At 44.9% G+C, this 71,601-nt stretch overlaps 4 protein-coding genes and 2 pseudogenes across 4 annotated transcripts; 4 read left to right on the top strand and 2 right to left on the bottom strand.

Moving 5' to 3' along the window:
* The first annotated feature begins 19,653 nt into the window (after positions 1–19,653).
* On the top strand, positions 19,654–24,479 carry LOC101772617 (F-box protein At5g49610). Its single transcript, XM_004975112.3, has 2 exons — positions 19,654–21,079; positions 24,040–24,479. Exon 1 carries the CDS (start codon positions 19,935–19,937, stop codon positions 21,075–21,077), a length of 1,143 nt encoding a protein of 380 aa, XP_004975169.1. The 5' UTR covers positions 19,654–19,934; the 3' UTR covers positions 21,078–21,079; positions 24,040–24,479.
* Positions 24,480–25,015: 536 nt separating this feature from the next.
* On the bottom strand, positions 25,016–26,266 carry LOC105914830. The gene is made up of 2 exons (XM_012847643.3): positions 25,630–26,266; positions 25,016–25,520 (listed from the first exon to the last, which is right to left on the bottom strand). The coding sequence occupies exons 1-2, from the start codon at positions 25,877–25,879 to the stop codon at positions 25,309–25,311; spliced, it is 462 nt and encodes a 153-aa protein (XP_012703097.1). The 5' UTR covers positions 25,880–26,266; the 3' UTR covers positions 25,016–25,308.
* A 14,682-nt stretch (positions 26,267–40,948) lies between these two features.
* LOC101759547 lies at positions 40,949–42,499 on the bottom strand (annotated as a pseudogene).
* Positions 42,500–50,413: 7,914 nt separating this feature from the next.
* LOC101771803 (transcription factor PCF1-like) lies at positions 50,414–51,503 on the top strand. The gene has a single exon (XM_004975111.2). It carries the CDS (start codon positions 50,459–50,461, stop codon positions 50,975–50,977), a length of 519 nt encoding a protein of 172 aa, XP_004975168.1. The 5' UTR covers positions 50,414–50,458; the 3' UTR covers positions 50,978–51,503.
* A 12,735-nt stretch (positions 51,504–64,238) lies between these two features.
* LOC101770766 (ABC transporter G family member 25) lies at positions 64,239–70,315 on the top strand. The gene is made up of 13 exons (XM_004975110.4): positions 64,239–64,604; positions 64,758–64,834; positions 66,163–66,438; positions 66,550–66,613; positions 66,706–66,849; positions 66,951–66,985; positions 67,065–67,138; positions 67,325–68,211; positions 68,290–69,045; positions 69,131–69,279; positions 69,361–69,650; positions 69,738–69,862; positions 69,981–70,315. The coding sequence occupies exons 1-13, from the start codon at positions 64,375–64,377 to the stop codon at positions 70,135–70,137; spliced, it is 3,264 nt and encodes a 1,087-aa protein (XP_004975167.1). The 5' UTR covers positions 64,239–64,374; the 3' UTR covers positions 70,138–70,315.
* Positions 70,316–71,486: 1,171 nt separating this feature from the next.
* The window catches only part of LOC101758736, a 1,561-nt pseudogene continuing 1,446 nt past the window's right edge, over positions 71,487–71,601 (top strand).

The raw sequence follows: 71,601 nt of genomic DNA, 5'->3' as shown, positions 1-71,601 counted from the left end.
GTTGCCCATGTCTTTGGGGACCGAGACTTTTCCAAGTTGACTTGGCTTTTGTGATGCTTCTCATGCCAAGTGACTTTATCCTTTACCTTTATGTGGCTTTCGATCACTTGGATGAGAGTTTTGCCTAATTGGTGTCACAACTTGGTTTTTATGGATCTTCTCATCTCAAGTGACTTTGATCTTGGTTTTTACTTGGCTTTGGATCACTTGAGTGAGATTTTCAACCTTTACCTCTCAAACCATTTCTTTGTACTTGAATGTTGTCAACACACTCATCAAGGGGGAGATTGAGAAATCAAGATGATACAAACCTTGATTTGCTTGTGATGAGCGTTTGACAAATTGTTGAAATGGCTTTGATGGAATTTTGGGATTCTTGAAGCTCTTGTGTCTCTCGCTTCACTCTTCAGTTGTGTTTAGCCTTTAGCTTTTCTTTCGGAATCGAGAGGTTTTTGTTTGAATCTTGCATGATCCCTTCTCATTTCAAGTGGCCTTGTGTTCACTTTTACTTGGCTTTTGTGCACTTCAATGAGTTCTCTTTTGCTTCCAAATCATCTTTTGTCAATGCACTTATCAAGGGGGCTAAGTTGAGATGTGCCTTGGTCTATTTGTGATGAGTGATTAACCGGATGATTTGAAGCTTTACCGATTGAGTCAATATTTCATATGTGCATATTTATGCTAATGACTAACCGGAGGTGGATTGTTGAGTGTGTTGTGTTGTGGTGCGTGTGTAAAATATATTTTGTGTTTGTGTCTCTTAGCTTGTGATGTGTAGGTGTTGAATGCGACATGGCGGTTGACGGCATGAGGTGAAGGTCAAGCGAAAGGTCCATGCCAATGTACTAGGGCTGTGAAGCGTGGACACGAGTAAGCTTGGACCGAGGGACCCGAGGAGTCTGGGCGGAGTCATGGGCGATCCACATGGTGCACAGAAGAGCAAGAGTACACTAGATTGGAGACGGCGTCGGTCGAGTCAAGCGGAACGGAGGTGAGTCAAGTAGGTGGCCCGGGAACGGGAATGAAAGACTTGGAGGCGTTGAAGGCTTGACGAAGGCCGGACATGCATCGACATCGGTGAGTCGCGCCTTGCGGGGCGTGCAAGAGGGTTTGACCGGTTTGGCCACAAAACCTAGGGTCGGTCACGCCTGCGGGGTGTGCAAGAGGATTTGACCGGTTTGGCCTCAAAATCGGGGGGGGGGCAAGTCTGGTGCGGCCGGACGTCATCGAGTCGGAGGACGCGTGGTACCATCGTGAAGCTTGCGTCGAGGTGAAGCAAAGTCGTGAAGGTGTTGGGTCCATTCAATGTACCGATAAAAAGTTGGGCAGTTTTACCATTATGGGGTATTTGGGCGGTATGCTTCATGTGAGGGTAATTTGGGCATTTGCCAAATACCTAAATATATGTGGGAAGGGTTGTTGGGGCAGACACATCTCAGGGTTTTTGGTGGTAGGCTTCTCATTTTGTTGGTGAGAGCCTTTGAGTGGGAGGGAGAGGAGAGAGGAGAGATTTTTTATGTGATTTTTTTACCATCTTAAATTTGATTGTCCTTAAAAGTAACTTGTAACCAAACATGGTGAAGTAATCCAAATATCAATATCGTGTCGTCTTGTTCTATCCTCTTTGAATCTGAAATTTATCTTTTTCGGTATTTTTGGAGCTATTTTTGAGGATTTTTCGTTCTTTGGTTGCGAATCCCGTGAGATTTGTTGGAGACTTTTGTTGCTAGGATTTTTGTTATAATCTCCACTCAAATCCCTCACGAATTCGTCTTGAATTTAAAGTTTTTCCCGAACCGAGCTTTGTGAAGGGTGTTCGGTTTTCTTCGAAATCCACTATGAATACTTGAGCTTTTTAGACGTTTCTGTTAGCCCGTGAGGATGTGCTACTGTGTCTCGAGTTTCGTTTCGATTCATTGAGGGAGGATTTTTCATTTGAAGTCTCAAGCTTGGTTCTTGCGTGTACTTCTGTTCTTCCTGTTCGTGTTCTTGTCTCGAGCAGCAGGCACTTCCGGCGAAGGGCACCGCGTGCTGAGCCAGGCCGGGCTGACTCGCGCGGCAGGCCGAGCAAGCGAAGACACCTGGCCAGCGACGCACCAGGACGCGAGCGCCAAGGGCCCAGGTGGCTGAGCCAGCGAGCGGCCCAGCTTGCTTCGTGGGCAGGAGGTCCAGCAGCTGCCGGTCAGCATTGGCAACTCGGCTCATATGCACAGGTGAACAGCTCAGCGAGACTTCATTTTTCCAGTGTTTTGTCAGGTGAGCAGGCAGCAACAGCAAGGTTTCGATCTACAGGTTTATCTAGTGTCACTTTCAGTGAATAGTGATCTAATCATTGGCTTCATAATTTATTCCTTCCTGCATGCTTCAGCTCTCTGCCTACCATCCTTTGCATGCTTAATTAAGAACGACGGACTAAAATTTAGTCCCTGTCACATCGAAGGTTTAGATACTAATTAGAAATAATAAATATAGATTAATTATAAAATCAATTGCACAGATGGAGGCTAATTCGCGAGACGAATCTATTAAGACTAATTAATTCATGATTAGCACATATTTACTGAATCATCACATTGTCAAATCATGGACTAATTAGGCTTAATAGATTCGTCTCACGAATTAGCCTCCATCTGTGCAATTGGTTTTTATAATTAGCTCATGTTTAGTCCTTCTAATTAGTATCTAAACATTCGATATGATAGGGACTAAACTTTAGTCCGTGGAACCAAACACCCCCTTAATTCTTTCACTTGCTAATCGTTACATGCTTAGTCGAGTAGCATTTAATTAATCGTTGCATGATTAGTCAAGTTGTGGTTTAATAGTGGCCAAGCTTAATCTCGTTAGTGCAATTGGGATATATGCCTTGTTCTTTGAGAGAATTTTTTAAAGGCTCCCATTCCCTCCCCCCATCATCCGTCCCGGTCCTTCATAAACCTTGGGGGAATCTCTAAGGGAAAAAGCTAATTCATCCATACGCTTGCGGTTTATAAATTGACGTGCTAACTATCGTCAACGGAACCCTGCGAGGTAGATCCATGTCGGAGTTCGGGAGCTAGCATCATATCAAGGTAGGATCTCGGTGGAGATTTGGTGATGTACAATCATTCATGGTGAAGTAATAGATGTGTTCCGAATCTTTAGTGATCTAAGTGTCTCCCTCTATGGTTTCATGCTTTATCGGATTTGCTTACTTTTCAATCTATGATCGATGGTAGATTGCATTGGGTGTTTATATGATCTTGGTGACTAGATTTGCATACCTGATCTACCGATGAGTATGACATGATCTTTATTTTTGTACCCTTAAACTTCCTGCGCTGATAGGGGAATCGTGACAGGGTCTGCTTCCATGTAAGGTGGGGGTTTTTGGGAGTCAGATCGAAGGTGTAGATTTAAAGAGGCTTTTGAATGAGAATCGCATCTGTCTTGCTTTGCTATCTTGCTTAGAATTATAACATATGCATAGTCTAGGTTGCTCTGGATTGGTTATCTCTTGCTCATATCTGCTATCTATTTGTACATGCTCGATTACATCTGAAACTCTCATAAACTTGAACCATACCGGTAATGCTAGTTGAAATAGTTCTTGCATTATAAGTCCTACTAATTGATAAACCTTAGGGGAGTAATCCGAGGGAAGAGATACAACTGATCCATGCACTTGCGGTTCATGAACTGGTGTGCTATCTGCTGCCAAGACCTACTCATTGTGGTGTTGTTCGAGTTTGGCATGGAGGTCGCGTCGGTTGTTAATATATTGGCGGAGGTCGTGGTTTGGTTGCCGACTGAGTCGACAACGCGCGGTCGTCGTTGCAGTCTCCATCATCGCGACCATCGTCATGGCAGGTGCCATGAGCTCGGCAGTCGTGCCACTCACCATTTTCACGGTCGACTTGGTGGTCGGCGTCCTCATGGGTTCTAGCTGACCTCCTCTCTAGCGACGGCCATGATCAAACCTGTTATTGGTAGATCGGCTTTGAGTAAATTGGCTTTAGGAGGAGCAGGTAGAAGTAGATTAGGAGTTGGAGGAGCGGCTCCTAGACTGCATGAGGGTCTAAGCCTGTGCCTCGATCTGAGCATTAGTGACACGGACACGAGCCCAGATCCGCTGTAGCGATAGAGTCGGACAAGTTCTCCAACTCGGCGAAGATGACCCCTAGGTTGGCCTGGGGCGTAGTGAACATGTTGTGGCCATCATGCTCCCGGGTGAAGTCATCTTGTAGGTTACGGCCTTGCAGGGCACTGTTGTGGCACCACGCTGACCTGCCTAGTCATCGCGACCGCCGTTGCTAGTAGCGTTCAAGGGGGAGAGGATAGGTGGTACTGCGCCGGCTGCAGCTGGTTCACCACCTATGGCGGCAGCGTCCTAACCAACCGAAGGGTTGGCTCGCTCGAGTTGACAATGCTTGTCACAGACTTGGTTCCTAGCATTCCTACCATCCTCCTAGGAGGATGTCTCACCATCTTGGGGAGGCTCGTCGGTGGAGACGAAGACCTTTCTATCCTAGGGGGTGAAGTTGCTAGCGTCGTCGTCATCATAGAGATTCGGTCTTAGGACAAATCTAGCGACCTGGAACTCACCGCAATCCGGGAACTGGGAGGGTTTGGGTGGGTTATCAGATTGATTTGGACCGACCACCAAAGAGCTTCCGAGAACGCAGCAGTGGAGTTTCTCAACCCGAACAGGATGTAAAAGGAGATCTGATCCGACTTCGCTGAGTGCAAAGCTGACTCGGAGAGAGTGATGCACTCGGCAAGATGGTAGCACTAATCCGATGTAGCCCCGTGACTAGGTCGGAGGGTGCTGGTGGCTAGGTGGTCATGAGGATGTCTGGGATACTCACGGAGAGGGGAGTTCATTGAATTACTGGATAGTGGGAGCAATGATTCTCGTGTTAGAACCCTGGCCCGTCGAAGCAGTTCCTGCCGACACCAAGCTAGTGGTGGTGATGGTGACGTCGGAGTCGATCGGCATGCTCAAACAGCGGAGCTGGATTGGGTTGTCGAGGAAAGCCTTCATGCTGTCAGGGAAGATGATGCCGGGTCGAGATGCCGTCGAGCTCATTGGGGAGGATCTCACAACCACCCGTACCTGGTGTGCCAACTGTTGAATTTATGGTTTGGCAATCCATTGGGGGTACCTAGATGGTTGATTTGTAGGCAGAGGGTGATTGTAAAACCAAAAACACGAATGGTAACACAAAGACACAAGGTTTAAATAGGTTCGAGCCACCAAGGTGGTGTAATACCCTATGTCCTGTATTCTGGTGGATTGTATCAAGTGCTCGTCAAAACTATGGCAGCAATGGCGAGGTATGGGACGATGTGTCCCTCCCGGGTACCCCTGACCATCTTATGTAGGATGACGGTTTAGACTTACAAGTCGGATAGGATCTAATCCTTGTCGGTTGTTTAAAAAATTAGTTTGATTCGGTTTATAGCATGTAGCCCGTGATATGCGGCCAAAATCTAATAGGCTCATTTCGTAGCCCGGACGGAGGTTGGGCCAGACCCAGCTAGTGCAACCAACTGTGTTTGTTAACCTGGTCGGCCTCACAGGCCAGGCCCGCGTGATGCAAAAAAGGCTCGCCATCCTGCACCACGTGGAATGCCAAAATTGACCGTCCCACGTAGTGCAGGCTTGATGGCCTTGTTGCAGTGACCCCGGTGTTTTCTCGTCATGCACCAAAACACACTCACCCTCCTCTATTCTTCAACGACGCCTCCTTCGCCCGTGTCGACTAGCAGGCCATGGCGGGTAGCAGCTATGGTAGGGAGGAGAGGGTAAAGGCATGGCCGCGACTACCGAAGTAGTGGAGTAGGGCAGCATCTGCATCTCCTCGGCGTTGGCGGCGGTGCCATGCTTGCTAGCTCTGTCTCTGTCTCATCCCCATGCTCGACGCCTCTTCTCTGTTCCTATCACCGGCCCACCCACCATGCAACCATTGAGCACATGCGAGCACCCCCATCATGCAGGGTCGAGTTGATGAGTGGTAGCATGACGATGATGGGGAGGCTAGGCGGGTCCCGCAGGAGCCGACGACCGCCACCACCATGACCGGAGGAGAGGAAGGCACAGGGGAGGAGCTGCCCGCGGCTCCATCCCCACGGCCGGCGCCCGCGGCCTGGTCCCCCCAAGTAGCGCTCCGCCTCCATAATGGCAATCTCCGGCGAGGGATGCGGCCAAGCGGCAGCGGCGAGGGTGAGCGGCCGAGCTATAGCGGCATCGAGGCGAAGCAACGGTGGCGCGGCGGTGCGTATGGGAGGAAGTGTGGCAGAAGGAGGGTGTGGCGCGTGATGGCGTGTGCGGGAGGAGGCATGGTGGGAGCAGGCCGCCGCACTTGCGGGGAGGAGTCGTGGCGGGAGGAGGTCACGACGGCGCGTGCAGGGAGGAGGCCACGGCCTGCAGCAGTCGGAGGCGTGACAGCGTGTGTGTCAGTGTTTAGACCTGACAACCTACTGAGGGGGGTGCCCGAGGTAGTGTTTAATACGTGGGGCTTGCCAAAATCAAGAACTCAAAGGTGAACTTGAACACATGATTTAGATAGGTTCGGCTGCTAGATTGCGTAATACCCTACGTCCTATGTATTGGTTGTATTGAATTGCTTTGGAGGGGTCCCTGCCTCGTCTTATATTGCCGGCAGCAGGGTTACAGGTCGGTTGTTTACAAGAATACAAGTCGGATTCAACTAGTGCGTCCTACTCTAATTGCTACAAGTAGTTTCCTAATCCTCGACTAGTTCCTATCTCGCAACGTAGACCACGTCATCCTGCACCGTAGTCTCCATGTCTGACACATCTCGGTGTCTAGCCTTGTATCTAGGACTGTCCAAACCTTCTAGTGGGCTTATAAATGTATGTAGGACAAGTTCCCGAGTACTTTTTTAGTCAAATGCAATAGTTTCGAGTACTTTTGTAAGCTTCTCCGACTAGTACATCGGGTTGAGTCTTCAAATGTACTCGAGCACTGCCATGCGGCTAGAATGTACTCAAGTCTCATTTAACTTGGTCTTGAATCTTCAATCTTGAATTTTATATGGAAAGGCGACCAAAGTCGCACTCCATATGGAGTACCCCTCGAGCCTTAGGTTGAATCGAAGAATCAGGCTGAGGGTCAATCTGTAATATTGCATCTCTTTTCCCTTAAAATCCAAAGAACAAACTTTTTAGCCGATAGGCACGTGGCACACAGTCCCCAAGCCATTACATGACTAGTTTGGGTATAAGGGTCAACCACTGGTCAATGTGACCATTCGCCAACAGTAATCTTATCTCTTCCAAAAATAACGAAAACTGCCAACCAGGTACGAAATCTTTGGGCTTTTTTAAAAATGGAACATTCTTGTTAATCTCGCTACTTTTTTAACTACGCTGCGGTTATAAATAACGGAGGAAACCATCCCCCCATTTCACTTGTCCCATCTTCTCTTTCAACTTCCACATTGTAGCCCTAGAGCTGCCGCTGCCCGATCGTCAAGCTCGAGCGCCACCATCCCCCACCACTTAGCCCCCAAGCACATGCAAAAGAAGGCCCTCGTGGCAACACAGATAGGGAAGAAGGTGACTTTGAGGAAAGCGGCGGAAGGCGGGAAGAAGAAATTAGAGAAGAAGAAGGAGATCCAACTGCCGGCTCTCAAATACGGCAAGACTGACTAGACAGCCCCATCATTGCTTGCATGTGCCTGGAAGAAGTCCGCGCTGAAGGAGGAGGACATCAAGGCACTGGTGGCAGCCAACCTCCTCCAGGATAAGGATGTCATCAACTGGAGGAGTGCATTCGGCAACCCGTGGCCGCTGGAAACATATGTGGATGAGATGGTAATATTCTCCCACTTTATTGAGCGTGGACTAGCCTTGCCTGCATCTGATTTCCTCCATGGCCTCTACGACTACTATAAGATAGAGCTGGTATACCTCAACCCCAACAACATCTTGCACACTGCCATATTTGTTCATCTGTGCGAAGCCTTCCTAGGGATCTAGCTGCATTTCCAATTATTCTGCAAATTTTTCACAGTCAAGCCCTAGCCCAAGCGAGAGCATACTGAAGTAGTCGGAGGGGCAGTGATCCAGATAAGGGAAAAGGTCAAGGGCCTGTATTTGGACTATGAGTTAATTGACTCGCACTCGAGATGGAAGGAAAGGTGGTGCTACATCAGCAACCACGAGCCCATGCTCCCAAAGCTGACAAGCCACCGCCCGACTTGGAATAACGGGTGGTTGGATGAGCCTTCACATGGGGACTGCTTGCAGCTAACCGAGCTCCAAGACAGAATCGCTAGGTTCAAACAACAAGGACTAACAGGAGTTGGGGTGGTCTTCAATTTCACGGAGAAGCATATTCAACCCCTACAGCTCCGATGCACATGGGGCTACGACTACCCGGGCCCCAACAATCCATCCAGGATGTCCCTAGAGGAGCTCAGCGTCAATGAAGTCATGGTGCAGCTAAGGCACCTGTTCAAGCATGCAAGTGAGATACCAACCATTGTGCAGGAGTTCTGCACCGCCAACCCGCCAACAAGTGTAAGTACCCATGGCCGCAGCCCCCGAGTACTGATTTTTGCAATTTTTCATGTACTGACTTGTCTACTCATACAAGAAGACGTACACGTGTACTGCTCTACCCCTCCTCCTCCCAGATCAGATGATTCTAAAGCGGTTCCTCGTGTACATACAGCTGCGAGTCTACAAAGCAAAGTCGAGGAGGAGGAGTTAGAGGAAATCAAGTCCTTCAGCAGCTCCGACTCGTGTAACAGGGTATAAATAGGTGTCTCGTAAGGCTTGTAAAACAAACACATCAATCAACAATACAGATCTACTTTTTCCACATACTTTACTTTTAAGTTGGAGACTTCACCAAGTACTTTTTCTTTTCACGAGTTCGTACGAGTTGGCAGGGCTGCATCATCACGACCTCCGGCCAATTTGTAAGTTCCGCGTATCGAATAACATCTAAGCTTTAACTTCGGGCGCATTGCTGTTGTTTCGTTTAGATTTATTCATCAGTTATCGATATTTACTATAATTATAGGTTTTACCTGTTATTTTAGTTTTTATCACCAGTTATCCAGCTTGAGACACAAATTGTCGGCTTTTCATCAATATTCTTTGTTTATTACCATATAGCCGATTAGATCTGTTCCAAGTGTTGCTTCTGTAGCATTGTTTAGATTACTCTAGCAGTTTCTTCTACAATTGCTACGTGATCATCGGCTGTTCTATAGCCGGTCATCTCTACAGTAATTCGGTCGATTTGCTAATACATCCTTCAAAACAGATCGGAACTTTAGCCAATCGAAACCTTGGAATTTAATGCTTTTCTTTCCTTGTCAATCAATAGGTCAGATTGACTGGCACGCTGCGCGAAACACACTAGGGTGACAACCCAAACAGGAGCTAAGCAGATTCTCCCTGGTCGTGTGTTCGACGCAGAAGTCGGAGTCCTTGTTCGATTTTCAGCGTCAACACCTCCACCGGTAATCACTTTTGAAGAAGGACAAGATCCTGAGGATCAAGTGCTAGTAAGTCAATTCCTTACCACCATGTCTACTCAATACGGCATTAATGGGTTGCAGGTAGTCTGGGAGGTAACTGAGGTAGAGAGGATGACTACCGAAGTCGTGCAGTAGTAGCTGCCAGTGATCGAGGAGGTCATCGAGATCGAAGATGATGAAGAACCTCTTGTTGCGAGGGTCAACCCGGTCAGTGCACAAACTACCCGAGAGGTAGAGACAGCGACTAAGGCTAGCAAGGATCACACTGCGATCCAACAAGCCGAACCAAAGAAACCGTCGCCGGCCACTAAGCCTATGCGCCTGTCAGGGGAGCCCTCTTTGAAAGTGAAGAGGTCCTCAAAGTAAGTACTGGTACCCCGTTCGAGTACTAATTGTAGCTTGATATCTGACTTGTAGTATGTCCTCTAACGACTTGTCTTTTGTACGAAATCTTCTAGTGTGGATCTTGGAGGCCCGAGCCCGAAGCCGACGACCGATGGCAGTAGCCACTCGGTCCAAGACATCGTCTCGGCACCAACAAGTCTACCACCGAAGGAGCAACCTGCTCCAGCAACCAATCCAGGTGTTGTATCCCTTGTTTCTGCATTAATGCACGATGTAATTTCTTCACTAAATGATACTTTAGTGCTAGCCCTCGAGCTACCAGTAGCCAAGGCCATAGCGGCGACTACCTCTGGTGTCGTGGCTACCCTTGTAGCCCTCGAGCCAGAGGTAGGGACGGAAGCCGTGGTGGCAACTACTTCTACCGTCGTGGCTACCCTTGTAGCCCCCGAGCTAGAGGTAGAAGCTAAAGCTACCGGAGTGCTGGAAGTATTGGCATCCATCCCACCTTCCAAGGTGGGCCCATCATCCAGCCGCGCCCTGGTTCCGTTTGGTGCAACGAACGCTGAAGAGCACGATGAACCATGGGTTGCTGAGGGGGTGAACCTTGAAGACATCCAACTCATCGTTGACCTGCTGCTCACCACAGAGAGGGAGGTCACGATAATGGAGATGTACAGCTATGTAGGTGAATATGCAGCGGTAAGCTTCCTCCTGCTTCGTCCACAACTTGAAATTAGTACTTGTATCTTGACACTAGTACTTGTACTGTTTTGCAGGATATAATCAAACACTCCCGCCGAAAGTCTGAGATGCTCTAGGGCTATGGCAACACAACAGTGCAAGCTCAAACACTCGCCCAAGAACTTGCCAAAGAGCAGGATGACTCCTCCCGGCTACTGATGAAGTATGACGGGCAAGCCGCCGAGTACCGCAACACTGTCTAGCAGTTCGAGGAGGAGAAAGATCACCTTCGGAAGCGCAACAAAGCTTTGAAGTATCAACTAAAAGGTAATTGGTCTTCTCCCGTTGGTCCTCGAGTACCAATTCCATTTGATAAAGGAGGATCTCCAAGGCCGAGCCACTGACTGGCAGAACTCCTACTACCGGGTGACGGACCAGCACGACAAGTTGTATGCATTATACGAGAACTTGGAGCAACACCTAGACAAGGATAGGAAGATGCGTGCAAATGGAGAAGTCGACTTGGTGAATGCCATGAAGACCCTCCAGGAGCGCGAGGTTGAGCTGATGGCCACAAAGCTTGCTCTGAAGGAGTTGACTGAAGCGGCTCAGCCTATTGCAGACATGGTGGAGCCCCCAGCTGAAGGCATGGAGTCCCGCCCTCTATTGGAGGTACTCAAGGAGGTGCCTGCCAAGTTTACCGGCTACGTCCAGAAGATAGCCGAGTTAGTCTCCAAGCAATTACTGGCTTTTGTGAAATTTGTTTACCCGCAGGCGGACCTAGCTCCCATTGCGGAAGGGATCGGAGAAGACTGCTCTGATGAACAGTTTGAGCAGTACCTGCAAGAGGTGGCTCCTATCACGAAGGAAGTAGCTAGTCAATTAAACCTTGAGTAGTCTTATGTAAAAAGTGAATATCAATTCATTGTAATATAAACATGATATGAATGAAATGCAAATTATTTGAAGTCTTGTTGCAATTTTTATTATTGTCGACTTGTTTTTTTAGTGCATCTCACGAACTACCCTGATAACTGCTCGTACGGTAGTCGTGAGTGTTTGCGCACAAGGCTACTCTTATGAGTCTCCTTAGATACACGGTGTAAAGTACTTTTTAGGATGCGACTCCTTCCTGCAGAGTGCGAGTACTCAGGGCATCTAGGTAGTCATACTTCTTTAGATAAGTAGACTCTTCAGGATTCCTTTGACTAGAGCCTATCTTTGCAACCTCTTTGGGTTGTTCAGATGTTGTGCTCTCAAAAGTCTGGAACTATAGATTTGTTATTACAAGCTGCGACTAGATAGACTTGTCTAGATAAGAAAAGCTTGGGTAGTCTAAATAACTCCAAACTTGCTAACAGACTTGTCCAATGAGCTGAATAATTCACAAAATACTTTTGCTGACTTGCTTTTACAAGCCATATGTGGGTAATTTTGTCCCAGAGGCTGAATAGCATTGTACAGACTTATGATTACAAGATGCAAGTTGGGTGATAGTACCCGAGGAGCTGAATAGCTCTACGAACTTGCTATTCCAAGTCGCAATCAGGCAGAAATAAGGTAGTTGCTTTACGACAAAAACTAAATTTGCTTTATTAAATTGTAATTATACAACTAAGGCCGATGCCCAATTTACATGAATATGAAAACTAAGGGTGGAATCGACAAAGTTTCTCGATGTTCCACAAGTTGTTAATGTCTTCGCTAGAGAGGTGTTGGAGCCTATACGACCCAGGTCCAGTAACCATGGACACGATGAAAGGACCCTCCCATGGTGAATTTAGCTTGTGCAGTCCCTTGGTGTCTTAGATACGCTTGAGGACCGTATCGCCAACATTGAACGAACATTCTTTGACCTTGCGATCATGCGGCAGATTCCTTCAAGGTACCTTGCTGACTGGACGAGTACTGCACAACGAGCTTCTTCGAGGCTGTCTAAGTCTAGATATCTCGTTTCTTCTGTTGTGCTCTTCCCGTACTGCTCGACTACTGGAGATTTCCACATGATGTCGATGGGAAGGACAGGTTCTGATCCATAGACCAGGAAGTAAGACGACTGCCCTATAGGCTTGCATGGCTGAGTGCGAAACCCCAGAGGATATTGGGTAGCTCCTTAAGCCACTTGCCCCCTTGGTATTTCCCATGTCGTGTAATATTTTCTTGAGAGCCTCCAGTAATATCCTGTTAGTGCGTCAACTTGGCCATTGGCACGCGGATGAGCGGCAGAGACATACCGAATGTCAATCCCACTATTCTCGTAGTACTCCCAGAACTCGTGCTTTTTGAAATTGGAGCCCAAGTCTGTGATAATGCGATTGGGGAAGCCGTAGCGATAAATGATTTCGTCGAAGAAGTTGAGTACCCTATCTGCCTTTGGGCAGGTCACTGGCTTCACCTCGATCCACTTAGTAAACTTGTCCATCGCCACCAGTACTCGGTTAAATCCTCCGGGCGCTGTTGGCAGTGGGCCAATCATATCTAGCCCCCAGTATGCGAAGGGCCAAGAGGGTGGTATGGTGATCAGCCTGTAGGCAGGGATGTGTTGTTGCTTGGTGAAGAATTGGCACCCCTAGCATCGGCGGACAAGTTCCTTGGTGTCAGCGAGAGCTATAGGCTAATAGAACCCTGCTCTGAAAGCTTTACCTATGATTGTTTGTGAGGATGCGTGATTGCCGCATATTCCTTTGTGTATTTCCGCCAGCATGTCCTTGCCATCTTGTCGCGACATGCACTTCATGAGTACTCGAGATGATGCGCCTCTTCTGTAGAGCTTGTCTCCGACTAGAACATTATTCTTGCCGCGTCGTTAGACTTGTTCTGCTTCTGTTTTATCTGGAGGTAACTTATGCTCCTCGATGTAGTCGATGAAAGGGGTTCTCCAGTCTACGTCGATCATCATAACCCCTCGATCTGGTGCATAGTAATCTCGATCGGTGGTTTTTGATGGCGCCAGCTCTGCTATGGATGGCTTGTGTAGTTCATAGACGAAAACTCAGCTGGAACTTGAGCACGAGTAGATCCAAGTTTGGATAGGACGTCCGCGGATATGTTGTTGTCACGGGCTACATGATGGAACTTCAGACTGGAGAATTTATTCTCTAACTTGCGTACTTCCAGGCAGTACGCATCCATGTTGTCCTTGTGGCAATCCCACTCGTCGTTGACTTAATTGATACCACCAGTGAGTCACCCTAAACCAACAATCGCATGATTCCCAGCGAGACTACCATGCGGAGCCCATGCAGAAGCGCTTCATCTTCAGCTTCATTGTTGGATACCTTCCAGAAAATTTGCAAGACATATTTGAGTTGTTCGCCTCTGGAAGAAATTAAGAGTACCCATGCGCCGGCGCCTTCGAGCTTGAGTGATCCGTCAAAGTACATAACCTAATGTTCTGGATGTTCTGCTGGCATTGGTACTTGATTTTCCCGCCACTCTGCCATGAAATCGACTAGTGCCTGTGACTTGATGGCAGTCCTTACTTGAATTCCAGGGACAAAGATCTGACAGCCCACTTGGATATTCTTCTTGTTGCATCCCGATTGTGGAGAATTTCTCCCAAGGGGAAGTCTATGATGACAGAGATGTTGTCTTCCTGGAAATAATGGTGTAGCTTCCGTGAGGTGAGTAGTATTGCGTATAGCAGTTTCTGAACTGGCGGGTGCCTGAACTTTGAGTCCGGCAACACCTCGCTGACGAAGTAGATGGGTCTCTGTACTTTGTATACATGGCCTAATTCTGGTCTTTCAACCATGATCATCGTGCTGACGACATTAGTAATCACGACAAGTCTTCATTGGGATTTGGCGCCATGAGGACTGGTGGCTTTTATAGGAAGTCCTTCAACTATTGCAAGGCTTGATCCGCCTCCTCGGTCCACTAAAATTTGTCTTGCCACTTGAGTAGTTTGAAAAAGGGTAGTCCCCGTTCTCCAAGCCTTAGATGAATCTGTTGAGGGTCGCCATACATCCAGTCAGCTTCTGGACGTCCTTGATGCATGATGGGGCGTGCATATCAGTGATGGCGAAAATCTTCTCGGGGTTAGCTTCAATCCCTCGGTGACAGATGATGAACCTGAGTAGTTTTCCGGAGGGTACACCGAAAACGCACTTTGTTGGGTTTAGCTTCCACCAAAATTCTCACAAGCTTGCGAAGGTTTCTTGTAAATCCGCAATCAAGTCGTCATGATTTCTGGTCTTCACAACCACATCATCCACGTACACCTCTACATTGTGATGTTGTTGTTTCTTGAAGCACTCTTGGATTGCCCGTTGATAGGTAGCGCCTGCGTTCTTCAACCCGAAGGACATTGTGTAGCAGAAAGCTCCGTATGGGGTGATGAATGCAGTTTTGATTTGGTCTTCTTCCTTAAAGGCTATCTGGTGATACCCCGAGTAGCAATCGAGGAAGCAGAGTAGGATGCATCCAGCTGTCGAGTCGATGACTTGATCAATCCTAGGGAGCCCAAAGGGATCCTTTGGACAGTGCTTGTTGAGGTTCGTGTAGTCGACACACATCCTCCACTAGTTGTTGTTTTTCTTTCGCACCAGGATAAGATTGGATGATAGACTTCCTTTATGAAGCCTGCCGCGAGTAGTTTGGCCAACTCCTTTTTTATTGCTTCTCTTCTATCTTGGGTGAATCAACGTAGTCGTTGTCTCTTTGGTGTAGCTTTTGGATCCACATTCAGTGAGTGCTCAACCAACTCCTTGCGCACCCCCGGCATATCTAATGGCTTCCACGCGAAGATGTCTCGATTGGCTTGGAGGAAGCTGACGAGCGCATTTTCCTATTTAGGATCTAGCCCTGAGCCAATCAGGGTTATTTTGGAGCTATCACCAATCTCAAGGTCAATGGCTTTGATGTCCACTTCATTTGCTAGCTTGACCTTGGTTACCCTCGACTTCTTTTCTGGGATCTCAAGTTTTGACGGGGACAGTTTCTTGGAAGTAGTGAAGACTTGCATCATCAAATTTGGCACTTGAGTAGTCACTACTAGCTCCACAGCATCCGTGTCGCAATCGTATGATCTCTCCAAGTCTCCATGCAGGGAGAGTACTCCCTTGGGTCCCGACATCTTGAGTATAGGTACACATAATTCGGGATGGTCATGAATTTGGCCAATGCTGGTCTTCTGAAGATAGCGTGATCAGATGTTTCAAAATCTGCCACCTCGAACCGGATGTAGTCTGTCCGATAGTGTTCTTTGGTCCCGGAGGTAACTGCTAAAACCATCTGACCAAGGGGTACAGCCGCGTTGCCTGGGACAATCCCGTAGAATGGAGAGTTCGTCGGGGTGAGCATGTCGGTAATGTCGAGGCCCATCTTCCTCAATGTCTGTTGAGACCGCTACCGCCATCAATGAGTACTTTGGTGAGTCTGGAGCTTGCGATTACTAGGTCTAGGACAAGAGGATATCGTCCTGGGTCTAAGAAACTAGTCCACTGGTCCTTCCTGGAGAAGGTGATTGGCATCTCGGACCACTTGAGGAATGTAGGTGTTGCTGGTTCAATGGATATGATCTCTCAGATGGCTAGCTTTTGGGACCGCCTAGTAGAAACACCCGGTGTGTCGCCAAAGATCATGTTGATGGTGTTTGAAGGGTTCTGGAATTTGCCGTTGCATCTTCATCTTCTTTGGCTTTGCCCTTGTCCTTGTCCTTCTTTCCAGAAGGTTCCAGCAGGTCTTTCATGACTCTGCGTAGACTGTAGCAATCCATCGCAGAGTGCTTATGGTACGGGGGCCATGGGCACTGCTTCTTCAGGAGCTTGCTGAATGGAGCCCTTTCTTGATTCCTGCCGCCTTTCTTGGATGATTGAGATATTGCCGCGATAGTACTGTCTGGCTTCCTCTTGCGATTCTGACCTCCTGAATATTTATTTCGGTTGTCATTGTTGGGGCGATCATTACGGTTCTTGTCGTTGCGCTGGCCGTTAATCTGATTGTTGTTGTCCTGACCCTTGTTGTAACTAAACTCAAACCTCTCGATCTCCTTGTCTTCTTCATCCGCCCATGCCTGTATCATGATCTTTAAAGATTTGATATCCTCAGAGCGTCTCCTACCAAAATCTTGGAACATACGGCGGTCATAGAGACCGTTCTGGAAGCAATCTATGGCATCACGCTCCGTGATGTCCATGGTTGTGACCTTCTTGTCGAAAAAACAACGTAGGTAACTGCGTAGGGTCTCACCTTGTTACTGCTTGACTTCAGACAAATTGATCCTGTTGCTAGGATGCTGCACTGCCCCTGTGAAGTTGTTGGTGAATGCCACCTTGAGATCCTTCCATGTGTCGATGGAGTTCTTGTCTAATGATTCGAGCCATGTGGCGCCACCTCCATGCAGATGGGGAAGTATACCACCTTGGTGTTGTCATTCCCTCCTGCTGCTTGTACTGATAGTGAGTAGCACTGCAGCCATTAGACTGGGTCCTGCTTGCCATGGTACTTGGTGATATCCAGAGGTTTGAATTTCTCGGGTAGAACTATCCTCCTTACTCATCTTGAGAAGGCGGGGAACCCGTCGGATCCTCTCTCGGGTACTCGGCTTCTTACTCACGCTCGCGGCGACGTTCGTCAATGATTTTACATGCATCATGGCCAGTGTTGAGCTTGCTACGGAGATCGTGTACTGGGCGTTCAGGCTCTGGATTGGGCCACGGTGTCCACGGCCTTCCGAAGGTCCTGTCCGACTACCCTCTGCTCTGGCTTGGCTTGGTCTGGCACCTCCAATTTGACTTGGTCTGGATTGAGTGCGCCTATAACTACTGCCATGCTGGGATGGGGTGTGTGAAACTGAATGTATCGAGCTTTGCTAATCGATTTGCTCGTACGCGCGCTCCGCCAGCTCAGCTAGTTGCCTAGTGTACTTGTTTTGTGGCATTACCCGAGTAATGAGATCAATGGATGCGATGGTGGCAAGAGGAGTATGATGTTGACATGATTGAACTGCTTCAAATGTGTGATCCAAGTTTATGATTGGTAGATCAGCTGTAAGGAGGCAGCGATGCTCTGCTCTTGCAGCGAAGAGCGTTTCTTGCTCGCTGTCGAGTTCTTTGAGCTTCAGTTTCTTCTCCGATGATGTTGGTGGTGAGCTCATCCTGCAAGACGTCATCTAGGTGACATTCATGTCATGGATTCCTTTCTGGTTGCTCTTCCTCTTCACCTTCTTGCGCAGCAACGAGGGTGAAGAGTTCCCACTCCGGAGATTAGCTTCCTGAACTTGACGTGATGACCTCTGTGGAGCCGTCTTCTTCGTAGATGGGCGATAGAGGAGTTCCCTCCTGGTACGGGAGGATATCAAGGTAGGCAATAAGGCATGGGTCGTCGTTCCTGGCGAGAGTAGGAGGCTTCATGTTGGGCCAGTAGATGAATCTGTCTTGTGGAGTTGATGTAATCATCAGGCCCTGCTGTGGACCTGATAAAGGGGTCTCCTCGTCCGGGTCCGAGTAGTAGTCAGGGTCCTCAATGATATCCGAGTTGGATTGTGATCTGGACAGAGTAGCTTGGTAAACAGCACCCGTATTTTGGAGTCCGAACGGGAATCGACTTGGGTTGTAGTTCGATTGGCACGATGGCTTGAGCGCCGACTCGTGAAAACCAATCCAACTAGCAGGAGAAGTCCAGCTGTACTCGGACTCGTCCCACCAGCCTCTAACTAAGTCGAATATTGAAAATTCGCCGAATTTCTCGACGAGATCCTCTAGAGTTTGGCGCTGGAGCTTTATGGCGTGCTGCTTCTTCTCCGAGGCCCGCGCAATGTGGCGATGGAAGTTTCCAGCTCCGCCTGCGACGTAAACCCAGGAGCCAAAGATGAATGTTGCGCCCGCTTCGAACGCAACGGGAGGCTTGATGATGACTTGGGCCATCAAGTTCACCAGTAGATTCTCAGCGAGATCCCCTGCCTAGCGTGCCAGCTATCGGTGTTTAGACCTGGCAACCTACCGAGGGGGTGCCTAAGGTAGTGTTTAGAGCGTGGGATTCGTCGAGATCAGTAACTCGAAGGTGAACTCGAACACGACATGTTCGGACCGCTAGATTGCGTAATACGTGTGTTGGTTGTATTGAATTGCTTTGGAAGAGGTCCCTTCCTCACCTTATATTGACCGGGGGCAGGGTTACAGATCGGTTGTTTATAAGAGTACTAGTCGGATTCGAATAGTGAGTCGTACTCTAATTGCTATGAGTGTGTTTCCTAATTCTCGACTAGTTCCTATCTCACCACGTAGATCACGCCGTGCTGCACCGTAGGCTCCATTCTGACACGTCTCGGTGTCCAGCCCTGTATTTAGAACTGTCCAAACTTTTTGGTGGGTCCATAGATATATGTACGACAGCGTGCTCACGAGATGTGGCTGCGGACTCGCGGTGGCCATGGAACGGCGAGGAGTTTGCTAGAAGATAAGGACAGAGTAGGAGGAAGACTATGGTAACTCTACCACTTCCTCAGTGCAAACCAAACAAACTCCTACCCCAACCAGCATCATGAGGTGCAGATTTGCCAATCAATATTTCTGCACTCCGTGAGCCTAGCCCATCTGGCTCGAGCCTAACTCATGTCCTAGCTGAGGCACTGCAGGCTACCAAACAAGCTCAATTCGAGCTCCACCCAGCTTCATGTCTTACCTCGTACATCCAGACCGACAAAGGTCCATCAGTCAGGTCGGTGGGGCTCTTGGCTACCCATCGAATGGTAACAACCAGTAAAACTAGCGCATGGTATCCCAAAAGGCGCAAGGAAATGAATGAATCACCCCATAAAAAGCATATATGAGTAGTTGTGATCTTATTATATGTTTTGAAGCTTAAAAATACATTCTTTTTATATCAAAATTTAAACTCTAAAAGATCACTTATTTTAAGATGGAGTGAGTAGCTCCTTGGATTGTAAGATTCATACACCACTCAAGTTGATCAGAAGTCCTATTTGCTAAAATAAAAAAAGTCTGGAATATGAGGACTTGCTGAGCTCCACTGATCGATTGTAGCAAATTTTCAGTGTATTTTTAATATACAGACATACAGTGACGCAAAATAAACTAACTGAGGTAATGACATTTAAAAAAAACAAAGAATAACTTATTGTTTTTTTTAAATTCCCAAAAAACGAAAAATGCAGTCGATCCAGATTCCAGAGCCATCGGCCGTTGCCGTTTGCAAACCCTCGCCACCGCCCATCCAACCATCCCCATCCTCGTCATCGCTGCTTCGCTCCCGACGGCGCGCCGCCTGCTCCATTCGCCGCCCGCGCCCGCGGCTCCGCACTAGCCTCAGCTTCTCCAGGTTAGGCTTTGATTCGTCCGCCACCCAGCGCCAGACCAGATCTGGCCCTATCGCCTCGTCACAGCCACGAGCCACCTCGCTGGAGATGGCAACCGCCGCCGCACGCGGAAGGGCGGCGCGGTGACCATGCCTATAGGAAGACGAAGCAGGAGTCCAGACGGACTCGCTGACTTCCCCGACGAGATCCTGCAGGAGATCCTGGTCCGCCTCCCGGCGAAGTCCGTCCTCCGCTGCCGCGCCGTCTGCCGTTTGTGGCGCCGCCTCACCACTGACCCCGCCTTCCTCGTCGCGCACCACCGCCACCAGCCCACGCTCCATCTCATCCGCTCGTATGGGACCGACGGCGACAACTACTCCCCGCACTGCCTCGACGCCATCCACCTCCAGAAAGCAGAGCGTCAGCCGGTGTTATGGCCCAGACGCTGCAGCATCGATGCCTCCTGCGACGGCCTTGTGGTCACCGGTGACTACATCTGCAACCCAGCCACACGCCAGTGGGCGCCCCTAGGCCACCGGAAGGTATATTTTGACAAGGTCATTGGCCTCTACCGGCATCAACCCTCCGGAGAGTACCGGGTGCTGTTCTGGACAGAGTCAAGCATCCCTTCTGCAGATTACTGCCCAAATGATTATTGTGTCCACACGGTGGGCTCCGAGAAGCCGAGGCGCGTCAGTTGCTCAATAACACTGGTCGATGAGGAGCTGAGAGCTGGCTTAAGTGGGTCGGGTCCAGACATCCGTGGCGCATCAGTACACCTCCACGGAAACCTGCACGTTCACTGGAAGAAGCAATGCATTGTCCACTACCACAGGATCTTGGTGTTCGACACGGTGGCTGAGTTGTTCAGGCAGATGCGCCCCCCTGCTGTGAACCCCCGTGATATTATGCGGTTGTTTGACATGGATGGCATGCTTGCTGCATCGTGCAGCAAGGATGCCATGATGGGGATGAGAATCTTTGCGCTGCAGGACTACAAAATCGAAATCTGGTCATTCCAGTACCGGATCAAGCTGCCAGAGATGGAGATCCGGCAATTCCAGGAACAAGGAGATTGGTTTGCCAAGATCGTGTCTGAGGAGGGTGACCTGCTTGTCATCTGCTTTGGCTGGCTCTTGCACTGTGACAGAATGGGCAATTTGCTGGCCAAGTTCCAGTATGATGATGATCTACCTGTGTTGATCCCTTATAGGCTCAAAGAAAGCCTTATTCAGCATACATTTTTTCAAAAGAAGCAGAACAAGACACCTTCTTCATTTATGCCATGTTAAATGTAAGTACTTTCATTGTTCTTACTCCTGAGTTCTGTTCTTCTGGTAGTTAAGTTAGATGTCATGCATTGTATAATGACACCATTATATATTATTCTGATTTTGGAGCAATTCAGAAATAGTTATATCGAAAAGAATTTAGTAAAGTGTCTCTATCTCTTTATAAAAGACTGCTGTTTGGACTAGATTGTGCACTTTTGACCCAGCATTGTACCCTCTATGACATATCGTTCTCATATGCCATTATGCCAATATGAAAATGTTCTCTATTTCATTTGGAGCATGTCTACCAAACTATTTGACAGTCAGTGGGGGGAAATAGATATAACATTGCTGCTGATATAAGCAATTGGTTCATGTTTGTTTTTCAGGCTTTGTTATCTGTTCGTCTTGGATGGTAGTGATTCAATTGATTTTTTATCCTTAGAAAAATTGGTTGATATGACACAGATTACTTTTTCTTCTGAAAATTTCTGTAATTGTGGTTGTATTGGAAAATACCCAGCGATAAGCCTTCTGTCAGTTTTAGTGTTGAGATGTCAACATTGCTAATCATCTGTTATTCCCCCACATTTGGATTGACCTGAAGGCAACCTCGATCACATTTTTGAAAAATTATGCCCCTACGTGTTCACCATGTCGACAGTCAAGTTGCTTCATATTTGGTCCATCCAAATTGCAACAGACAGATTACGTGAGGATTTATGTTTTGTTCACCGAGAATTTGTACTTGCAGTATGCAATGACTCATTTGAGCATAAAATTTAAACCTGACATGGCCCTAGATGTGGCAATGCGCTATTAAATTAAACTATATAGCACATGGTCTTAAGAATGCAATGAATTCTGACTAAGAGAGTGATCTTTGATAAAGGACATGTTTTTCTTCTGACCTTGATCATCTCGCTATTTATCAACACTATTGCAGCATGTTCTGTTGCATCATTACATGTTGATGTGAACTAATGCACATCCCGCTTACACTTTTTCTAGACATCACACCAAATTGTTTTGTGGAGTTATGTTTCCATTTTAAAATTTATGTCATGTTAAATGAAAGTATTTTCAGTGTTCTTACTCCTGACTTCTGTTTCCATCTTAGTTAAAATTAGAAATCATGCATTCAATAAGTGAGATCATTATATAGGTTATTCTGGTTTTAGACCAATTCATTAAAACATATTATAAATAGGAATTTTAGAAATACTATCCCTGCGTCTTCGAAAAAGTTTGTGCACTTTTGAGTCTTTTTCCCTCTCGAACACACAGGAGAGCTGCATATCATTGTATTAAAGGAAAGGGTATGAGAAACCAGTACCCTTAACATTGCTGGTATAAGCAATTGGTTCCTGTTTGCCTTTCAGGCTTTGTTATCAGTTGATTTGGATGGTATGGGTTCAATTGATCTTATATCCTTACGAGAAACTGTTGATATGTGATAGATCACTTATTTTCTTCTGAAAATTTCCAATGGTGATTGTATTGGTCTATTGGAAAGCACACAGTAATAAACTTTCTTTCAGTTCAGTGTTAACACGTCAACATTGTTCATCATGTGCTATTCCACTGCATTTGGATTGGCCTGAAGGGTGAAGGCCACTTGCATCACTTTTTTTTATAAGGAAAGCCCTTGCTAAGAGGAAAATCATCAAGTTTTTCACCATGTCTGACAGTCATGTTGCTTCATATTTGGTCTATTGAAATCACATCAGACAGATTACATTAGGTTTTAAGTTTTGTGCAGTGAAAAGAAGTTTTGGCCAAATTGTTTTGCCTTTTATGTTGGTCATTGATCTGAAAAAATTCCCACAACAGACCGTAGCTGGTCCTAGCAAAGATGGAATGAGGTAGCATGTTAAGAGATTTGTTTGTTTTGCTATTTACTCTGTTATGTTAGGCCATGTGAAATTCACTTCTGTCGAATGAAATAGTGGTGATGATGCATAAACTGCTAGAGCAAACCTCATATGAACGTATCCTCAGAATGTTGCATGCAAATTCAGTAATTTTTCATGAGGTGGTTATTAGTAATGTAGTAGTCTCATTTATCCAGTTCCTGCGTATGTGCACTCTTTGATATCTTATGCATATCTCCCTTGTCACCTTGTCAACTGCCTTGAAAGGGAAAAATGCTTGGTAAGAACATGTAAAACAAGGAAAATGTAGTTTATACTTTTACCTATTTGTAAAATCATTTGAAGTTAATGGTTGTGATCAGAATATCTACAATAGCTGTACCTTGTCTTCCTCATCCTGATTGTGAGCATATGTGAACTAGTGAGTACATATTCAATGTGTAGATGATACAACTTCTAAAAAATTGTGCAAATAGTATGAAAAATTGAAAATAAGTTGTTGAATAACGCATGCTACAGTCAAACACATTGTAAAAATTGAACTCTAAGCTTTGATATCATGTAAAAAATGATGAAAAATTAAGTGAATAATATCTTGACATTTCTTTTGGGTTTCCTTTTCAGCAGAAGTTTAATTGTTTTTTTCTCTTGATGGGTAAAGAGGGTTTGGATTTAGATTCGAGATCCTTCTCCGCACAATATACAGGTTTATCCTGTTGCAGTGTGATCAATTCTACTGGAGTTTGTTAGTATCATTTGCATAATCTTTTTTTTATAGCTGGTAGCATGGTACTATATGACACTAAAGGAGCATTGGATATATTCTCCTATCTAGCACCTCCAGTTTTAAGATCAAGTACATTAATATATACTGGAGTCTGGATATGATTTTGAAGTATCTAAGTTTCCATAAGGTCTTGTGCCTATATCGTATTTGATTAATCATATATGCTATAGGTCCTGCTATAATCTTATAATGATTTGTGCTGTTATATGAAAAATTAGATATTCAATAATTTTAGAATTTAATCTCGATTGTTCATCTATGTGGACCAGATTTATTTTGGGTGGTTTTTTAACACATGGAATTTACTGTTATCTTGTAGGGTGGTTCCAGAGATCGTCCATGATACGTGCTTGCCGCATTTTGGACTTCCAAAGGATATAACATGTTTTTAGAATGGTACGTAGTAGAATGAAGTACATCTGAATTGCACCTTTATTAGTGGAAGTAGCATGTGTGATAGTTCAACTGATGCTAATGTTGAACTGACTTACGACGACAAGGCTTTTGTCAGTGTGTTCCATCCTCCAGTTATATGATGCTCTAAATACTTCCCTAAAGTTGTGACAGAGTGACTATTGCTATCTTATCTATCATCAGGTTGTTTTGACGTGTGACAGAAAACAAACGTCATCTTATATTTATTTTGAAGTTTTTTTAGGGATGTATTTGATTTGAAGTATGTAACAGGTGTCCATAACTTCCATCGCTATGGTTGCATATATGTGGAAATCGCTGAAATGGGATTACCGTGGATGGTTACTGCTGTGCTGCTTTCATGTTGGTTTAGCCAACTTTTGCTGCTTTGTGATTATTGCCTGATTGGTTCGGTTGGTTGTTCGCTTGATTGTTAACTAGAAACCTTAGTTCCTGATTCGTTCGGTTGGTTGGTTGCTTGATTGTTAACTAGAAACCTTAGTTCCTGATTCGTTCGGTTGGTTGGTTGCTTGATTGTTAATTAGAAGCCTTAGTTTCCTGTGGCCTTGTGCTTATATCTTGAGTCAGGACTTGGGACTGCATCTGACACAAGGACCATAAATCAGAAGTAACTTTGCTTTCCTGTGGCCTTGTGCTTACATCTTTAATTTTCTTCTCTTGGCCATTTCTCTTGTGAGAAGGTTTTATGCATGAGTAGCAAAAAGATGAACAATAACCAACATCATATTGTAATGGCTCTCTCTACTAAAATGGATGGCTGGTTTATTTTCTAGTACTGGGTACTTGTATAAATGATCGTACTACTATTCCTGATTGAGCCCAGTTCTAAAGCTCCATACTAGAAACATGGTATGCCTTTGGACCGCCATTTTTTTTTCTTGGACACAAGGCTTTGCTCCATTTCCATTACAAAGCAACCGAAATGCAAAGGAGTCAGTTACAGGAAGAGTCTAGCCCAAAGACTAGGGACGAGAGAGGCGATTTGAGAGTCTAGCCCAAAGACTAGAGACAAGAGAGGTGGTTTTTTCACAGATGCTAAACCTGTAAGAGCAACTCTAAAAGCTTCCTTCCTTAGAATTGCTCCAAAACCTTAAGGAAAAAAAAACTTACCTCCAACAGTTTCCCAATACTTCCCTGTAAAAATACGCGGATGCTAAAAACACATCCATCTCCTCGCATATATGCGGGGTCGATCCTTCCCTAATCCCGGAATTTCCACCGAGCTGGAGTACTGGATGGGCATGGACACGGAGCTGCTGTACATCGACGGCGGCTGCGTGGGGCTAGCGGTGAGCCTCTTCATGCTCTGCGGCGACCGGTTCGAGGCCGCGCAGCTGTTCCGGTCGGGGCCCTGTCCCTGCAGGCCTGCACATGAATGCTGTCAGATGCATTCATGGCAAAAACGCAGAGCAGAAGACGAACGGCACGAGCTCTCGCACGGATCGTGCCATGAACGAGCTTGCATTCCTAGTACCTTCCGCCTTTGTGAGGTCATGGTAGTTGGCGAGAAGATCTCGGCCATGGTGGCACACTTCGATCCGGTCCGCGCCAGCGGCGGGCGGCACGACGACGACGTAGAAGAAGCTCGGGAGCTCGAAGACGAAGGCGCGCGCGTCGACCCGCACCACGAGCGCGTCGCGCGCCAGCATCCACTGGTGGTCGCCGACGGTGCAGGAGGCCATGGACACCGGGTGGCCCTCGACGCGGAGCATGTGCAGGGACATGCCCCCGACCGGAACAGCTGCGCGGCCTCGAACCAGAACAGCTGCGCTCGCTCTTTCTTGAGCTGGAGGGAGAAGAAGAAAGAATGAGATGGGAAGAGAGCAGTGAGGCGCCGGGCTGGATCCAATTATAATGAGGTGGTCTGTTTTGAATTATTGAGGGATAATTTTTAGCGTTTTGCTGTAGGCTGATATGTTTTTGGTCTTTTAGCATTGCTCCAATACCTCATTTTGGGGAGGAATTTGAACCTGGTTCAAGCTAGATAAGCAACTGGATAAGGCTTAGGATTCCCGGACAAAAACAAAAGATGATCCTCGAACTACCTCACACCTGCTTTAGCCAGGGGCGGGCCTACTTGTATTCAATGGTATTCAAATGAATACCCATTATTTTTGCACAAAAATTTCATATATATAATGTATACTAGGTATAAGTATGGAAAAAATAAAAATAAAGAAGCTAACACAGGTATTTCACACAAAAAGGTCCACAGGAGAGCAACTTCACTCTCCCTAGCCCATTTGCCCCCACGCCAACAGGCCCAACAGGCCCATTCCGCCCGCCCCCGCTCAGCCCGTCAACCGGTCAGCGCCGCCCCCCCCTGCCGCCACGCGTTCCAGGGAGAGGCCTGTTGGCTGACCGTACACAGGTAACAGGGGCTCCGCGCGAAACTAATCCTAGCGTCCGGCATGTGGCGGCGCCCTAATCCCCTTCGGCTTCTACGCCCTGCGGCGGTTACGATGGGCGGCCTGCGCGCAGCGCACGGAGCAGCGGCACCGCGGCGACCAGCGGGCGGGCGGCGGCCAGCGCCCAGCAGGCTAGGCGCAGGTGGGCACGCTACTGGCTGACCTCCGCGTCTCAACTCTCACGGCGTCACGGCGACTCGGTGAGACGGCGACAGGATTGCTCGGCGAGACCCCGTGTCTCCGACCCGACAGTAATGTTCTATTCTTCCATTTGTAGGCATAGCTTTTCCTTCCAAGAAGCTCGTAACATAAAAATACTATATTGAAATACTATATTTGACTGAAATATACTATATTTGACTGAAATATGTACTTCTCTGTTCATATGGAGAAATATTGTAGTACTGTTGAAAATTTCTTCCTATCTTTGATGAAAATATCATTGCTCAGCAAATGTGCTTTCCCTGAAATCATTTAGGAGAACAATTGTTTCAAGGAATAGTGCTAGAGAGATGAAAATCTCTGACACAAGTGAGTCTCTCTTTTTCCCTCGTATGTTTGCTAAATTGAGTGATTGAATTAGCTTCGTATATTTTTCCATTATATTGAGTCAGTCTCTCTTTAGTCTGTTAATTTTTTTGCCATCTGCAATTTTAAATACCCATAGTTCAAATCCTGCACCCGCCACTGGCTTTAACCAACGTTTTAACTGTTTAACAGGAGGGAAGATTACAGACGGTAGAGTCTAAGGTATACAACAGGCAGGATAAGAGTCTTTAGTCTTTGTTCCCATTTTTCATCACGGCGCGTCGGTGCCCTCTCCTCGTCTGGAGTGTCTTCCTGGATGGGTGGCATCAGGGCCAGTGGGGGCGCCCTGGATTGCTGAGCCATCACCTTGTGAGCGCAGGACAGCAACACCCTTTTGGGCCGCCATATGACCCGTTAATAGTCCTGTGTAGTATAGATAGTTATGCTTATGCATGTAACAAAGTTTTTTTAGTATGGCATCATTAATACACACACACCATCCGCCCTGAAATAAAAAGCATTTTAGTTTGTCCTAAGTCAAACCATTTCAAGTTTGACCAAATTTAAAAAACAAGCAATAATATTTAGAATGTCAAATGTGCATAATTAGATTTCTTATGAAATATATTTTCATAATTTACTTATTTAATGTGTTAGATGCTCTATAAATTTGGTCAAACGTAGCCTAATTTGACTTAGGATAAAGCAAAATATCGAATGGAGTACCACTCAAATATAGCTAAGGGGGTGTTTGGATCTTTAGAACCTCCTAAAATTTATGTCACATCGAATATTCGGAGGCTAATTAGGAGGACTAAATATGAGTTAATTATAAAACTAATTACACAGATGGATGCTAATTCACGAGACGAATCTAATAAGCCTAATTAATCCATCATTAGCACATGTTTACTGTAGCATCACATTGTCAAATCATGAACTAATTAGGCTTAATAGATTCGTCTCGCAAATTAGTCTCCATCTGTGCAATTAGTTTTGTAATTAGTCTATATTTAATACTCCTAATTAGTATCTAAACATTCGATGTGACATAAATTTTAGGAGGGACTAAAGAAACAAATACCCCCTGACTACTCTTAGCTAAATCCCTCCTTTCCGTGTAGCTCCATGGAATCTAGGCTTCATATGCTAGCGAAGTTGATCAGAAGTCACATTTGCTAAGTCAAAGTCTGAACTTGTAACCAAAATTAAAAAAAAATGTTGGAATATGACTTTGCGTGGCTGAGATTTTACACGCTTGTTGAGGATATCAGCACCTAAGAGATCAAATAAAAAATAAGATTAGATGTATTCATCTCCTTTTCAAACAAAAAGCAAATCTATTCACCTACCTTTTCAAAAGACAATAAAACATTAAGTAGGCGATGTATGTTACATTATGTTGTGTACTATTTGCTAGCTTCCTTCTTATATGCTCTGTTGAAGCTTCACAGCTTTTGGATCAATGGAGAATTAACTATATATTAAATAAATTAAACACATATTTGTCATTCTAGAAAATTTGAATAATTATTTTATCTGTTGACCTATTTTTAACGGGCGGAACAATGTTATGAACCTAGCACAGACGTAAAGGAGTTCAATTTAATTTGGACCTGGCTACGTAGGGCCGGCCCTAAGTTAGGCCAGCCGTACGGCCACCCCCGATTAGGAAAGAGCTAACCCACACCAGCGGCACGCTTTCCTATATTAGTAAATTTACTGTTTTCACGCTTTTTTCCTTCCCCGCATGGCTGCACCCTTTTCTCTGATGCCGTCCGCACCTCAATTCCTTCCACCTGATTCATCTATACTGCTTAAAAACGGCATAAACATCATCCAAATCATTGCTCAGAAAAATTAATTTTTTCACCCAAGAAATTCAGAATCAACACACAGAACATTCATCAGGCATCATTCAGCACCAGGCATGTGATTTAGACAAATAATAAACAGTGTCATCAGGCATCTTAGAACTCAAATATCAGGCAACAAATAGAACTCTTCCTTCAGACACTTCAGAACACATAACATCAGACCCCATTGAAAATGCTTTCCCCATGCAAATCTGAATCAAAATAGGATAAGTGACTGCCACATTTAACGTCTTAGAACTGCGCAGGCTGAGCTGTACACCTATTATGGCCCTGTTTGGCATGGCTCCAGCTCTAGGTGGAGCTGCTCCACTCCAGAACTCCAGGTGGAGCCAGCTCCACTCCAAAACTCCAGAAATAAAATGGGGTGTTTGGCTAGATGGGTGCTCTCAGCTCCAAAAAAGATCGATTTCAGTGTAGATTGCCATTGTTGCCCCCCCAATTCAAGCCCCACTTGTCATACGCCCTGACGAACAACTGCGTGCCTACCTCGAAGATACTGGCAGCGACATCCTCGCCGTACGCCACGGACGCGCTGCCGCGACCGCCACTGGCGTCATCGGCCACGACGAGCTCGACGCGGAGCTGCGCCCCTCCCTTGTCCACCGCGACGGCCCGGAGTCTCCTATGGGCGGCCCCGGGGCCGGGGCAGCGACGGGACCGGCCGGCGGTGGTCGGCGGTGGCCTGGACGGCCACGGGGCCGGGGCGGCGGCGGGGCCGGGTGGCGGCGGGCTGTGCGGCCACGAGGCCGGGGAGGCGACGGGCGGCGGGGCTCGGCAGCGACGGGCGGCGGGGCTCGACAGCAACGGGCGACGGGGGCGGGAAGCGATGGGCGACGGGGCGGGGCGGCGACGGGCGGCGGGGAGGCAGCCACGGGGCCGGTGGCGGCGGCGACAGGGGTAGGGCGGCGACGGGCGGGCCTCGGCGACTGGTGGGGCTCGGCGACGGCGGCGACGGGCGGCGGGGAGGCATCAGGCGGGGCGGCAATGGGCGGCGGGGAGGCGGTAGGCCACAGGTGACGGGGGTGGGGAAATAGGCACGGGTGGGAGCTCGGGAGGAACAGAATGAAACGTTTTTTTTGTGTAACCAGTGGCATTGGTGGGTAATTACCCATCAACTCCACGAGGAGGTTCGAAATCGAGAGTTTTGGAGCAGCAAAAGAGGTGCTCCAAAACTCCACCTCCATTTGCACTACAGCTCCATGGAGTTGGCTGCTCCATGGAGTTTTGGAGTTGAGGTGTTTGGCTAGATTTTTTGGTGGAGTTGCTGGAGTTTTGGAGTGGAGCCATGCCAAACAGGCCCTATATATCTCCAAATATGAAAAACTTAATAGTAGATCTGCACACTGCATGTACTCCCAGTATGTCCCGCAATATTGATTATTACTCGAGGATTTACTTTGTTTTGCTTATTACTGCACACCATTTGAGCATCCCCTGCTGAATACATTGATGACCTGGGATGTGATGACAAGAGAAAGAGATAATTAATGAACATATAGTACCAAGGCCAAAATAATAGGTCAGATCAGACTAAAAATCTGAACAATAGTTCTAAAAGAACTTGCTTTTAGATATAGCAGGAGTGCTGCTATTTCAATATGACGTGCTGAAAATTAGATGTTCAATAATATTATCCAACAAAGTACACTATGTTCCCTATTTCAGTACCATATTATTTCCTAATTAAGAACCATATAATTTCCTAATGGAATTCGAATATGTACTTCCATGTTTCCTCTCAATGTGGTGCATACTAGAAAAAATAGATCAGATCAGGCTAAAGAAGTATCTTCTCAGTGTTGGTAGTTGTATGTGACATATTACTGAAGGCAACCAATCAAAATGAATTAGGAAAAATCACAGTGAATCGGTGCCTAATGAAGTATATTATTTTGCCTATTTCTGAACTATGCTGTTGCCTAATCACAACCGTATTATTGCCTAATGAAGTATATAGTTGTATAATCCAGAACCATAATATTTCCCAATTCCTGCCCATATTATGGTCTGCTCATATTATTGCCTACTTCAGAATCATAACTTTGCCTAACCAAGAATATTGTTTTGCTTATTTATAACAATAAAGTTGCATAATTAGAACCCTATTATTGCCTATGGTACTAAACTGTTTTTTTAATATTGGACTACTTGGCTCGAGGACAGAGACATAGCAAAAGCCGGCTTGTTGTCCACGCCAATACAATTTCACCAAGATCAAAACATACCAACAAAACTACTCTGAATAGGTTCAACTGTATGTAACAGATAAAAAAAGAGCATCAACATATTATCACAAAATGCACATTACAAGTCTTCATACTTGCATAACCGATCTGCTACGCTCATGACTGCCATACAATGAGAAACAAAGAATACCAAATCAGTTAGCATGTAGCAGATAAGAAGAAGGGCAAACAAAACAAAAAATAAGTTGGATGAGGTGATTTTGCATAACTACTAACAGTGATTTGTCTAAGAATAATACTTTGACTAACTGAGAATAGTACTTTGCCACCAAGAATAGCACTTTGCATAAAATGAGAGAAACACACTTTGTACATGATTTATAGTAACATGAATGCCCCGTTCAACGTCAGGACCTAGCCTCTTCCTGTGTGTTGTTATTTCTGTTCTTGCAGCAGCTGAGACCGTTGGATCATCAAATGCTGCTGCTGCAGGAAACGGAGTTCTAATAGCATCTAGGCTATGAATAGCAAAATTAAAAGCTTCACCTTTTACACAAAGCTAAACTGATAAGCTATAAATTCTTAATTTATAGATCATACGCCCAAACTTGCTTATCCATGGTTGCTAAATGTCTATATTGTATAGCCTACAATGCTTCATCGTAGGACCTAAATTGCTGAATTATAGAACCTAATATCTTTGACCTCGATCATTGAGAACTGGCACACCCTTGTTGCATAGTGGCTCATATAATTGCCAAAATTATAAACTTAGTACTAAGGAATATGCATATACCATACTATACGTACCACATTGGATGATGACACACCACCAAGCGGACATCTTTGTCCTCAAGCCAGTGCCTAAGCTGCAACCAGATATGAAAGAAAAGGAAAGACATTAGAGCACATGTAATGTAACAAAAATACAGATCAATGTGACTTCTGGATAGCTAACAAGTAGTGCATGCATATTCAGTATATGATAGTAGAGTAGGCTAGCTAAAAACAAATGGCCATCAGGCAGCGACGGCACCCGCGTGATGGTGTTCTAACTAAAAAATTAAAAAAATCCTTGAAAAGCAACATGAATCTGACTATAAAAAATGCTATTATCTGCACATGTTACTATAACTAGTGTTAATTTAGTTTAAATGTTACTCAAACTACTCAGAACTACTTTGTGTGTTGCTATAACCACTGAACAAAAAAATGGTATTATCAATGCCTGATGATGCATAATGCCTGTTGAATTGTATTATTTACACACATTCCTGTAAGCGCAAAAAATAAACCTACAAAAAGATAGTATTCTAGCAATCCAGGCTACAGGTACTACCAATCCAGGCGCCACTCAGAAATAGGACCGCTAGACACGCATCAGAAAAAAGATATTATTACATGATGTCAACCTGCAAAACTGTCGCACTTGTAACCCTGAACACACGAAATTCTCACATGCATTGTATGTCGCATTTATCGTGGAACTCAGAGATGAGCAAATCACATGACCCTATGATAAAGTTGCTTCGCATATGTGAAAACTTGCTGAAACCCTGCAAATATATTCAGTTACCTCAATGGTGTGGGGCAGAATGAAACTATCAAAAAATTGGTTAGCTAGCTACCTGTATGAATTGCCTCAACGGTCGCCATGAGTAAACTACCATAGACAACACAAAAATGTGATCCACCCCCAAATCCACACCACAAAATGGCCTAAGACTAGACTACAAGGCATGGGAGTAAATCGTAGATGGCAGGAGAAAACAAGAGGACTGAAAAAGGGTGGAGAACGGGTTGAAGGGGCGACAGTGGACGGACCATGGAAATCCCCTCGCGCCGTTGCCTTGGTGCTCTCCGGGTGAAAATTAAAGGGAACATTGGAGGGTAACGAGTCCCAGTCTGAATCAGAATAATGGAATCAGCACATATTAATGAAGAAAACGGGAGAATCAAAAGGAAATAACTAAAATCTCTGGAGACCCTAACTAATCACCATCAAATGTTGCATACGGAGATCCCATCTTCTCGACAGCGACGACGCCGACCACCCTCAACTCACGTATCGCGAATGCCTCCTACGCGCCGCCGAGGCACACTGCGCGGGACATCGGCGCGAGGATGCCCTGGGTGAGGTGGGCTGCGAGCACGACGACGAGGTGGTCCTGCGCCAGTTGCACATGCGCCAGGCCTCCGGTGATGGGACGTCGGCCTGGATGTTGGTCGTCCTATCGGAGGCAGCGGCCGCGGCCGGGTAGAGGGGCCAGCTGGCGGAGACGGCGAGGAATGCCCCGGAGAGAAGGTGGAGCGCAGTAGCATTGACGGCGAGGAGCATGCGCTTGAGGATGCCCTGGGCGGAGCATGTCCACAGCGGCGAGGCCGCGAGGGGCTACATCACGTGGATCCGCGGCGGCGGTGGCGGCGGCATAGCGAATGAATCGAATCGTGTCGAGGAGAGGGAGACTAGTGGGAGCAGAAGTGGCCGGATTGCGTGGTTGCAGATAGAAAAGTCGTGCCCTGGGGTTGAAAAGGTCGCTTGCGCCCGTGCCTCTTATCAACGTTCGACGATGGATAGAGCCAGCCGTTCCCAGAGCCGTTCCCAGAACCATAAGACCAGCCTAAATGAAGTCATTACCATTTAATTTTTATAGGTTTTATAAGTATTTGAAATTTAATTTAACTTTTATAAGTTTTAAGTCATTACCATTCAATTTTTATGGTCCCCAGAACCATAATAACAACTCGAAACGTTTAAGATTCAATTACGTCACTCCATCCGACAAAAATATTGTTTTCGTAAACCGGTAAAATTCATGATAGGTTCACAAAATCTTTGTACATGTGACAAAAAGAAGTTTCTATGGGATGATCCGGACGTCTCCATGGGGATGTTCTCTCTGGGCCATCGTCGCTGGTGGTACCGGCTCTGGGTTGGTGGGCGATGAGATCAGAGGAATGAGGTGAAAACTGAAATTGGCGATTTCCTATCTTCTCCGGTGGGGCAGCTGCTGATGTACCACAGTGGAAGTAGATGCATCAGGGAGAGTGGTCCATGGCATTGGCTCTTGCAGCGAACCAAGATTTGGAGCTTCTCGGCGGCAAGATGGTACTCTCCAACTTTGGCGGCTTCGATGGTCGTCGGTGTTCATGGAAGAAGAAGGCAAAGAAGATTGTGCTGGACTGGTTTAATTTTTTTAGGTCTTCTTTGTAATATAGGGATGTATTGTGCTGAATTTTTAATACCATCCTTCCTTTCGCGAAAAAGTATATGTCTAAAATTTCATAGATTCGGCAAATATTTTTGTACCCACCATCTGAAAATGTCTTACAAAATCAATCTCAAGTAGATCCCTTCCAGGGCGATACGGGCGGAACCCTAGCCGCATCCACTAAGCCCCCTCTACCTTCTCCCCAGCCACGCTGCCACTAGAACCAGCCACCGGAAGCCCATGCGGCAACGAGGACGGCGGCGGCGAGGCAATCTTGGCTAGTTTCTCTGCTTTCGACGTCGTTGCGAGTGGGGTGGACCAGGCTCGACGGTGGCGGCGACGCGTTGATCTGACTCGGGGGCGGCCGGATCTCGACCTTCCCGGATGGATCCGGCATTTCCTCGGTCGGATATGGAGAAGGGTTGCGTGCCACGGTAGCGGTGGCGCCGAGCCTCACGACACGGGCCGTCAGGCTTCCATCCCCGGGGGCGAGTATGCGGTGTTGCGGTTGTTGCGTGGAGAAGCTCCCTCCACTCCACATCGGTGAGGAGGTGGCCTAGCCGGCGTTGGTGCCTGTGCGGGCACGAGCGCTCGGCGGCTTATGGTGTTGCGGCAGCGTCTGGAGGGATGGTGGTGCACGGTTGTTTCAGCGCACTTGATTAGGTTGCTCGAGTGTATGGTAGAGATTGACTAAGTGCAGTTTCTACGCGACTAGAGAGCAACAGTGAAGCGTCCCCACATTAGTGGAGACTAAATGTGATACAAATATCAGTCTTAGGAGGCTGATAACATATTTATTCAACAGATAGTTCAAATACCGTACAACTCCCGAGGAAGTGGGCGTGAAAGCCACACCACGATAAAAAGCAAATAAATAACAGCAACGAGCCAAGCTACTCCCAAAAGACAACACTCGGGACTACACGGCAGCAGAAGCATTCTAGGAAGGCCAACACCACAGGCAGGGTTGGGTGCGGAGGTGACCTCCTACTCAAAATCCTCGATGATGAAGTCCAGGTCCGCCTCTGTAGCAATGAAACAAAGGTAAGTACAAAAGTACTCAACAAGTCCAACCCCATCCATGGAGGGGGATACAATCAAGAATATGCTCAGGACTACAAGGATAAGGTTAAGGGTTATTTGCAATAAAGCTAAATTTTTCAACACATGCAAGGTTCATTTTAAAAGAGTTTTTGCCAAACATTTTTAGTAACCGAATCATAAGGGGGGTTGATCCTACACAAGGATCCAAATTTTAATGCTACCGGACTCCCCCTTACCTGGGGAGTTAGGGGAAGGTGAGGGGGTCCCGTTTTGCCCCTTACCTGGGGAGGATTTGGCGATGGAAGGGGGGCGGTGGTGGATGAGCAGCGGCGGCAGCGGCTTGCTTGGTGGTGCGCAGGAGGGGGCGCAAGGGGAGAGCAGCGCTGGGGGTCTGGTAGGGTGATGGCGCGGTGGTGGCAAAGCCCCCAGGCGTTGGCCTCCTTTTATAGTGGCGAGGGGGAGGAAACGACGAATGGCCGACGATGTGGGGGCCGAGTCCGGCGAGCTTGGGCGCCGACTGGTGGAGCGGCGGTACAGGCCGAAGGTGCTGGCAAGGGAGGTAGGGGCCGGCAGCGGTGGGGATGGGCGCCGGGGCTTGCGCGGCCCGAGGGGTGCCGGTGCGGCTGGCGGTTCCGCGAGGCCGGCAGGGAAGAGGCCGGGCGCTGGGCGCCGGGCGGCATGGCGGGGAGGAAGGGGTGGTCGTGGGCCCCACGCCATGGGGAGGAAGGGGGCCAGGGCGCGCGCGGCAGGGGCCAGGGAGGGGGCCGGGCGTAGGGGGCCGGCCAGGAGGGTGGCGCTAGGCGCCAGGAAGAAAGGAGGACGGAGAAAGAAGAAGAAGGAAGAAGGAAGAAGAAGAAGAGAGAAAGAAAGAGAAGGGAGGAAAAGAAAAGAGAAAAAGAAAAAATAGAGGGAAAAGAGAAAAAGAAAGGGAGGGGTCAGCGGTGATTGCGGAGTGCGGTCGGGGCACGCGCGGCGGTTTGTTGACCGGCACGCGGCGAGATTTACGGAGAGGGAAAAAGGACCGCTGTCGGCTCTGGATGTGGGATGGCGAAATCGCCGGGAGGATTAGATTTTCGGGAGCTCAATGGTGAAAAGATTTTGAACACAATTTTTAGCTGGTGATTTAAGTTGGTGATTTTTGTGGATGTTACAAACAGGAAGTAGATGGCCATCAAAGTAGAATGATCCTGACTTCTAAAGTTTCTAAGAAAATAGCAAAGATAAGGACAAGGTGCTGCATAAGGTCGAATGCAAGGTTGAAGCAAGTTGAAACATAGCCTTTCTAACTTTCTTTTTGTCTCCTTTTTTCTTGTTTTCTTTGTTCCTCGTTTGAGGCATAGAGTCTAACTACTCATATATCTTTTGGTTATATAGCCGGATTTGTTTTGTTGTGGTTGTAAACCTTCACACATGGTTGTAATCTTTACCTATTATTAAAGCAAGTAACGTCTCTGCCTGGATTTTTCGTCCATTGGGTTATTTTGCAAAAAAAACCCTGACATTTCGTGATATTAACCCGCAGTCCAATCTGAAGAGATGGGGGACTCGGGTGGTAAAAAGATGAAAGCAAGGGATTAAAGCGAAAAGAGTTGAGCTTCCTCGTTCCCTTCCCCTCCCTCGGGGTATGGAGTTCCACCGCTCTCCGTCCGGCTCCTATCCCGTCCTCCGTCCGGCCCTTCACCCAGCTCCCTCGTTCCCCTCCCCTTCCTCCGCCGCACTCCGTCCGGCTCCGGGCCCCTCCCTCCGTCCGGCTCCGGGCCCCTCCCTCCGCACTCCGTCCGGCTCCTATCCCGTCCTCCGTCCGGCCCTTCACCCAGCTCCCTCGTTCCCCTCCCCTTCCTCCGCCGCACTCCGTCCGGCTCCGGGCCCCTCCCTTGGGGGATCTAGACGCCCGCGCTCCGTCCGGACCTCCACCCCATGTCCACCGACGACCTCCCGCCATCCTCCGACATCGCCGTCATCATCCTCCGTCGTCATCCCGCCGCTGCTCCGTCCGGATCCGAGGCCTGCGCTCGGTTCCCACCTTCGCCCTCCACCCCATGTCCATTGACGACCTCCCCTCCCTCCACCCCATGTCCACCGACGACCTCCAGTGATTGGAGTGGAGGCTAGACTGCCACGAGAGCTCGCTTCCGAATCGAATCGGAATCGAGGCTGAGTCGGGGCCAGACTGCCAGGAGACTTCGGTGCCTAACCGGATCGGAATCGAGGCCGACTTGGATCGGAATTGAGGTTATGTTCTTGCCTGTATACATAGATGCGGGGTTGCTGCCAGACCTGCTGAACCTGGATCCTGGCTCGCCGGACTACGCCAGCCTCCAGACCAGGATCCGCGATAGCATCACGGCCGCCGTAGTCTCCGCGGTGCTCTCATCCGTGTTCTGATCCCTCGGCCTTGGGCAAGCACTGGTCAGGTACTTGCATCTCTATTTTAACATATTGCGTTTCTTCAGTTTCTGGTTAGTCATAAAAGTTTTTGCATGGGATTTTAAGCTGTTTGTGTTTGTGTTATTACTTGAATCTATCAGATGGTATTTTGATCTGCAAGGTTCATTATGCTACTTTGTGAATTACAAGCCTACTAATGTGGCTTTCAAACTGCACTGCCTTTTGCTGCTAATTGTGGTTAAAGTTATATGCAGAGAGTCAGAAATTAGGCTCTTATCATATTAACATACTCCCAATGATATTAGCACAGTCGAATAGTTAAGAAATTCCCAATGCTTTATTTTATATTATTCTTGCTGTTTGTTCTGTTCTAGCTTCACAATGTCTGATGATGCCTCCTCCCTTGCTGCCAGACCTACTGAACCTGAAGCCTGTCTCGCCGGACTACGCCCTCTTCGCCAACGCCTCCAACAGTGAGTACTGTCAACTCTGAACCCATCTGTCTCGCCACTTGTTCAGTCTCTACCACTCTGTGCACAATGATCGCCGTCGTTCTTCTCATGCAGTCACGCCATCAGCCGGCGGCACTCCGACGAGCGACAGCACTGCCGGCAGCGGCTTCAGCCTCCAGACCGGGATCCGCGGCAGCATCGCGGCCGCCGTAGTCTCCGCGGTGCTCTCATCCATGTTCTGATCCCTCGGCCTCGGGCAAGCACCGGTCAGGTACTTGCATCTCTATTTTAACATATTGCGTTTCTTCAGTTTCTGGTTAGTCATAAAAGTTGCTGCATGGGATTTTAAGCTGTTTGTGTTTGTGTTATTACTTGAATCTATCAGATGGTATTTTGATCTGGAAGGTTCAGTATGCTACTTTGTGAATTACAAGCCTGCTAATGTGGCTTTCAAGCTGCACTGCCTTTTGCTGCTAATTGTGGTTAAAGTTTGCCTTAAATGGACTCTAGGGAAGACAATTACGGAACACTGCTCTCCTTTAATCATAAAACCCGCTAGCTTACTGTTTACTAACGATAGACTTACTGATTCTGAGGAGACCCACGTACGAGATTCTGATTATGAGGAACCGGAGTCCATAGCTAGCCACTATCTTCGTAGAGAAAATAAAAGCAGCTGCTGGATATTCAATTGTTTTTTTCTATTCAATAGACCTTGGATGGTCCCTCCTTCTATATATACCCCTTTCCTTGGTAGGCCTGGTAAGAAAGCAAATGAGAAACTGCACTGCCTTTTGCTGCTCATTATGGATAAAGTTATATGCCGAGAGTCAGAAATTAATAAAACTCTGGGAAATTAAATGAAACAAAACAGTGCACTGAAAATTTTGATAAACAAATACAACAAACAAATTACTCTCACGACTATTGTCACACCGTATGCTTATTTAGTGTGTCACACATGGCTAGACCTTGTCGTAAGCTATTTGGCCTCTAAATTCTGTCAAGCTATTTGCCCTCTCTGAATTTTATAAATTCTGTCAAGCTATTTACTCTCTCTGAATTATTGCATAAATCATCAACTGCTACATAATTGATGAGGTTTCTAGGAACATCCCATATTATTACTGAATAGAGAAATTTCAATTTTGCTGCTTTTGCAGAAAATGGATTCTCATAACATTGAATCAAGCAATGCTGATGGTTTTGATACTCGACCTTTAAAGAAAGCAAAATATGAACAGTTGAATGATTGCGATTTATCACCATCGCCTCCATCATCAACCTCCCTGGCATCATTATGTGATAACATTGAATCAAGCAATGTTTATGATTTAGATGCTCGGCCCTTGAAGGAAGAAAAATCTGAACAGATGAATGATCTTGACATATCACTATCGCCTCCATCACCAACCACCCTGGCATCATCATCTCCGGTTAGTGTTTTTGCTGTTCATTTAATTTAGTGGATTGGTTAATGATTTGACAATTTTAGGGTTTTTTTTCCAGGAAAAAGATTCTTACACTATTGGTTCAATTGTTGCTGAGAAAGTGGCATGTTCTGAATGGATTGACTTTGACTCAGATAATGACAGAAGAATTCTATTAGATGACGAGAAGCATCAAGATCAACATGAACAATACAAAGTTGATCATCAAACATATGACTATCTCCCACAAGGTATGTTTCTATGAAATTTTTATTCACTGTGTTCTTGTTTTTAACTTTTAACATCACGTTAAATTTTTTGAATATTTGCAGATTATGAAATGACCGACCTGGACTACTGTGCTCAAATAACAATAGAAACATCTTTTGAAACTGATATACTTGTTAAGATAGATGACATCTTTGTCACACAAGCTCAATTGTCATGCTTGCTAGATTCAGAAAAATTCCTAAATGATGATGTAAGTAACTACTTACAAGTGAATGCTCTTCGATCAACATTTTTTTCTTATGTAATAAAGGTTTGTTATTTGAATGTTTGTAGGTCATCAGCGCGTATATATGTTGCATAAAGGATCAAGCCCATTTAGAAAGTAGGAATGATGTTAAATTTTACTTTGAGAATCCCTTTATTTCTGTAATGCTAAAAAAGGATGGCAAGCTTGGAGTAGGTGAAGATGGTAACCATATCACAAAGATTGTGAGAAACTATCTTAAGCATGAAATGGTAATTTCTATCTCTATAGTTGACATGTTCTAAGCTTGATAGATTTTAATTTTTAATTGTTCATGTCTGGTACTAATTCAACTCTTCATTTTAGATTCTTATTCCTTTTACTGATATTAATAATTTAACAGCTGCAAGGACTACAATATCATTTGAACATAATTGGAAGGCAACAAAACTTGATTAGTCATAACTGGAAAGACCTCCAGGTTATTTCCTAGATAATCACAGAACAACTACAAGAGCCAATGCAGAAAGATGGGTATGTTGCAAAAAAATATGCTAACATATATAAGATTATTTATTTTCTTGTTTGGAGTACTCAGTATTTTATAACCATGCAGCTCATCTTGTGGCCTGTTCATGCTTAAGTTTATGGAATACTGGAGCCTGTTCGCTTCAGCTTATAAGCCAGCTGAAAAGCCGAAACGGCTGATTTATTGTGAGAGAAAAACACTGTTTGGTGGCTGATAAGTCGGCTGAATAAGCTGAAGCGAACAGAGCCTGGACTTGGAGATTCACTATCTCATCCTATTACACAGGTTTTTGTTTTTTATCTTATCGAGCAATACACGCCAGCTGCCCAAAGGCTACTCGGTGACCACACCCCCGGCCGGCCCGCGTACGTACGTACCAAACTCCAACAGCCTCTGCAATAGTCTGCTCCAAATAAAAGTAGGAAAATAACAAGGTTATGGTTATGCGACATGCTTTGCTAATGCAGTGTAAACTGTACAGTTCAGTGATTTGGATTGGACCTCACCTTGTTATCAAGCCTTGGGGATGTCGACGAATGCCATGAGCCATTCCATTGAGTTTGACAGTAGGTGAAGCATGAATCGATGAACAGCCCCCACTCCCTTTTACCTTCAGCAGCCTTCAACTCATGGATGAGTTTCCTTCTGAATCCTGCAAAACACGGCCAAAGAAGAAAACATTTGTCGTCAAAGGAAACAGGACGGACAACACCGATTGAATGCTGAAAACAGAAGAGATTGACAAGCTAGGCTAACCATGAAGCACATCGATCTGCTTGGAACTGCAGTTCCCAATATTATCCTGCAATTGGACTATGTGTCTCCAGGATAGGATCCTACTGGCGCAACAACATTTTGGATCTGGAAAGTATAAGCATATTTACAGCAGTTAGGAACTAGGATGCTACCAAACGACAAGTACTAGGAGCAATTAGTAAGATTGCAATCACCTGCCAAGAATCATATTACGAGTTCACAATAAACGTGGGGGTGCTGATGCTCTTGATAAGTTCAGCAGGGAAGAAACACTAGAGCAAATTAAGAAAACATGTTGGCAAATGAGCCTGGCAGCATATCAAAGAGAGTTGAATTGCGTAGACAATGAGCAACTACAACTACATAAATCTGTCGGGTCCTTCTTTGCCAGGAAGTCCTTGGGCAAAACTTCACTGACATTCTACAACAAAATTCAGAAAATTTAAATCAATCACCAATTAGTATCAAGCTGCACACACGTGTTGAACAGTTACATCCCATGATCACATAAGGGAAAAGGCCTCAAGGTGAACAACTGCATTCCACAGCTATACGCCGGCCCGCGTACGTGCGTACGTACACAACGGCCCCCAAACTGCTTTCTGTTCAGCTACCCACGGCCCACCAAACTACTTTCTGTTCAGGTACCCGTATGGCCGTATCCTATTCCTTCTGTGTCTATCCGGAGCTGCCGACGAGCATGCGCCCTTCTCTGTTTGCCGCCGCTCCATCGCCGCCGCACGCATCCTCCGGCGATTCGGGCACCGTGGCGTCGCCTACGCATCCCGTCGCCGCTCCGTTCGGAACCGGGGCCGGCGGCTGGTTCCAACCCCATCGCTCCCCCCCTTCCCGGTGAGCGGCTCGCGGGGTGGGAGATGGACGGCGGCATGGGGCAGCTGGGCACGGCTGGAGGAGCGTCTCCTCCTCCACTTCCAGAAGGAGGCTCCTGCCCGTCGAGAATGGCCACGGCCACGACGGCACCGCCGTCACTTCCAGGAGGTTCTCATGTCCACCGACGACATCCCGCCAGCCGTGTCGACCAGGTAATGACCACCGCATCCTCGAGGCGGCAGCGAAGCGGGCAGCGATTGGAGTGGAGGCCAGACTGCCAGGAGAGCTCGGTTCCGAATCGGATCAGAATCGAAGCTGACTCGGGGCCAGACTGCTAGGAGAGTTCGCTGCCGAACCGGATCGGGATCGAGGCCGACTCGGATAGAAATCGAGGTTGCGTTCTTGCCTGTATAAATAGCTGCGGGGTTGTGGCCAAGAGCCCAGGACCTCCTTGCCATCGACAAACTGCTCAGCAAAACGCGCAGAGATAACCCCCATCAACGCCAACACATGCCGCAAGCTTCTTACTCTACTTCCACAAAAGGTACGTAAACATTTGGCCTCTCTGAAATTTGCTAATTGTGAGATACCGTTAGTACACCACACATAAGAATGGATCCATGCTTCTGCCAACAAAGTACTCAGATGGCCAGTGATTGATATGCTCTACTGAAATTTCACCTTCAATTTCTACAGAAATAGACTTTTTGCTTTCGCATAGATGATGTCATTAAGTTAGTTAGCACCTTGAAGCTGAAACAAGTTATTCAGCGTTTCCAGGCTTGCTGACAGTTTCAACGTGATTTAGTAGCTGTACTCCCTGCTACAAAATCCTTTTGTGCTGGTTGTGAACTTGTTTGGTTGAGCCTTTTTCCCTGTCTGAATTAGCAGTTGAAAACTTTTTAATATGACTAATACCCTTACATCAGATCGCAAAAGTAATTATTAAAAGGAATATCAATCCCTACTATTGTGTTAGTTAAACCGTGTATATCAATTTTTCTATGTTTAAGATTATGTAGTCATCGAGACAGTAATCTTTGTTGGTCATTTGTAGCTTTTCATTTAACAATAACTATCAAATTTACGCTCATGCTACTTATTAAAGGCATCTTGACATTTGAGCATGTTAGAGACTTAGAGTTTACAATGAACTACACTGACGTATTCTCTACTTTTTGGCATGCCACGTTAATTGAAGGATAGAATTTTAACCTTGCTATGTCCATGTGTGGAGAAGTGAATGTATTTTCAGTCGCTAAAATAAAAAGTTGAACTGATGAAACCTTAACTTAATTGATGTAACCTTAGAAAATTGCTTAAAAAGTGGTACTGTGTGCAACCTATTTTCATTTTCTTGATTTTTTGTTTGATCAGTGACATCTCTTTCATGTCACGAATAGATACAAAAGTCCAGCTATTTCTTTCATTTGTGGTATTATGGCTGTGCTGGATTGCTGCCTAAATAATTAGCGGTAGGAATAAAAGCACACTCGCAATTTAGAGATTGAAAGTCTTTTTTTTGCTAAGAATAGATTTAATCAGTCAACCTTGAACATCACAGAATCCTACTGTCATAACTTTTAGAAGCAAACTCTAGAGTTTTTGAAATATTGCCTATCCTGAAAACTTGAAGGTTCCATTCATAGAAGGCAACCTGTTGTTCCCAGAATTTCTTTCCATGATAGAACAACATGCCATGGTTTTCCTTACTGATTTACTCAATGCACCTAGGCTAATTTGTTTGTTTGAATCAAGTTTATGTTAATAGATCTCCTCTTTGAATTTAAGCAATCCCCTTTCATGCTACTTGCAGACAACTCACAACAAAAGATTGTAAAGCTGCAATAAACGCTTGTCATTGGAGTTATAAGTGGGTCACCTTCTCAACATAGCACACACATATAGTTGTCTCCAGTGAGCACTATATAATCAATGTCAACTACTAGTATGTTGAATATGATTCAAATCTTCTTCAAACCATTAAACACCAAAATAATGATTTAAGGACTCATATAGCTTCATAATATTATGTATAACTCTTTGCAGACAAACCATTTGAATCACCATCGCAACTCTTGGATCCCAAAGAGCAGAGAAGGAAAAGAGATAGAGATAGGTATGCACGGATGACTGATCAAGAAAAGCAGGAAAAACTCAAAAAATGTCGTGAAGCCTATCATCAACAAAAAAGAACAAGTACAAATTCAACTCAGATCCAAAAAAAATGCTCACAGGTGACTGATCAAGAAAAGCAACAAAAATTACAGAAAAAATGCATGCATGAGAGGGAAAGATATGCAAACATGCAACCAAACCAAAAGAAAGCAAAGTTAGAACAAGATTCTGCTAATCGTGCACGACGACGTGACACTCTAAGCAAAAATTCAATTGCAATGGAGAACCCTGCAAATCGTAACGAAAAGTTCACAGCTAGAACAATGGAAAAAACTCCTGCCCCACCAGATGAAGATTGTTATACGAACACCAAAGTCATAGATGATCTAGAATCTACAAAACAGCCAACAAACATGAAGGAAGGTAATACTCCCAATTGCATATATGACTCTCACAATCAGATAAAACATGCATCAATTTTTTACAATGTTAACAATCTTTCATGGACATATATCCCCTATTCAATGTGTCCAGCCAGCAAGGATGGAGAAGAACCAAATCAATCATTCATTGATGATGAACAATATGGTAAGGATATATACTAAATTTATATTCTCATCATGCAATGGAAAACATCATATAATTCACATATTTCTATGCAGGTGACGATGGAGCTGTATATGAAGAAGACACCGATGAGGAGGATAACATCATTTCTGGTCAAGGTATGATAAACACGTTACAATATTTTCACATCACAATGTGAGTACTTCTCTAATTTCTTTCATCCTACAAATCACAGCAGAATGGGAAGATATGGAGGTACAAATAAAGGAAAATGAGTCAACCGTTCCTGAGGATTCAAACATCAATGATCCATATGACATCGTCTATAGTAACATACCAGACAACACACACATGCTAAAACCTGTTGAAAATTGCAAATATTGCAACGCAAAGAAATTTCACCACGAACCTGAGGGGCTATGCTGTCGAAAAGGACAGATCAAACTTGCAAATCTTGAGACACCACATCAGCTCATGAGACTATGGACGAGCAATGACTCTGATGCAATACATTTTCGAAAGAATATAATGTTTTCCAATGGACACTTCTCATTTACTTCTCTGTACTGTCGCCTCGATAGAGATACAACTACCATGAGAAACAGCGGTATTTACACCTTCCGAGCACATGGTCAGATCTATCACAACATACGCTCATTTGGAAAAGATGGTTCAGATCCTAAGCATCTAGAACTCTACTTCTATGATGATGATCCAACCCTAGAGCATCGTTACCGCTATTGCCGTAAGGAAATGTACGAGCAAGACAAACATGTATTACTCATTATAATCAATACTCTACGCAACAATCCATACTCTGAACAATTTAGGAGTTTGGGACAGGAAGAAAACCTTGAGTACCGAGTGATGTTGAACCTTGACCAAAAATTGGACCAAAGGACATACAATGCACCAATCACATCTGAGGTAGCTGCAGTTTGGATTGAAGGAAATGAACGGAGGAATACTTTTGACAGAAATGTAATACTACATGGGAACAACAACGAAATACAAGCAATCCGATCATACACTGGATGCTATGATCCATTGTCTTATCCTTTGTTCTTTCCAAGAGGTGAATTGGGATGGCATGCCGATATCCCAAAGGTTGGAATTACTACGGAAGATGTGAAGAGAGCTCGTGCTAATCAAAATAACAAAAACAATGACCCAGGTAATTATTTCAAATATTAGTCTTCATAGTTACATATACTAATGAAATAATTGCCTATGCCACTAACAATCAATTCTATATGTCCAACACAGATTCAAGTGGTAGAATGTGGGTAACCATGAGAGAATACTACTGCTATAAATTTCATGTGCGACCCAACATATTTAACCAAATACTATACGGCGGACGGCTTTTCCAACAATTCGCCGTGGATACATACATCAAGGTTGAGAGCTCACGACTGGACTTCATATGGAATCATCAGAAAGAGATAAGGGCGGATCTATACCAAGGCCTTCTAGATAGCATTCATGCGGGACAAGACAGGGGAGATGCGGTCGGCAAACGGACAGTGCTTTCATCATCATTTATTGGGGGTCCTCGAGACAAGATGCGTCGGTACCTAGACGCCATGGCTTTAGTTAGAAAATATGGGAAACCGGACATATTCCTCACGATGACATGCAATCCCAACTGGGAAGAGATCATGAATGAACTTGAGTTTGGTCAAACACCACAAGATCGTCCTGATCTTGTTGTTCGTGTTTTCAGAGCAAAACTAGAAGAAATGAAAAAGCAGTTGTTACAAGAGCACATCCCAGGCAAGGTGAAGGCCTATACCTATGTTGTAGAGTTCCAAAAGAGAGGTCTACCGCATGCTCATTTCTTGCTTATAATGACCGGAAAATATAAGCTAACTTGTCCAGAGCAATATGATAGACTAATCTCGGTGGAGCTCCCAAACAAACAAAAGTACCCAGAGTTGTACAAGATGGTTATCAAACATATGATGCATGGACCTTGCGGTACATTGAATAAGAACTGTCCATGCACAAAGAATCGAAAATCATGCAAGAACTATTATCCAAGGCAATTTAACGCTACTACCATTCAAGGCAAGGATTCTTACCCATTATACAGGTGACGCAATGACGGCCACAATGAAATAGTCTGAGGGCACAAACTAGATAACAGGTGGGTAGTTCCTTATAACCCTTACCTCCTGCAAATGTTCAATTGCCACATAAATGTCGAGGTATGCTCAAGCATAAAAGCTGTCAAATACCTATACAAATACATCTACAAGGGACATGACCGCGCGTCTGTATGTGTAAATGGGACAAGCGAAAAAGAAGACATCGATGAGATTAAACAATACAGAGACGCGAGATGGGTGACACCACCAGAGGCACTATGGAGGATATATGGCTTCGAACTAAGCAAGACAAATCCTCCAGTCATGCAATTGCAGCTTCATCTTACAAACATGCACATGGTTTCATACCATGGAAAAAAATAAATCACGGAAGTTATCAACCGCGAAGGTATTGAGAAGTCAATGCTAACGGCATACTTCGAAGCTAACAGGACACACGAAAAAGCACGAGGCATCCTGTACCGTGATTTTCCAGAACATTATACTTGGCAAACCCAGGGGAAGTTTTGGCAACAGAGGAAAAGGAAAACGTTGTACCAGGTTGGGAGGATCGTCTCAGCACATCCAGCCGAAGGAGAAAGATACTATCTTCGAGTTCTCCTTAACCATGTGGAAGGCGCAACCTGCTACGAAGAGCTACGAACAGTTGATGGCCAAATATTGCCATCATTTCGTGAAGCTGCAGACAGAAGGGGCCTCATTGAGGCAGACAACACGTTAGATGATTGCCTGACGGAAGCAGAGTTATTTCGGATGCCATCCTCGCTGCGAAGGCTATTTGCAACGATTCTTGTGTTTTGTGAGCCCCACGACATCCGTGCACTATGGAACAATCACATCGAGGCAATGTCGGAAGACTATCGACGAAACTGCAAAAATGCAAGAACGGTCGAACAGATGGTATTAATCAATATTAGGGATATGCTGCAATCGATGGGAAAAGACATACAATCATTTCCTCTTCCAAAGATCGATGAGCAAAATGACACAAAAGACAATACACCTAGGGAGATCACCGAGGAATCCAACATCGAGGTGGACCCTGAGGACATGGAATTGCCTAAACACCTAAATGATGAGCAAAAGGCCGCCTACAATGAAATTCTAACAGCAGTTGACCATGATGGAGGAGGGCTATTCTTCGTAGATGGACCGGGAGGAACGGGGAAAACTTTTCTATATAGGGCATTGCTTGCAACAGTCCGTGGACAAGGAAAAATAGCTTTAGCAACAGCAACCTCTGGTGTCGCAGCTTCCATAATGCCCGGAGGAAGGACAGCGCACTCAAGGTTCAAGATACCACTAAGGATAGATGATGGGGCTATTTGTTCATTCACAAAACAAAGTGGGACAGCCAAGCTACTTCAGGCAACATCGCTAATCATTTGGGATGAAGCATCGATGACTAAGAGGCAGGCAATAGAGGCACTGGACAAAAGCATGCGTGACATAATGGATAAACCAAATCTTCCATTCGGTGGGAAAACAGTGGTATTTGGGGGAGATTTTAGACAAGTTCTACCGGTTGTACGAAAGGGTACAAGATCACAAATAGTAGATGCCTCACTACGCAGATCTGAACTCTGGAATTACATGCGTCACATGAAGCTTGTGCGCAACATGAGGGCGCAAAATGACCCATGGTTTGCAGAATACCTACTGCGCATCGGCAATGGCACTGAGACAAACGATAAAGGCGAGATACGTCTACCAAAAAATATATGTATTCCACGCACGAAGGATGATTCCGGACTTGATAGACTCATCGACAGCGTCTATCAAATGAACAGCGCTTGCCTAGAGGATCCAAATTACATCACATCAAGAGCCATTTTATCCACGCGTAATGACTGTGTAGACCGCATTAATCTAAAAATGATTGAACGATTCCAAGGAGAAGAGATGGTCTATCACAACTTTGATACTGTAGAAGATGACCCCCATAACTACTATCCCCCGGAATTCCTAAACATACTAACCCCAAATGGACTACCACCACATATGCTGAAGCTCAAGATTAACTGTCCAATAATACTACTCAGAAATATCGACCCAGCTAATGGACTATGCAATGGCACAAGGTTGGTGGTAAGAGGTTTCCAGAAAAATGCAATCGATGCAGAGATTGTGCTAGGACAACATTATGGGACACGAGTTTTCTTGCCTCGAATCCCGCTGTGCCCCTCTGATGATGAGATGTTCCCATTCCATTTTAAGAGGAAACAATTTCCTGTCAGACTAAGTTTCGCAATGACAATAAACAAAGCTCAAGGACAGACAATACCAAATGTAGGCATCTACCTGCCTGAACCGGTTTTCTCTCACGGTCAATTATATGTCGCGCTTTCTAGAGCAACAACAGCCAAGAACATAAAGATACTAACAGCTGAAAACGATGATGAAGATGAGGACCAGAAGCAGGACAACAAAATCAAGCCGTCAGAGAAAAATAAGAAAAAGAAAAAAAAGAAGAGCAAAAGCGACATGACACATAAGAAAGAGGTGAATCAAAAAGACACAACCGATAGATACACGAAGAATATAGTGTATTCAGAGGTCCTCACCAAATAGGTACTTGTCGAGCAACCTATAGAGGGACACAATTCCTGCAACGATAACAAGTCTTACTCGCCTCAGCTGTTTGTAAGTTTTCTGAGCATTCCTCATGCCGGTTTTGTGAATGTGTGGGATAACTGTTGTTGATATTTATTATTACTATTTCAAATAGGTGATTCTCCTGCAAACAAAAAAAAACACACTTTCTAAATGGTATGCCTTGATTGCTGTAATCGGAAGCATATGGATTTCCTTGATGTCTGCTTGCGGTCCGGGAAGAAGAGCAACAAAAGTGTCCCTGATGGTAATTAAAGTGACAAAAAGTTTTTATTGGGAAAATAACTTCCTTATGTCTGAAAAATACTCCATTGATTGTTTTCAATTATTTATTTGTGCTAAACTTGATGGGATGGGCAACATTGGACACAAAGAGCGCAGGTCTTGCAAATGAAAATTCTTGTGCACAGTTAAAAAATGGTACGAACAAACGTAAAATAACGTGACAGCAAGTAATGATCCGTAGCAACGCACGGACATTTCTACTAGTACGATGTTCAAACGGATAATTTCCTTAATTAAAAAGAAAAGACCCCTTCCAACATGGAGGTCAACTAATCTTGCATTGCTCACAGTCCAGCACGGAAAACCCACGTAAAGGTTAGTAAATCGATTGTAGAAATTGGAAAGAGGTGAATGAGAAATTAATTCGGCCCACCCAGCAGGATTCCTATATAACCCCTGGGTCCGTCCGTCCCTCCCGTCCCCATAGCCCCACCAGCAGGCAGGAGCCGGCCCCACCTCGCAGCCCCAAATCCCCCCTCCTTTCCGATTCCAAATGTCTTCCTCCTCCGAGCTCGTCCTCTACAACCTCGTCCCCGCCCCCCAAACCCTAAACCCTCCCCCACCCCACGCCCCCGCCGCCGCCGTCTCCGGCGACCTCACCATCTCCACCGCCGTCGCGGCGCCGCCCCAGGAACCTCTCCGCGGCCGGGCCCGCCGCCCGGCGAGGTCCTCCGCCGACCGCCACGCCAAGGTCGCCGGCCGCGGCCGCCGGGTCCGCATCCCGGCCATGGTGGCGGCACGCGTGTTCCAGCTCACGCGCGAGCTCGGCCATCGCACCGACGGCGAGACCATCGAGTGGCTGCTCCGCCAGGCCGAGCCATCCATCATCGCCGCCACCGGCACCGGCGTCACGCCCGAGGAGGCGCCCTCCGCCCTCGTCCCCGTATCCCCCGCGGCGGCCACCGCGTCCCTGATGCACGTCCCGTACTACACCGCGCTCCTCATGCAGCCGCCGCCCACCGCCGATTCCGCATCCGGCTCTGGCGCTGCCGCTGAGGAGAATAATAACTAGGTTAGGTAGAAGAATATTCTAAGAGTTAGGGCTGTAATGTTAGTCATTAGTTTAGGTTTTCTTATGTGTGCTCCGTAATCGTGGCATACCCCCTCAATAATTAACTTATTACCTTGGGGTATGCCACGGATGAGTTCCTTAGATTGTCAAGTTATTTAGGCAGATAATGGATTGAGATGGTAACCGCAGAAGAGGGAGAAACGACATTTAAGCAGTTGTTGAGTTCTGCTGATGTTGGGAACAAAGTCTGACGTCTTGTGGTGCTTCAGTTGAATCTGAATGTTCCTTTTGCTTCTGTACATGGTTAGTTGCTTTCTTATTTGTCCTGACTACCAGCTGCATTTAGTTTCTAGCCCAGGAATTTGTCCTGATGCTTATTCTTAGGGCCAGGTGGTACGGTGGTAGTGGAAGTTTGAAAGCTATCAAATTATCTATTGCTTACTGTCCTGGTGTCTATATTCTGTTCTGTGCATTTTCCAAATGTAAATGCAGTGACTGCTAGAAAGAGATTACCTGCTGTTTTGTTTGGATGGGCTTCAGTATGTGCTGTATGATTGTATTTTGTTGCATCCAGCAAAAGGGTAGTGTTACTTGAGAAGTGTGTTTGCACATTTACTTGTATTGATGTGAGGTCAAATTCCTGTGTTTCTCTATAAGGAGAAAGAGATTACCTGCAGTTTTGTTTGGATGGACTTTTTGTTGCATCCAAGGAAAAGGCAGTGTTAATTGAAAAGTAGGTTTGCATGTTTACTTGTCTTTATGTCAGGTCGAATTCCTGTATTTCTCTGTGAGGAGAAAACTTCACATAAATGTCTGCACAAGCAGTACCAGTTGAACGAATGGGCATCTTTTTCACTGTAAGTATGCTGTTGCCTATCTACATGTAACCTCCAACTGCACATTCTTGAATCATATGAAGTACATGCACAACAAAAAGTATGACTATAGTGATTGTGCTATTTCTTCTGCAGATTGACCATATAACAACTAGGTGTGAAGTGTCCCCTGGCGATCAAACTGGTATGTCGATTTGAATGCTTGTGCAGTTTATGTGATTTGGACTCACCAGTATGTCTATAGATATATTCAGGAATAGATGATTGGATGTGAAGTTTGATTCAATCCCTTTTAGAATTAGCTTCTGATTTAGTGGCATGCCTTAGGAATCTTTCTGTTCGTTTGGCTAGAAGATTTTTCCAGAGTTCATCAGTTGCTGGTAGCTAGTGAATTTTCTAACTTTTCATATTATCGGGAACTAACTTGACTCAAGAGTGGAATAAACCTAAAGAACTTTTTTTGACTAGTGCCTCATGGTAATTACCAATCCATGTGCCTGAACATACCTAGGCTATCAGCCCCCTTTAACTTTTTTCTACTTAATTATTGTTATCACTAATTTTTTGCGCGCTCTCGGGTGCCTCCTGTTGGGTTTCATCTCTAGCCTACGCGAACGTACTTGGGACTAAAAGGCTTTGTTTTTGTTTCAAACCTGATCATTCTAAGGTGTTATGACACATTATTTGATGCTGCAGCCAAATTTTGACTGCCAAAAAACTGTTTTCTTATCTGCAATTCGATGCTGGATAAATCTCTGAACTTTGTGATTCTAGTATGATACTTTGGCATTTGTTTCCTGTTAGATATTTTCCCAGTATTCTTTTGTATTCTGGAATCAATTTTCAAAAGAAAACTTGTATCACTTCACAAGTTATGTGTTTGTCAGGGTTTATAGGCATTTATCTGTTGTTCGGTAATGTTGTTATATTATCTTATTATATCCTTCCATGGAGTTAGGATTTCTTCCGCTCCAGACATGTTCAAGTAAACTGCATGTGTTGCAGCTAAGGACTTGAGCTTTATGTTACCCCTGCCAGCATCTTTAGATTCCAGATCATAAGAAAATAATCATGCAGCATATTGTTTGGAACTTTTTAAATTATATTAAAATTTTTACTAAAAGAGATGTTATGCCATTAAGGTGGTAGAAAAAGTACGAAGTGCTTTTCCACTGAATCATCCACGCCATTCAATCACAAGAGCTTCATCTGTCCTGATTTTGTGCCCATATAACCTAACTAAATTCTTCTTAGCAACTTCAGGACTGCACTTGATATCCTCATGGACATCTCCTTTTGTGACCATGGATCATACTACTGAATCGTGACACTTATTGCTTTCGACCAGATTTGCCTCCAACTCTAAGTTTGGCCACATCTTAAGTGGTAATACAGATCCAGATGGTACCCTATTTCTTGCTTCTATGTCAATGTATCGGCCATAGTGCCATTTAGATGACTTGGACCTCTTCTTTTTCTCGAAGGGGTTCTGCAAGACCTAGCATCTGGTAGTCGATTTTTCTTTTAATATGGACTATTTTCAGTACGGACTCCCATGTACCTGCTACGCCTGAAACTATTTATGTCGGCTTACCAATTTTTCTGTTTCACATTTTAAATGAGACCTCTCCTTGTTGACCTAGATTGTCCAACTGCAAATAGGAAATACTACCAAGGGAATGGATTTCACATTGACACTGCATTTAATAGGAAATAGCTTCAGTTCTGTTCTGTATATAATGTTATGTGTGCTTCAATGGAATTCTTCGTCCCTGTCTTGTTTTTATTTAATCCCTGTAATGATAGGACTGAGGATTGTGGAACCAGATGTTACATGGTTCTGAAACTTGTTTGGATTAGTTTTGAACGACAATCCTACTATGTGTTGCCACTTCGCTGTATAATACCCCTAGAGCATCCATGATGAATAGTTTTTTCTTACCGCATTGTTACATGTCACGGGGTAAACTTATGTTGCCGAAACTTGTTTGGATTAGTTTTTGAACGACGATCCTAAAATATGTGGCCACTTCGCTGTATAATTCTTCTAGAGCATCCATGATGAATAGTTTTTTTTTTACCGCATTGTTATATGTCACTGTGTAAGCTTGTGGACTATTAGAAACTATAGTTCCCATACAACTATGCAACTATTGATTGGTAGAGATGATCGAGTTATTCATTGATCAATCGTTCTTAATTAGATTTTGTTGCGAGTTTCTCGAGAGGAGCAATATGGATATCTTGGCAAGGGATCATGGTTTTGTTACGTTGCGAGTTGCTTAATTGATTCAAGAATGCTATATTATGAGTAATAATTAGTCAAAGTATTGTTTTAACGAAGCGAAATATGTTTTATAAAAATACGGAGGGAGTATTTTGAGCTAAGATTGCACTACGTAAGTGACTGATTTGATGGTGACAGTAAAGGTTAAAAAGGGATTACTACAAATCGAAACAAGTTTGTGGTTTCTCTAGATCAAACATCGAAGGGTGTCAATTTGCCCAGTAAATGGATTACCCTTAAGTTATCATTTGTACTATCAGTTTAACGTTGGTCTGTGCCGGCTAAATTTCTTTTTTAGACATATATACTGGAAGTGTGAAAATAGTTTATATGTTATAAGAATATAGAAATTTGAATTTGTTCATGGATGGGCCTAGGCCGGCATTGTCAAGGCCCAATACTCCAAAGCCATGTAAAGCCCAGGTATTGACAATACTTCAAATCTTGTCTCATTAGCAGCCAAAATCGACTCCTGGAAGAACTGGCAACAGATAAATGACATCCAATTTGCATCCATACATGGTTAAGTTATCAATCAAGACACCACCAATTTTCTTCCATTTCGTCTCTATATAACCTGGGGCCGGAGGTCCAGTTCCAAAAGAGAAGAATAAGCAGCAAGAAGTGCTAGGCTCTCCATACCACTTCACTTGGCCATGGCGCTGCTCGTGAAGATGGGCACCGGTATCATGTTGTTCGCAGCTCTTGTCATGGCCATGGCATTCGTCTTCTCATCCTGCAGTGCAGCAAGTACATGCTTCGTTTGCCGCTGTGTCTTCCTGTTCGAATGTACCTGCAGTGCTTGCCCTGACAGTGATGCAATAACCTGACAGGCCCCTGCAGCCCGGTGGTGCCGTGCAACGCGACGACGTGCTTCGAGTACTGCCAGAAGAACAATTACAAGAACTTCCAGACGTCCTGCACTCCGGGGGAGTACTACCCCATCTGCTGCTGCCTGGTGCCGGGAGCAGATGGACTCTGAACGAAACGACGGCGGCCGCCGCCGCCGCCGGAGAAATGGTTCTGTTTAGCACGGACGGTGGCGGCGACGGTGGCCGTACCGCGATAGTTACCTACCGGGAACAATTGATTAACGTTGAGAGGAAATAAGTTGTGTAACGGCGAGAATTAGTTATCAAAGCGATGGTGTCTGCATGTTTCTTGTTTGTCGAATGCAGATTCAGTACTGGATCTCATGTTTTTCATGGTAATCAATGTTTCTTCACCTGTAATACTAGAGCTTTGCGATATGAATGCACGGGCAAAATGTGCACTCTCCTGAAATATATTCAGCAACTTTCTACCTTTCTCTTTTTTTTTGAGAGGGTACAACACAACTAACGCACTTCACATTCACACCACACATACGTGTGCGTGTCCATACACACATTTATGGAAAAGATTAGGAGGTCTGCAACCTTCGGTGCACGGGGATGCGCAGCACCACTTACGCCACAAGTTTAGCAGAGCGGTGGTGTGACAAATCTTAACATACCACGTATACCTGGCCCATTAAACTCAAGCCTACCTATTGACTGAATATCGGCCGAACACGGCCCATTTATAAATTATATGTTTCAGCCTATTGCAACAAATGATGGAGCGACAAACACTCATGCGATGCAGGCAGGGTATGGAAATCCTATCCATCCTACGGAAGGTGGACAGAGGTTGTAACTTCCAATATTTAAAATCCGTGCAATGAATAAGGTTCATCAGATCTGCATCAAACTAAAATCCTAGCCTCCACTCCTCTCTCTTCCCCTACCTGTGCTGCCGCCCTAGCGTACCTCCCTGTGCCGCCACCCCTCACCGGCCCCTGCGCACCTCCCAGCGCCGCTGCCAGAGAAAAAGGTTGAAAAAATATTAGATCAATTTTTCTTTGAAAAATGTTGGTGCAACTTTTTTCCGAAAAATGTTGGATTCAATTTTTTCTAAAGAAATGTTTGGTTCAACTTTTCCCGAATAAATATTGGTTCAACTTTTTCTTCGTTTCAAAGAAACGTTGGTTCAACTTTTTTCCAAAAAAATGTTGGTCCAATTTTTTTGAAAAATGTTGACAACTTTTTTGAAAAATGTTGGCAATATTTTTTTCAGTTAAATAGGCTTTTGGTCTGCAGTGTGCTATAGTTGGCTTGTTGAGCTTTATAGTTTCATCTCTTAACCATCTTCCGGTAGATGTATAGGAGTCCCTGGTAGGGTATTAGACGAAATTGTATAAAATGAAATAACAGCCCTCAATGGCGGTTTCAGTCTTCAAAGAGTGTACTCCAAATAAAAAAATTTCACCTCAATTTATTAATTTCTTAACATATCATAAAAAATTCTAATGAGGCACCCTATATAATAGAAATGGAACTCCCAAGTGAGTGGCCTAAGAAAAAAAACAGAGTAGCAAATCTGGGCCAAGCCTGTTAAAAAAGCGAGCCTAGTTGACTATTAGCCCAGTATGGCCCATTGCAATATTTGGTGGAGCAACACACATTCATGCAATTCGCGCAAAAGAAAAAAAAGAAAAGAAAGACACTTATGCAAGGCAAACACGACAAATTTGATATTTTGGCAGTACACATCAGCTGCGAAGCAAGCATCACCTCGTTGCTTACTATCCTTGCCGATTAATGCAACACGATTATTATCTATCTTACTGATTGATAAAGATCAAAGCTCTTGGATCTAAAAAAACTTGTTTTCTTGATTCAAAATTGGTCAGCCAACTCAGGTCTTGTTTAGTTACCCTGAATTTAGGTGTCCAAAATTACTGTTATAGCACTGTAGCACACTGTAGCGTTTCGTTTGTATTTGTGAATTATTATCCAAATATTGACTAATTAAGCTCAAAAGATTCGTCTCGCAAAGTACAACAAAACTATGCAATTAGTTTTTAATTTCATCTATATTTAGTACTCCATGCATGTACCGCAAGTTTGATGTGACAGGAAATCTTCTTTTTACATAGTGTCAAAATTGAAAGTTTGGATGGAACTAAACAAGACCTAAATGTTAGGTACTTTTATTCAACGTAAAAAGTTGCGTATGCGCCGCAATTGATATCACTGTGTGACGTGGTGAACGTTGCAGGGACCATGCTCCGTGGCTGATTGCCTTGACAACTGCAGCAGCATTGAAAAGTCGTCGAAGAAAAATATCAAACGATGATCATGTTTGGCGCTGCCGGAGTTTCGTGGCAACCTCCAGGTGCAACGTGCGAGTCAAATTCCACGCGTTGACCGGCCTTATCCGAGATTGCCTAACCCAAGTACGTACATTTCGGTGATTCCTACGCCAGGCATCGCGGCATCGCCTCATGCGTGACGGGTATCGGTTGGATTGAATGACAATGATAGATGGTCTTGACCATCCACCTCTTCCTATCCGACCCTGGATCATAGTAAATCTCGACCACACATCACTTGAATCCGACGGTCTAAATAAATTGAGGCCATACTTAAAAAAGAAAATCAAGACATTAGTTACAGCTAGTAGGCAGAATTTATTTTAAATTATGGGAAAGTCTAATTTATAATTTAAATGAATAGCAGGCGTGACTACAATCAATAAAACGCTAGGAACGTGAACAAATAAACCAAAATAAATTGAGGCCATCCGTGATTGCTTGGCCAAAGGTACGTCGTTCCAAAGAACTTGGGGGTGTTTGATACCCATCGCTAAACTTTAGCACCTGTCACATTTAGAAGTATTAAATATAGTCTAATTACAAAACTAATTGTACAGATGGAGTCTAATTTGCGAGACGAATCTGTTAAGGCTAATTAATCCATCATTAGCAAATGGTTAGTGTAGCACCACATTATCAAATCATGGACTAATTAGGCTTAATAGATTCGTCTCGCGAATTATACTCCATCTGTGCACTTAGTTTTGTAATTAGCTCATATTTAGTCCTCCTAATTAGCATCCGAACATCCAATGTAACCCTGCTAAAGTTTAACACCTTGTATCCAAACACCCCCTTGGTCGATTTGGCATTCATACCTTGGTTTGTAGGGAGTTCTTGTTAGGAAACACGGGTACACTACTCGCTAGCACACAAAATATAACTGTGTAAATAGGATCATCTGCGAGTAGATGGTCATAGATTATACCTTCGCTCGTCGCGCGTCGCAGCGGAAGTCTTGATGAAGCACAAGTAGTTGATTCGATCGACGTCGAGGAAGTAGTCGTACGATCTGACAAAGTGCGCAACCTAGCGACACCTCTATAGTAGTCCACACATACGGGATGGGATAACGAAATGGAGTGTGCTAGCACTCCACGGCACGTACTCGAAGATCCCCGCGATCAACCTTTGATCCAGGAGGGAAGGCTGCAGGTGCGTGCGGCGGCAGCCCACCAGATGGCGTGCGGCAGGAGCCTGGTGGCAGGAGAAGCCTGGCCCCATGCGGCAGGAGCCCCCGGCAGCAGGATCAGAGAGCCTCGTGTGCGCTTGTTGCGGTAAGATTAGGGTTGAGCTCCTTTAGCTGGTGATTAGAGCAACTCCAAGAGTATGCTAAAAATTTTTTCCCTCAAAATAAGATATTGGAGGCTATGCTAAAAAATTCCTCCTCAAAAACGTACCAGCCTACAGCAAAATACTAAAAAACTAGTCTCCTAATATTTTAAATCAGTCCACATCATCGTATTGGGCGCATTTTAGAATTCGTTTTGTTCCTTTAAAAAGGATCACGCCGCCGGCTGGAAACCTCCTGTCGCCGCTGTTGATTTCCTCACGCCATCGAGTAAATTTGGTCCTCTCGCACCATCTTCAGTAGAATTCGTTTTTTCGCTTAAAAAAAGGATTAGATTCAGTAGCACTGTCAATAACCTTCCAAAGACACATAACAATGTCACAAAGAGCGCCAACGCTGTCAGTTGTCCTTTTTGACTGCAGGATAGCTCCATTATCTTCTTGTTCTGAGTTAAGGAAAGCTAGCAGGTTCTTGTACTCGAGAAGATTATCCTACAAAACAGCAACATTTGACAAGAAATTATTTGTGCATTAGTACAGAAGCAAAGTAACAGTTTGGAGTTGACGAAAGGTACCTTCTGCAAATTTGTGCCACCGCCCGGTCCATTAATTGAGGCTATGCAATTGGCCATCAGATGAGCCAAGGATAAGATTTCAATCATAATTCATAGGTGCCAACTGATGACGTATTGATTCAGTTAATTCAATTTGTAGATGTCAGAAGCCACGCTCTAATTGCCAATTAGCAATTATAAACTTTCCACGATCCAACATCAATTAGGAAAAACAAGTTTGCGAGTCTAACCGAGAGCCTTTAACAGACCTGAGCTGCTGTTGAAGTAGGCGACGAGGAGAATGAAACCCTGCAGACATGAACAGCTAAACCGTCATCGTCAAAGGAGGGGGGAATACTAGGACGACGAGGGCAATGGTGAGCACGGGCAGCGAGCGCGACTTGGGGTGGAGCAGGCCGTCGACGGACGGCAGGCCCCCATTTTCCACCTGCCGGCTCGGGTTCACCAACCTCCTAGACATCCTCCTGCCCTCCCTCCCGAATCCGGCCAGCCATAGAAGCGCGTCAGCCGCAGATCGGAATCCCCTATGGCGCGAGGAGGCGGAGGTACCTCTGTCAATGGCACCGGTCGCCGGGAGAGGAGATCCGCGTCCCGGCCTGCCACCGCATGGCGCTCATCGGTCGCCAGGAGAGGAGAGCCGGCACCGGGAGAGGAGGCCGCGCCGCCTGTCGCTGGGAGAGAGCTGCCGCCGGGAGATAGCGCGCTAAAAAAAATAGCGCGGGAAGGGGGCGCGGGAACGGAGTTCGGGAGGATTGGGGGAGCACTGCGCGTCGCTAAAATATGCGGGGTGGTGGGGTGTTTTTTCGCGTCGCTAATTTTTTTGAAAGTTTTGGGTGGACTGTTGGAGTTCATTTTTTCTCTTTTTTTTCCTAAAGAAAGTATTGGGGATAAGATTAGCAACCTCTTGGAGTTGCTCTTAGGAACATATTTATAAAGCTGGCTAAATGGACCTACAATTCAGTTTGAGCCAGACCCTCTTGGACATCCAACAGTTCTCTTGTCACTTTCTCTTGTCACTTTGGGAGCTCTGATAATAAAGAACATCGGAATGATTGTATGTTCTATGGAGCTACCTCTAGCATACAGCTTGTCCTTAGACAAATTATGGACGAAGCTCATCTTAGGTGCATGGCAAGTGCTAGGGGTTTTGCTCATTTGGAGGTGGCCTCAAGATAAGTAGCTGCCAATAGTCATTTTGGTCGGGGTATTTCACTTTTCGTAGGCATGAATGTAATATGTGCTTTGCGGAGTATGAGGGGTGTGTGTGTGTGTTTCAAGTGTGGTGTATCTGGCGCGTTTCTTCTTTTTAGTGCAATGAAACACAACTCTCCCGTGTATTTGAATAAAACTCCAAATACAGCACCAACGGATTTGTTACATTTTATTTTTAGAACATAGAAAACCAACTTTGAAACCACCCAAAAGGACGAAACTTGTCCGGTTTCAATAGTTGAATGACTCTCAATATCCGATTTTGCAGTCCGGGGTTGAAAATCAGACTGCTATGATAGTTAGAGTGCAAATTGGACTTTTCATTGAAAATATATAAAAGATGCGCAATTTCTTTACACTCATATTATGCTGCTTACATGGTCATGAAACATTCCTGCTTGTCCCAAAAGATAAATAAAAATCATTCATATGTCTTGTCCCAAAAGGAAATGGCATGCCCCTAAAAGGGCCATGCTGTCCGACCCACAGGCAAACACTATTATGAGCTCAACTGTTTTCAAGCCCATCTGCGCGTTAGTTATTATATATAATTTTCTTGTTATCAAGAACCTAGCTCCACATGATCTTTGTGTCAACCTTCAAAGATCGCGTCGTGGCACCAAGATGCTGCTTTGAGCTTTCTCAACGTGACTGATCCAGACTGGGCTCCAAGCTCACATGCGTGCATGCGGAGGATTAGGATAACAAAGACATACATGATTGATTATTAGTTTCTCATGGGACAGATCCAGATCAGATTAGAAAAAAAGCATCATATCGATCTCGTATGTACGTGTGCATTATTTTGCCATAGGGTAAATCCACCAGTCATTTCAACTGACATGTGTCAATTTGGATTAAGAAGGTTGTTAGTGTAGTGGTAACCTCTCCAAGAGACACCAATCAGGTTCAGATTCTAGTGGCAGCAAAAAAAAAACCCTCACTGGCAAAAAAAAAAAAGAGACAAGGCACTGACCTGCATGACATATGATTGGTTCGGACCTGGTCGCCAACCGAATAGGTCCGGGTCGTAGTTGGTCCAGGTTACAGGGCGCTCCAGTAGAGTGAAGGTGGGGTTCGGAAGTTTTCTTAGTTGGCTTAGCTGTTACTCTATCCGCTCTAGAATATAGCTATTTCTAGAATTTTTCAGATATATTAATGATGTAGATTAAGAGTCTATATTACTCTTTCATTAGTTTTGAATGCTAGCAAGCTAAATTAATTGGTGGCAAGCTAGCATGCGCATCTGGTCATAATTAATTTGCATGCTCTCAAGCTAAATAACTCACTTGAGAACTCAAAAGTAGCTACGACAAAATTTAAATGCTAGAAATACCTATATTCTGGGACAGAGGTAGTATTCTTTTTCTTAGTCCAATACCGTAGGGCGGTCTTTCCCGACTGGTCTAGAATTTTTTATACCTATATTTACGGGCATTTTTCTAACCAACAAATTCGTACATTCTTTTAAGTCTATATCTCGGTTTAAAGTAAAAAAAAGGAGCTGCATTGGTTTTTCTTTAAAAAATAATCTGTTTCAGTATACATTACTTCTTGACTCATTGTGTGGTTGCAACCCAGTGTCAAGATCAATCAGGATTTTCTGAACTTATTATATGGCTTACCCACACAACACATTATGATATCATAGAACCAATTGCATCAGGACCTGTGCCTGTTGTTACGACAAGGCTTGCACATGATGAGCTGAAGTGGCGATTTGACTTAAACAAAATCAGAAAAGCTTTATTTTTTGAGCACTTTGCCCTGGTCAACAGGCCCACAGATTTTGCGCCACATGCCTCTCCCTGCTGCACAGATTACATGCATATTCAGACAGGCAGAGTTGCTAGGAAGCTCCAAGTATGAAATAAGCCGTTGAAAGAAGTTGCCAAATCGCCCCCTGCACTGCGCGGCTATATTGTTTATTGCACCGTGTTGAAAAGGATTTTTTCGGTGTTGGAGCCAAAACGATTGAGCAAATCAACCACGCGGATGGATCCTCAAAATGTCTCCAAATGACGCTACCTCACCTCGGCCGTGTTGAATCCAGGTAGCCGGCAATAATCTTGATTTGCTTGCATTACTTTTTGCATGGATTTCGATGTTGATTTGTAGCAGTTTTTTTTTCTCCCCGCCTTTTCTTGTACGCTAGAGGGGGCAGAGTACGTTGCATGGAAAATATGTTAAATACCTGTAGGATTAAACATCTTCTCAGAAGAAAATTTCAGAATGATATAGTGCTCAAACAAGAAGATTTTTCATAAACATTCGACATAATTACTATGTTCTTTTAATTGGTGTACTTCCGTACTCCGACGTTCCTCTTCCTTCGAAAAGAAACCTAGCTGTTAAAACGAATTCCTTGGTGCACATTAAGGCCAATCTCAATAAAGTTTCATAGGAGTTTTATAAGTAATAATTTGTTGCCACACAAGTAAAATTGTTGATTTGGCAATATTATTATGAGTGGGAGTTTCATCAGATGAGAGAGGAGTTTCATTTCCATGACACTCAACGGTCATAGAATCTTGGTAACACTACAGTGAAAATGTGCATTGAGACTGCTCTCCACAGGGACACTTGCCCCTTCATTTGTCGCTAGTGAATGGATCTCTCGGTGGCCTGCCTTCCAAAATCGGACACAGCTACCATTAATTATTCATTCATGTAATCATGTGGTAGAACCCCTTATGTGAAGACTTCCAGCTTGACTTGGACAAATGGAAACAGGAGGTGGACACGAATGCCCCTCCCCGCGTCCAAATAAGGACACCAGACGAGCTCGGAAGAGTTCCACTGTGAAGTGTGAATGGCTTAATAAGAAGATAAAAGGAAAAAAAAGCAATGAAAAGTATTTGGACCATAGGTAATTCAGTGGCCCTAATTTCTGCCCAAGTTGGGAGGTAACCTTCCTATTGGTCATTTTTCAACCTTGTTTATTTGAATGAAAATACATTATGGACGTAAACACAGCATGAGTTCTCATGCCCTATGAATAGACGCATGCATAACTACTCTTATGATCACCTTTGGGATACTAAGTCGACATATTTTGAGATTGAAAAAATTACTATAGAAGCCTTAGTGTAATGAAAGAATAACATCATTTATTCTCTGACAAATTTACGAAAAAATACGATGGATACGTTGCGGCATAATAAATCTAATCAACTGAGCTACGCACAATTCGTAAATTAGAAATCCCTTAAAAAAATTAGGGATTTTTTGTTTTAACATTGTTCCTGCCTTCATGTTTTGCCTCTTTCTTAGATTTTGGCCAAAATTGTTAAGAAAACGAGGGCACAGCACAACCACGGCCCTGTTTAGTTACCCCTAAATTTCGAACTTTGGCACTATGCAAAAATAATATTTTCTATCACATAAAATTTGCGGTATATGCATGAAGTACTAAATGTAGACGAAATCAAAAACTAATTGCACAATTTTATTGTACTTTGCGAGACGAATCTTTTGAGCCTAACTAGTCAATGTTTGGACAATAATTCACAAATACAAACAAAATGTTACAGTTATGCATTTATGGTAAAAATGTAGACTTTGCTACTCCTAATTTAGGAAATAAACAAGGCCCACGTTAGAAAAGAGAGAGAACAGGAAAGAAAACGTGAAGCGGCAAGAAGCAGTCAGGTAGGCGGTAGGCCCATGTTAGCAGCCTACTAGCAGGCAGTCCACGCGCCTCCAAAATACTGAATCAACGGCTGCCATTTCAGCATCTCTCCCCCTCGCGCTCGTGCCTCGTGCGCCCTCTCCCCGCGCCAACGTGGCTCCGCTCACTCACCAACCATGGCGTCCAAGCCAAACCAAATCATCCTCAGTCTCCGACGATTTTTCTAACGCGTAGTACTCTCTGCTCACCGTATATATGATTCCGCTACAGCAAGCGTCTCTTTCTCATTCCCTCGCACGCCTTTTCCTTCGCCTCCGTCGTTCCCTCTCCTCTGTCCTCTCCCCGCGGCGCTGCCAGGTGCGTGCTAGCTCTCCTCCCCTGCCCCGGAATGCGCGATGCCAAGCCCCTCCGGCTCCAGCGGCGGGGCCCCGGCATCACCCTGCACCTTTTTGTTGCCGTCCTCCTCCTCGCCGGCGTCGCACGAGCCCAGCGGAGCCCGCTGCCCCCGCCGCCGCCGCTGGCGCCGGCGCTGTCGGCCGTCGAGAAGCAGCTCAACAACCTGACCAACCAAGTCGCCGGAACCATCTCCGACAAGTTCAGCTTCTGCGTCGCCGACCCGTAAGCTCGCTCGCTGCTCGCCTCGCCTCCCCATCGCCGCCGCGACGCCGTCCGTACGCCGGCGGAAGAGGGATAAAGAAAGAAAGCCACCGCGCGCCTTTTTGTTTCGCTTCGGATTCTGATCCGGTCCCCCGTTGCCGCGTTGCGTTGCAGGCAGGAGGATTGGAACGAGGCCTTCAACTACACGTCCAACCTCGCCTTCGTGGATCAGTGCCTCAAAGAAACCCAAGGTAAATCGAGTTCGTCTTCTTCGGCTCAATAATTCAACCATGCCTATTATATTCCGGAATACTTCATTCACCTCCTCTGCTTGCTTGCTCTGCTCTTCTTGACCGGGTTTCTGGTTGATTTGCTGCGTCTTCTCGACTTGTTTATTCTCATGGATCAGGGAGACAGGGAATCTTGTCTCGGGAAAGATTTGTTGGGTGAATTATTAATAAGTATTATAGTTTAGGGACAGGTGCCTATGTTGGATCAACTTTTCAATAAACAAGGTCCAAATACTCCAATTAATCCCAAGTGGACTCAGCTACCCTGTTTTATTTCCAGTTCTTTTTTGGATATCTACTACAGCATGTCACATAATTTATTTAATATCTCCTGATGAACTTGTAACGGTTGCTATCTCCAACTGATGACGCTTAGGATGACGGAGCAGGACTCTTCGGCGTTCCTTTTCCCTGTTAGATAGAAGACTTTACATGCCTTGCCCTGAAATAAGTCATATCTGTGTGATTTAGTAACCAAGCGGCGGATTTGTTTTCAAGAGCTGTGTATCTTTTCATTAAGAAGAAAAATGAACATAGTTCTTACAATGCGGACCTTCCCGAGCGCACGCACACGGTTATTTTACATGTTATGAAATTACATTGCGAAACCAAAACAACTTAGAAAAGAGCACAGGCAGCATCAGGGAGCTAAAGTGCTAAGTGCTGAAGCTCGTACAGCTGCATCCGGCCATCCTAAAACTGACAACAGAGTAGCACCGGCTTCTATCTAGAGCTGTGCTTGCTAGGTAATGGCCGCGGTGATCTGAGCAGTTGACTGCGTTGTCGCTATCTTGCACACTTCCTCACCATTTGTTACGACCTTGATAACATGAAGTGGACAGATAAAATTGGTGACATGTACTTTTGACAAGTGGAACCGCTACCCTACCACAACCATTTATTTGTGTTAGAGTATGCTTCAGTACAAAGGAATTTTGAACAGCAGCTGAATACAACTTCGAGACTGCAGTTGGGTTTGACAAGCTCAACTCTAACTAATCGTATCTAGTGACGTTTGTATCTTTAGAAGTTAGGCACTTTGACTCATTCTCGTATCAGATGAATTTGCAGCCATTGTTATTTATTTTTTTTTGAAAGGGAACTTGCAGCCTTTATTATTTTACTTTACTTGTCGCATTAATCAAATTACGTGCTAATATTCAATCTAGTGTACTGGGAAAATTTGGAATTAATGAATCCCTTAATGAGTCAAATTTTGAATCCCACGCTTATATCTGGTTCAAGGCCACATTACTAAGTTTTGCATTGTATCTAAATGATTCATTCAGGTGATCTGCCGCAGCGTCTATGCACACCTGATGAAGTCAAATTCTACTTCTCAAGTTTGTATGACCGTGACGGTGATAAGAACATCAACCTGAAGACTAACATAAACTGCAACATATCTTCTTGGGGGAAGGGGTGTGATCCAGGATGGGCTTGCGCCTCCGATCCAGTCCCTGATCCCAGAAACCGTGATAGGAGCAACATTCCGCTGAGAAGAAGGAACTGCCAGGCGTGCTGCGAGGGCTTCTTCTGCCCTCGTGGTCTTACTTGCATGCTCCGTGAGTCCTATACACTTTTTCGTTTTTGTCAAATCTCAATTAATTTGTTTAGAGAAATCAGTCTATCGGGTTGTGAAATGACATGAACCTTTGTGTTTCTTTTGGCTATAGCTTGTCCACTAGGCTCATACTGTCCACGTGCCACGGCGAATGAAACAACTGGTCTTTGCGATCCGTAAGATTTTTCTTAATGTATTCCTATTGCAATAGGTTTCTTCATAAACAAATACAGTATGCCATGTATCTAAATTATGGTACTTTGGTCAGATACAAGTATCAGATAACTCCAAACTCAACAGAGAGTTGTGGAGGTGCTGACATGTGGGCTGATATCCAGAGCACTGAAGAAATCTTCTGCCCAGCTGGTTACTATTGTCCAACCACAACAAAAAAAGATTCTTGTACCAGTGGGTACTGATCTAACATTATGCTGTCAATATGATATGTTTTAACTTAAACCTTTATTAAGAGAAGTGGTTTGATTTGGTCATAATTGTGTGTTTCTTCTGCAGGCACTTTTGCAGATTGGGTTCCACCGCTGAAAATAGTAAGCATCGAGAGCATGACTTTGATCATATAATCGTACAAATTTTAGTTCAATGAGCTGAACTGGGATTAATTTGCAGAATGCATAATAAAGCGCAACTGTGATGAAAACGCAGATAAGGAAAGCATCGTCATTCTTGGTGCTTGCATAGTGGTAAACCCTCTGGTCCAATTTTGTAATTGCAGAACCTTAATAATGACTATCTCTATCTCTTTGTTATAACAACGTAGTTAAGTTAGGAATAGTTTTTTACTGGAAGCCACAAATACAATGAAGTAATCAAGTTCACTGCCAATTCTTGTTTTTACGTATGATTCAAACTTCACCCATTCAACGCAGGGTGCATTGTGCCTGCTGCTTCTGATCATATACAACTGCTCAGACAAATTCCTCAGTATCCGTGAACGGAGGAAGGCAAAATCACGGGAGAATGCCATTCAGCTGGCTCGGCAGCAGATGAAGGCGCAAGAGGGATGGAAGGCGGCAAAACAGTTTGCACGAAGGCATGTGAATGGCATGCAGGGTCATCTTTCACGCACATTTTCGCGAAGGAAGTCGTTTCGTCAGCAGGCTGACCTGGAGACTTCAAGCCATAGAGTGCAGGAAGCACCACTGATGGGAAATGTCAAGACGCAGGAACTGTCAGACTCTGCTGTGTTTGCAGCTGAGAGCACGAATGAGATAACTGAAGTGATGCCATCAGTTATTGTTGATGTCAGTGGTGAAGGAGAAGTTGTTGCTGCAAAAGAAAAGCCTGTGCCAAAAGGAAAGCACAGATCAACCCACACACAAGTATTCAAGTATGCATATGGTGAGATCGAGAAGGAGAAGTTCCGAGAGCAGGAGAACAAGAATCTAACCTTCACTGGGGTGATTGACATGGTGAAGGATCAGCAGAAAGAGATAACTAGGCCTTTGCTCAAGGTTGAGTTCAGGGACCTGACTTTGATGCTTGGAAAAAAGAAGCTGTTAAGATCTATCAATGGCGAGCTCCGCCCAGGCCGTGTGACTGCTGTCATGGGCCCATCAGGAGCTGGCAAGACCACATTCCTCAATGCCGTCACTGGGAAGGTGAACGGCTATAAGATGACAGGTTCGGTCCTTGTTAATGGGAAGAATGTTAACATCCGTTCTTACAAGAAGATCATTGGTTTTGTGCCACAAGATGACATTGTTCATGGGAACTTAACTGTGGAGGAGAACCTTTGGTTCAGTGCAAAGTGCAGGTAATAATGATTTCATATTAACTACGTTTCCAGTAATTAGCTCACCAGTTTCTGAACATTTTCAATGTGAACCTACAGGCTCTCTGCTAGAATGAAGCATCGCGACAAGGTCCTTATAGTGGAGAGAGTAATAGATTCTCTGGATCTTCAAGGGATCAGAACTTCATTGGTTGGGACTGTTGAAAAGCGTGGGATTTCTGGTGGGCAGAGAAAGCGTGTTAACGTGGGCCTTGAGATGGTGATGGAGCCATCCCTTCTAATCCTGGATGAACCAACTTCTGGCCTGGACAGCTCCTCATCACAACTTCTTCTCAGAGCTCTTCGGCATGAGGCACTTGAAGGCGTGAATGTTTGCGCTGTTGTTCATCAGCCGAGCTATACATTGTACAACATGTTCGATGACTTGATACTTCTTGCGAAAGGAGGATTAATGGTTTACAATGGTCCAGTTAAGACTGTTGAGGACTACTTCACAACCCTTGGAATCCATGTTCCTGACCGCGTAAACCCCCCAGACCACTACATTGACATTTTGGAGGGCATTGTGAAGCCTGACTCTGGCATCAAAGCGAAGCACCTACCAGTGCACTGGATGCTATACAATGGCTATGAAGTACCAAGTGACATGCAAGATGATGTCAAGGAAATTGGTGAACAAACCCCACAAATCAGGTCCAGCCCTTCAATGTCTGGTTCAACCCCTCACTGCCTCCCCCTCAGAAACGCTTTTGCAGAAGAGCGTGACCGTCTTGAACACCATTTGTCAAAACCGAAGGACTTATCTAGCAGAAAAACACCAGGGATCTTTATGCAGTATAAATACTACTTGGGAAGGTAAGAACAACAGAACCTTTTTCAATCAGATTCTGAAAATCTTGAACAGCTACTAATCAGTTGTTACTGATATATACCATTGCAGGGTTACGAAACAGCGGTTGCGTGAAGCTAGGCTGCTTGCTGTTGATTTCCTGATACTAGGCCTAGCTGGTATCTGCTTAGGGACAATAGCAAAGCTCAGTGACAAAACATTCGGGATGCCTGGCTACATATACACTATAATAGCAGTTTGTAAGTTCAGATATACAGATATCACATTGTTTTCTCCACGAACATGGTGAAGAGTTCACTGACATATGTTATACCATGCAGCTCTTTTGTGCAAGATTGCAGCATTGAGGTCGTTTTCACTGGAACGATTGCAGTACTTTAGGGAAAGAGAATCTGGAATGAGCTCGTTGGCGTACTTCCTTGCCAGGGATACAATTGATCATTTCAGCACAGTTGTAAAGCCGATCATTTACCTGTCTATGTTCTACTACTTCAACAACCCGAGATCAACAATTGGAGATAACTACATTGTACTCCTCGCACTTGTGTACTGCGTGACGGGGATAGGATACACTTTTGCCATCTGCTTCAGCCCTGGTTCTGCACAGCTGGTATGTATGGTACCGATTAAACATTTGTTCAACATCTTCTACATGATTGGTCACATATATTGTGCCTAATTCTGATTCTTTTTGCAGTGTTCTGCCCTTATACCGGTTGTTCTGACTCTGTTATCCACTCAAAAGAGCACCCCGATATTTCTGAAGAGATTGTGCTACTCAAAATGGGCACTGGAGGGCTTCATAATTGTAAACGCCAAAAAGTTAGTGTTTGTTCATGTCTGTTTCTTTTCAAACTAGATATTTTTTCTTTATACAGGCCCTATTTTAATTTGTAATGTTGAACTAGAACTAATGGTTTTTTCTCTCTTTTTTGTGCAGGTATCCTGGAGTTTGGTTAATAACTCGCTGCGGTCTGTTGTTCAACAGTAGTTTCGATATCCACAACTACAAGCTCTGTATTTTGATTCTGTTTATGTATGGCCTGTTCTTCAGGACTGTGGCATTTGGGGCCATGATTTTATTGAAGAAGAGATAACCATAGTCTAGTTATAGCATTGTTTCATACTTAATTTTTTCATTCATTTGTAAATTTGTAAATCAGTTTTGATGTAAACTTTTAGTATGCTGACTAGCAAAAAAATTAGGAAATTCTTTTTTTGACATAAATCTAGGGATGAAGCCATGAATAAAAAATCCCCATTCACTGCCGCTCTTTTTGAGGTTTCCTTGTATTTTGTGGCGACAAATACGAAAATGATAATGCTAAAAGACAGAAAAATAATTTGGCCTCCTAACCATTTTCATGATTATTTTGTCGGAACTTTTCTCATCTTTTCAACCAACCCCACCCCAAGAGTAAAGACATTACTGGCCCAATCATTCACCCCAAGGACCCAAGCATAAGTCTTAATCCTAACCCTAACCCAGTCACGCCTTCCGCACAGCTGGATGCCGATGGCTCTCCACCTCTAGATTGGAGGTAAGCTCATCAGGAGAGCTGCATACATTGCAACTACATTTAGCAGCAGTGATGTCGCAGAAAAGAAAAGCAACGTGGGTCGAACATGTGGTCCGAGAAAATAAAAGGCCACATGAAAACACAGAAGACTCATATTTTTAAATCACGAAAAATATCTCGAAACTCCCAGAAAAGTTTGAAAAAAATCCAGAGATAGTTTGGGACATGAAGAATAGAAATAAAATATTTGGAAGTTGTAAAAAAATTACTAGAACCTTCCAAAAATTGGATAAAGCTATATGAGAAGAGGAATAAATTTGAGAAGATTTTGAAAAATTCAAGAAAAATCTAATCACCATCTAAACATATTTTTGAAAACTGTTACACGCTCAAGACACTAAATGCTATCGGCATGAATGCAACACGCATAAAACAACTTTATATCATATTAATTTAATTTAGAAAAATAACTAATTATTTTCCTATACTAATTTTCCTATCAAGAGAATAAATCTTGAGAAACTTTTTAGAATTAAGAGAAAATGTAACTATTTGTGCAACTTACTCAAATCCTAAAATCAAATATTTTGGGGTGTGACAAACATTTAGATGGAAATTGAATTTATGTTTTTATATGTGTTTGTAGCCTTATATTTTAGAATATCTAATTCAACCAACTCTTGGGATGTCTCGGTCCCTTTAGTGGGCTGGTCATCGTGGTCTGAGAAAATAAAAGGTCACACGAAAACACAAAAGATCCTTATTTTTCCGAATTAAATATTCAAATCAAAATTAGCTAGTGGAGGTAGGGGTAGAGGGGACACCCCGTCTAGTTGTCCTGATGGGCGGTATCTGCTCCCTCCTTTTGCAACTCATTGTCGTCGTCGCCGGTCTTGTTGCTGCCGCTGGATCTGCCAAAGTCCTCCATGGATCCGGCCATTCTTCATTCGCCAGTTTTCTCGTTCATTCACTCGTCCTCAAGCACAGAAGCACCATCATCAGAGAACGCCATCGACTGGGCCGCCTCCACTGGGTGAAGAC

The sequence above is a fragment of the Setaria italica genome, chromosome VII (assembly GCF_000263155.2).
Source record: "Setaria italica strain Yugu1 chromosome VII, Setaria_italica_v2.0, whole genome shotgun sequence".
Taxonomy (NCBI): domain Eukaryota; kingdom Viridiplantae; phylum Streptophyta; class Magnoliopsida; order Poales; family Poaceae; genus Setaria; species Setaria italica.
The sequence above is the reverse complement of the archived record's forward strand: the minus strand, read 5'-3'. Positions and strand labels throughout refer to the sequence as shown.

Excerpts from the sequence above, each read along its gene's own strand:
- LOC101772617 (XM_004975112.3), top strand. The coding sequence starts at position 19,935 with ATGCCTATAGGAAGACGAAGCAGGAGTCCAGACGGACTCGCTGACTTC.
- LOC105914830 (XM_012847643.3), bottom strand. The coding sequence starts at position 25,879 with ATGTCCCTGCACATGCTCCGCGTCGAGGGCCACCCGGTGTCCATGGCC. Across the intron at positions 25,521-25,629 it reads TGACCTCACAAAGGCGGAAG|GCCTGCAGGGACAGGGCCCC; the intron begins GTACTAGGAATG and ends ATTCATGTGCAG.
- LOC101771803 (XM_004975111.2), top strand. The coding sequence starts at position 50,459 with ATGTCTTCCTCCTCCGAGCTCGTCCTCTACAACCTCGTCCCCGCCCCC.
- LOC101770766 (XM_004975110.4), top strand. The coding sequence starts at position 64,375 with ATGCGCGATGCCAAGCCCCTCCGGCTCCAGCGGCGGGGCCCCGGCATC. Across the intron at positions 66,850-66,950 it reads AAAGATTCTTGTACCAGTGG|GCACTTTTGCAGATTGGGTT; the intron begins GTACTGATCTAA and ends TTTCTTCTGCAG. Across the intron at positions 69,280-69,360 it reads ATACACTATAATAGCAGTTT|CTCTTTTGTGCAAGATTGCA; the intron begins GTAAGTTCAGAT and ends TATACCATGCAG.